At 33.7% G+C, this 72,089-nt stretch overlaps 3 protein-coding genes across 4 annotated transcripts in view; 2 read left to right on the top strand and 1 right to left on the bottom strand.

Moving 5' to 3' along the window:
* The window catches only part of LOC115963643 (protein DENND6A), a 9,614-nt gene extending 1,545 nt beyond the window's left edge, over positions 1-8,069 (top strand). Inside the window, exons 2-5 of the mRNA XM_031082734.1 lie at positions 1-1,049; positions 1,244-1,436; positions 7,266-7,630; positions 7,724-8,069. The exon at positions 1-1,049 is cut by the window's left edge and continues 750 nt beyond it. Coding sequence (XP_030938594.1) covers positions 1-1,049; positions 1,244-1,436; positions 7,266-7,487 — 1,464 coding nt within the window. The 3' untranslated portion in view covers positions 7,488-7,630; positions 7,724-8,069. The remainder of the gene's footprint in view (positions 1,050-1,243; positions 1,437-7,265; positions 7,631-7,723) is intronic.
* Positions 8,070-43,879: 35,810 nt separating this feature from the next.
* Positions 43,880-45,680, top strand: LOC115962481 (transcription factor MYBS1). The gene is made up of 2 exons (XM_031081325.1): positions 43,880-44,413; positions 44,917-45,680. Exons 1-2 carry the CDS (start codon positions 44,001-44,003, stop codon positions 45,386-45,388), a joined length of 885 nt encoding a protein of 294 aa, XP_030937185.1. The 5' UTR covers positions 43,880-44,000; the 3' UTR covers positions 45,389-45,680.
* Positions 45,681-47,188: 1,508 nt separating this feature from the next.
* LOC115963363 (histone deacetylase 15) lies at positions 47,189-65,130 on the bottom strand. 2 transcript variants are annotated; one of them, XM_031082333.1, is made up of 18 exons: positions 64,976-65,130; positions 60,955-61,241; positions 60,090-60,266; positions 59,704-59,818; positions 57,266-57,342; positions 56,164-56,239; positions 55,937-56,001; positions 54,910-54,965; positions 54,124-54,247; positions 53,888-54,013; positions 53,609-53,659; positions 52,448-52,516; positions 51,366-51,474; positions 49,352-49,431; positions 48,925-49,007; positions 48,793-48,838; positions 47,793-47,961; positions 47,189-47,520 (listed from the first exon to the last, which is right to left on the bottom strand). In XM_031082333.1, exons 2-18 carry the CDS (start codon positions 61,237-61,239, stop codon positions 47,399-47,401), a joined length of 1,830 nt encoding a protein of 609 aa, XP_030938193.1. In that variant the 5' UTR covers positions 61,240-61,241; positions 64,976-65,130; the 3' UTR covers positions 47,189-47,398. The 2 variants fall into 2 exon arrangements, with proteins under 2 accessions (XP_030938193.1, XP_030938192.1); XM_031082332.1 differs by having other exon boundaries at positions 60,955-61,270; positions 64,976-65,129.
* Between the last annotated feature and the right edge of the window lie 6,959 nt (positions 65,131-72,089).

Below are 72,089 nucleotides of genomic sequence, written 5' to 3'. Positions count from 1 at the left end.
GAGCATATTGCTGCTTTTGTTTCAATGTGGCCTGCTCCTAAACCTGGTAAACTAATGGATCTCCCTATAGGGAATGCAATGCTTAAAGTGAACTTGCCACCTGCTCATAGCTTGCCGTCAGAAAGTGGAATGTTGTTTGAAGAGTCTGCTTACTCTATGGCTCCTTTTCTTCCCAATAATCAGTCAGTACCGCAGGGTCTTTTCCATGATTCAGATCTTTTTGGTACATTCCGGGGGCTTCTATTGCAGCTCTGGGTGTTGTGGGAATTATTACTGATAGGTGAGCCTATTCTTGTAATTGCACCAACACCTCCCCAGTGTTGTGAGGCTGTTGCCAGTCTTGTGAGTTTGGTTGCACCACTACTTTATAGTGTTGATTTTAGGCCTTACTTTACAATTCATGACCCTGAGTTTGCCCACTTGAACTCACTTCAAGAAGGAGACACATTTCCTCCAATTGTTTTGGGTGTAACAAACCTTTTTTTCCTTAAAGCTCTCCGTAAGATCCCCCACATTGTTTCAGTTGGAAGCCCAGCTCCCAACTCAAACCGGCTTGCCTTCACAACGAGATCTTCTAGTGGAAAATTTTCTGCTAGATCAGAAGCATTTGGTCTTCAACAGCTTTCCTTGAAGAAGTTTTCTCCTTCAAACTTGTTAAGTGCTGTGAAGTTGAAAAGAGATGGTCCTCTTTGTCTCATGACAGAACATAAGGAAGCCATCTGGACCACTTATGGTGCAATAATGAAGCCGGACACTTCTATCTTAAATAGGCTTATAGATGCTGGGATGTCACCTAGGGTTGAGGAGTCAATGTCAGTTGTTAACAACGAGATATTGCGGCGGCATTTCTTGGAGCTCACTACCAATTTTTTGGCTCCTTTTGGTCCATATTTTAGGACTAAGACACCTTCAGAAAGTTCTTCTCCATTTGTTGACCCTCCCCCTCTCCCTTCATTTAATGCTGATGAATTTCTTGCAAGTTTGTCAGCAAGAGGTCCAGGGAAGTTCTTATCAAAGAGAATGAAGTCTAACTGGCTGGACTTGTACAGGTGATGATTACTGACTACCACATACATCATTTACTACCACTACTACATGACCCCTCATCTTTCTCTTACATTGTTCTCATCAAATATGGCGTCCTTAAGTTTAATTTTTCCTGCATATTTAGTTAGTTTTCTTTTGTCAACTTATTCTGTCAAATAAATGTTTTTGATATAGAGATGCTTCCTTTTCTACCTAGGCGTTTTCTTAGAGGACCCAACTTTATGCCATGGTTTCAAAGAAGGCGTGCTGTTGCTGAACAAGAACAGCATAAACTGTGGAGGCAGGCAAGGATGAACACTGACATACAGCAGTTTATTTCTAAAAGGTCTGAGTTGGAAATTGTAGATTCCTTCAATGCCATTGAGAGGCATTTTCTTGAAGAAATACAGGTGTTTTTCCCCCTTATATCCTATTTTCTTCTTGGCTGTGCTTTTATCTTCAGCTATTTTTTAAGAAAACATGATTTAACATAAAACACATATAAGAGCCTTCTTGATTTTGAAGCATTTGCAGCTTTCAAGAGAGCACCTTATATTCAAAACATTACTTACTGTGAGCTCTGAATCCTAGTAAGACAGCACTGATCTCTTCATGAGAGGGATCATAAGGTGACATGGATCAAGTGCTTTGTGTGACTACATCAAAGATTTAAAAATGTACAAAGGGTGATTAACTGATGATTGGTATAGTGATTACCTCTTAAACTTGTCTTTTTTTTTTTTGATAGGTAATCAGAAAACTAATATTAATGATAAAAAAATAAGAGGAAAGTACACGATGTTCATGATGATGAACAACAAGAAAAAAAGAGCAAACAGCACAATAAGAAAGGGTAATCAGGAAACTAGGCTAAGGGAAGACATAAACTCATAGAGAGAAGAACAATCAGTAAAACCCTAACAACGAGACCACTCCAATAGACTACGATGGCTTAAAACCTTTAACTCATCCAACGTCTTCTCCTTGTCCTCAAAGGAACGACGATTTCGTTCCAACCACACAATCCACATTACGCACCCTAAAACCAAATTCCAAATGTCCAAATTATGCTTCCCAAGCCATTGATGCTAACAAGATAACAAACCCACCACCAATCCTTGCATAACCCAATGAATACCAAAAGCTTGAAGCATAAAAGTCCATAGGGAATGAGTAACAGGACAATGAAGAAGAAGGTGGTCTGCTGACTCCCCATCACGGCAACACATACAACACCAATTAGTCAAAGGGCGACCCTTAAGCATTAGATTATCCAAAGTGAGGATCCAACCATGAGCAGTTGTCCACAAAAAGACCGCCACGCGCTTAGGAATCTTTAGTTTCCAGACCCCCTTCCAAGGAAACAAAGAATTCGAAACACCCCGAATTGCATGATAGTAAGACCGGGTATTAAACTTACCATCACCTTTTAGCCACCAGCAAAGGGTATCTCCCCTATCACCCTGAGGAATACGAGTTTGGATAAGCTGAAATAGATAATAAGATGCAGCTAGCTTCCAATCTTCAAAAGCTCTATAAAATCTTAAATTCCACACTCTAACTGTACCCCCTTCTGGAATCCACAAAACCCCAGAGATGCAAGCATCCTTGACCCTAAACTATGAGATCATTTGTAGTGTTCATCCTGAGCTATAAATTTTGCAATCAACACCCTAATTTAAGATTAATTCGCAATGTCCATTCCACAATCGGAAATCAATGTAAAAATTAGCAAAAAATGAATCGGCTGGTTGGGGGTGGAAATTGCAATATGAGAACCAATATGTTAATTTTGACATATTATGCACCTCACTATCCAACCAACTCTCTCATTTATTAATTGTATACTAATTTTGATTGGTGGGGGTAGACTTTGCTGATTTATCTCAAAGTAGGGCGTTAATTGCAAAATTTGTAATCTTGGGTGGACATTACAATGACCTAAATGGATAGTTTAGGGTGGATAGCTGCAATTACGCCCTAATAGTATGACTCAAGTGGGATTAGATAATAATGGCTGGGTCGAGGAGGAATTATACCAAGGTTTAAATCCCCCCACTCCCATTGTTGTATTATCCAAAAAAAAAACCTTTTCTCTGAATTTAAAAGCAATAATCAATGCTAACTCAAAAATTGACATAGTAATCAATCTCTCTCATCCATGCTTCCACTTTCTATTACCTGCAAAACTTGTGTTTCCTAATATGTCATTTGGAGATAGAAGTTGATTGTGACCTATATTTGATAAATTAGGAACTTGTTAATTATTGAGATCAATAGGTGTTAAAAATTGGGGTAAATAAACTAACCCAATCGTGTTGTCAGTTTTCTAGAATTTGACTTTATTTCATTTTCCTATCATGGAGGATTTTTCAGTTGTCTTTCAATTCTCACAAGCTTTGATTTTGCGCATGTAGCTTCTTGTCTCTCTTCTTTCTAAATCCGACATTTTGGGTTGGGGTTATCCATCCATTGTAGAAGGACTACACTCTAATACATATTTTTCCTTTCCATTCTTACAAAGCTTAAACCTTGTTTTGTTTTTGACATTCTTTTCTGTCAATTGTGAAGTATAATCCACATGAAATATGAGTCATTACCATATTGGAAACTGTAATTTTCTTATTGCTAGTTATGTTTCTCAATTTGAAATATCTGTTTTGGTTCTTGGGGTTCTGGTATTGCTAATGCAAAACTGCCGGACAAGATTGGAATTTGGAAATAGGAAAGCTCGAAGAAGCATATAATTTTACAATTAGAAAACAATTTCTGTATTTGAAACTACACTATTGGCAAGACTGTAAAAACCCAGTTCTCATTTGGCTATATAATCGTCTCCTAAGTCACTGGCGGCTCCACGTGCAAGCCAGGGTGGTCACAGGACCACCTTGACTTGCAAAAAAATTTATATATATATTCTTGTTAAAAAAATATTATATGCTAAACTAATTTACTGTGACCACCCTAATAAAAATGTTAAACATCCTGACTTGAAAATTACAAAAATTTGGGTTCAACAAAAATAAGAATAATGTTACTAATTCTAATTTGACCCAAATACCGATATTATTTTTTTACCCATCAATTACAATTTTTTTTCCATAAGATTTATTGTAAAAATGTTGTGGACGTAACAATATAGTATTACTCCAAAATTAATTCTGCGCCCCAAACATAATCCTTAATCCCTTTTATAAATTTAAAAAAAAAAATAAATCTTAAATAACAACAAGTATAAACCAAACAAAAACAAGACAAGACCAAACAACAACAAGTGAACAAATTGTTCAACAAAAAGCCTATTATAAAATAAAAAGAAAAAAATCGCTAATCATTTAAATTTGTAGATCATTCAACCTATTCAATAAAATAATCTCTAATTTCATTTTTCCTTATAAAAATGGTACTAAGAAAAATATTGTGGTTGGGAGTTATTTTTATGGTGACGACAGTTATACTCTTTTTGACTTTGCAATTGCAACAATTTTGCTCTCCTTGGTGACTTGACTCGCAATTGTAGCAAATATTCAAGTTATCGCTTTATTAGTTTTTGTATAATTTAAATTTCTTAGTGACCACCCTAAAAAAAATTCCTAGAACCGCCACTGTCCTAAGTTGCTAGAAATCAACACCCAGCAATTTTAAAATTCCAATTTAAAATTTCATTCCTCAATAGTCTGTCTTGTATGTTTTTTTAGAGCTTTTTAAATACGCTTTCAAAGAGTACATCAATAAGAGAAATAATTCAAAAACAAAAACAAAAGGCATAATCCCACATAATCCTCAATCAGGATAAAATTATATCAGTGGAATTTCAAAATTTGAAATTCAATTAGCACTAATCTTGGTGTCTGCACCTGTTAGGATACAGAGTGTTCACCTAGTCAATATGGAGGTTTGGGCAGTGTGCAGAATTGATGCCAGTGAGTGGCAAATATGTAATGGTTAAGTGAGTTACAATCTGCAATATGCTGGCGGGGATGGGTGGTCACTGGCAGATCTGTGTGGTGGTTGGTGACTAGGATCTGCGAGTATTTCATCAGTTCTACTTATCATGTGAGCCTGTGGAAGCATATTAGGTGTGGTTGGGAGATGTTCTTGAAGTAAATTAAAACTTTTTTTTGTTAGTGATGGGAGTTACATTCGCATTTGGCATGATTTATGGCGTGGAGATGTACCATTTTATCTTCTCTTCTTGAACTGTTTTCCATTGCAATGAATAAAGATGCCACTATAACAAGGTATATGTAGAGTGTTAATGATGTACTTCATTGGTACTTAATGCAGTGAGAGTTAATCAGTGGAATGGACAGAATGGGTTCAGCAATGTCTAGACTCCTAAGTTTGATGTAGGTCATATTATTGGGATTTGTTAGGAGTTTTTAGTGGCGGATCTTCCATGTGAGCCATTTGGAAGGCAAAAGGCTTCAACAAAGGTAGCTCCTTTTTTTTGGGACACTGGCACAAGGTAAAATCTAACTGTGGATAAGCTGAAAAAGTGCAAGGACATCATTGTTCATTAGTGTTGTATGTTCAAAAAAAATGGGGAGGCGATTGCCTTTTTCTGCATTGTACTATTGATAAGGAGCTTTGGTCTGTTTTCACTTTATTGGGAATTCTTTGGTAATGCTTAAATCTGGGAGGGAGCTTTTGATGTGATGGAGAGACTACTTCAAAAGATATCAATGTTTGGATGTGTGGAATGTTATTCTTTTATGCTTGATGTGATTCATTTAGAGGGAGGTAAATGCTTGGACTACTTAGAAAGATATCAGCATCTGATAGTTGCTTGGATCATAATTAATGTAGTATTAAATTACCAAGGTATACTATTTAGGCTTAGAAGCTGAAGTACATCTGGTGATAGCATCAGATTCATCAAACTTCACATGATAAGTGTAAAAATATAGCAAGAATTTGTAGCCTTTTAATGGTAATGATGACTAGATGAAGACGAGGAATTACAATATTAGAAAGTAAAAGAAATAGAATTAAACTGGATGACTGCTCATGAGTACCAAAGAGAGAAGTTTGTGGTATCCACTAATAGGGATTTGGCCAATACGAATTGCTTTGAGGGTTTGAAATGGATTTTTGTTCCCAACACTTCCTAGCTGCATTCTGAAGTCCAGACCAGCTATGTAAATCATGCGTGGATGTCCTTAGTCTATATGAATATCAATTTTATCTCTGTTATTCAATATTAATGGTGGGAACTATTGGCCTTGTACTACTGCACTTGTGGATGCTAAACATTACAAAACACCCTATCTGAATATTCTTCAATCAGATGAGCTTTATAAACCAATGTGTGGATAAATTGACCAAAATGCAAAAACACCCTCTGGGGTTTGGGTCAGTTGCAAACACACCCTTAAAAGTTTCAGTTCTTCCTTTTATCACCCTGAGGTTTCCATATCTGCCCAAATTAACCCTTGAGACTAACTTCTGTTAACTTTATTGGACGGAAAAATCATGTAATCATTATGTGACCTTAGTAAGAAGATTTATCAACTGATTTGGACCACTGATCGTGTGATTTTTCCACCCATAAAGGTTATCAAAAGTTAGTCTAAGGGGTCAATTTGACAGATATGAAAACCTCAAGACGTTATAATAAAGAATTGAAACTCAAAGGGGGATTTTTGCAACTGACCCAAATCCCAGGGGATGTTTTTGCATTTAGGCCTTATTTATAAAAAAAATTTCATTTAAGGCAAAAGTAAATGTAAATTGTATAATCATCATCTCTGCCATTACTTTATTTATTATTTATGTTTACATTTGATAGTATTATTTCTATCTTAATATATGAATAGGAAGCTGTATGTTCTATATTTAGATACTGTCAAAATGGGATCTCTGAGCTTCTGACTTCAGATGTTTCTTCATTGTACAACATATTATACAGCTAGATATGTATCTTAATGGAATCAAGTTAGACTAGTTATATAAACCAATGAGGGTATATACACACACACGCGCACACACGTGATGGTTTGGGATGTTAGTCGAAACGTGATTGGATGCTTCATTTGGCTATTCATTAGAAATCATCAAAATGAGTAGTAGTCTCTGAAATGACAAATTTGTACTACTACATTTTTTTATAGAATTTTAACTATGTAGTGCTTATGCACAATACTGTTTTATGTGAAATATAACTTGCATAAATTCATATTTATATAATGAAGATACTATGGCAATATATTTACATTTCCATCAAATGCAATCTTCAGCTGCAGGAATCAGGAAGTGCTAGTGCAGAGTCTGTTTTAACTCGTCAGAAACTGAAGGGAGACCTGCAGGCAGTTTTCAATGTGCTTCCTAAGGACATGCAGCAGCTTCTTCTATTAAACCCAAAAAGAGCATCTCTTCTTCAAGGAAGTCCCGAAATGACAAAACTTCTTGGGCACCCATCAGTACAAGTTGGGGTTGTGTCTTCCACATTGCCCAGATAATAAATAGCCTGGCTAGGAAACATATTGTGTATGGTACAGAAGGTGTTCTCATTTTGCTGAAGGACAGCAAATGTTGATTATTTTTCAGCTTCCTCTGTCATCAGACTGGGAGTTCTCTGACTTAGGGCACAACTGATTATGAGGTAAGATTGATACCTATACAAAATCTCAATTCCTTAAAATCATGCTATCAATATAATACTGTTATTTTGACTTTGTATCCTTTGAACAAACAGGTGAACAAGAATTTCAAAACTGCTACTGAATCACCTGTGCCCCAAGCACACTTGAAATAATTGGAACCCTACAAACAAATTCGATATTTCAAAATTTGTGGGGATTGGTGTTTGCCTTTTTAATGGAAGTTGAAGATTTATGTTGCTTTCATTTGTGGGATCAACTGTAGGCTAGAAACGTGTAGAGTAACTCACGGAAGAGCACTCACTTGTAGTTTTTATAATCTCAAAAATGTTTTCAATCTATACGGTGGGGCGTATCTTTCATGAATATCAAGGATCGAGCTATGTAATGCAATTGTTAACACTAAACAGTTTCTGCAAAATGAAGTGTTTTTTGCAAATAGTGTTTAGGTAAACAGAGTACATAGAGACAGAAAGCAAGTTGTGCATTAGTACAAATATAGGATTATTTTCCTCAAAAGATTTTGGCAAGAAGATCCACTTATTCCTACCTTGGAAAAAAAAAAAAAACCTTTTCTTGCCAAGATGTAATAGGGAAAATTTAAAAAGGAACCCCAAAGTATATGTACTTCCGTCTGTTAGGCAAACGCATAATTTATTCTGGAGGCTATTCAGGTAGTGTTTGGGTATTGCGTCTTTTTTTTTTTTTTTTTTTGGACACGTGCCTGACACTGATCATTGCCAAACACATGAACAGTAATTTTTTAATTATTATTATTTTTAATTGTTTTTAGTTTTCAGTTTTCAGCAAAATAAGCGGTATCCAAACGGACTCTCAAATTTATTCTTGCTTGAAGCATCTTCAAGTTTACCACCAGAGAAGGGAATTGAGCTGACTTTAGAAACTTGGTTCATTTGAGTGCTATTTGTCAAGAACCCAATCAATTAGTAGAAATCCTCTTTAAAGTTTCAGAACCCCACCACTGATTCCTTCCCTATTCTGCTGTTTCTTTTTGGAACTTTGATCAACTGTTATGCTATTTACATGGGCCTGTACCCCTTATGGTTAGGCTCTATCTCCCTAAATTGGGTGAAGGAAGTATCACTAGGTTATGAGGAATGCTTTAAAACTGGACCCAATTGCTCAATTTAACTTTCATTTTCAGCTCTTGAATTGTTCGATTCAATTCACCTACCAGTTTTGGTTTTTTTAAACATTGGGTCAACGAATCATGAACATGTTTTATATGTAAACAAGGTTTGCGTGTACTTTAAGTTGTGATGATTTTCTTTGAATTGATCTTTGCATGATTACACGTCAATAACAATCACGAATGATTTAGCCATTTAGGTCGTTGATTCAAAGACAGTTGATACATATAACATGTCATTGAAATTCAACCAGATTAACAAATTTAGAAGAATTAAAAAAAAAAAAAAAAAAATCAGACTAGTGGTGGGGTTTCTCATTGCAAGAATCAAAAAGTTAAATCAGTACAAGATTTTATATAAATCATACTAATTATGTTGGGGGCATGACAAAGACTGTTTACTTCATTTTACTAGGATTCCATCCCTATAAAGGAATGGATTCAAGTTCCAAAACAGGACCACATAGCCATCTCATCTCATCTCATCTCTACCGTAAAAATTTCAAATTCCGCCAAAGAGAAAAATTGATGGCTGAAGCTGACATTCTTTGCTTTTTTCTAATCTTAATCTTTAAATATCTTATAAGTTTGTTTTATTCTAAAATCATGCGTCATGTCCTCAAGTCTTTCTTTCTCCACTAACAAATGAATTGATATTGTAAACTAGCGAAAACAATAGGTACACATTACACAATGTTGTTATGAGGAAATTGATGCAATGGTTTGAACTATTACTCTATTGATATTGCAATTACTGGGTTAGATTGATGAACGTCAATGCCAGATTCTTAAAACCACAAACATCATAAAAACTATTGAAATGTCAACTGTAACAAGATTTTTTTTTTTCTCATTGAATCAATGAGAAAAGTTAATCACAATCGAAACTGTTGGATGGTCTGATTGTGCTCACATGTAATTAAGAACTCGAAAGTTTAGTTTAGTTTAGTTTTTTTTTTTTTTTTTTAAAAGCAAAAATGGGTTGACTTGTGACCCAACCCGTTTTTTGTGGGTCAACCCGACTCGACCTATGACCCGAACTATTTTTTAAAACTTTTTTTTTGATAAAAAAAAAAAAATTTGGACAATATTAGTTTAATTGGTTGCTATGAGCTTTAAGGAAACAATTGAGATCTTTATATAACTGCATGTAAATGAATTGAAAGATGAAAGGTTGAGGGATTTTGCAATGAGTAAAGATTTTTAAATATCAAATAGAAAAGTATATGCCAAAATAATCTGGTTATAGTATAGTTAAAAACATATATTTAAAATTATAGACATGTATGAGAAACATTTATAGGTGTGAAAAGAGTGAAGCCAAAGTATCAATGAAATTAGCACAAGTTATGAATGCTTAGGCCTATTTTTAACAATTCATGTCCAAAATAAACGGTTTTTCAAAATAAATTATGATATTTCATGGATTGTGTGTTGTTTAACAATGACATGATATTCATAAAAGAGACAATGTATAAAATAAATAAGTAAACAATCAAAATTTAATGTATATTCTCAAATTGAAATAGAGTGACAACCACAATTAATAATAGATTATAAAATTAGTTTTCAAGATTGTAAATTTCTTATACGTTTTTATTTTTTATCAAATTAGTTATCCAATAAGGTATTTGTAATTTTGTTTTATGTTTTGGGATGTTGATATTGTGTACAAAATTTAATGTATATTCTCAAATTGAAATAGAGTGACAACCACAATTAATAATAGATTATAAAATTAGTTTTCAAGATTGTAAATTTCTTATACGTTTTTATTTTTTATCAAATTAGTTATCCAATAAGGTATTTGTAATTTTGTTTTATGTTTTGGGATGTTGATATTGTGTAGAAATGAAACTTGTGTATTTGTTTTACTTATCTTTTGTGCTATTTTGTTTTGGTTAGCAATGCTGGGATTTGTATAATTTTAAAATTATTGAACAAGTATTAATTTGTTTAACTGAGCTTGTTCTTGATATGAGTAGTGAATTCAAAGTAATGCATTTTACATCAAGTAATTTTCTGTATGACTTTCTAAATGACAAATATATGTTGTTTCATTAAAAAAAAAATATGAGCTAACCTAACCCAACCCACAACCTGATTGACTTGTCCTGTTTCCTAACTTGCTTAAAATAACCCGTTTTGACCCGCAACTTGATTGACTAACCCGAACCGACCCGCTTGTTTGCCACATCTAGGTTTTAATCCTCAACTTTGTGAAATATTGGGAAATTTTCAATTAGGCATAGTTTGGAGATGGTAAGGTAAAATTTTGAAGTATTTTATTTTAAAAATTATTTTTAGGAAATTTTACTTTTTTTGAAAAAAAAAAGTAATAAAATGTAAAGTTATTATTATTATTATTTTTTTTTTTTTGAGAAACACACACGTATAAGGGAGAAGGAAAGAGGTTTTAACACAAAGGCATACCACAATTCCACTAAAAAATCATAGTAACTTTTAATTGCCTTTATTATCAAATTATGAAAGATTGAAAGAAAATAAAGGCAATTTTAAAATAAGAAAGCAACTATCAATAACGAGAGTTTTGTAGAAGAGCCCATCATTATGAATGAATCACATAAACATTAGGCTTGTATTTGGTATAAATCTACCGCATTTCCTAATTTTTCAAAAAGATATGTTTAACAGTAGAAAAATGAATGGAATAAATATAAGGTTTTGAGTAATAATTATATACAGTGTATACATATACATAGGCTAAAATCGCGTTCAAAACATTATTTTACAGGTTGTGTGTAACTAGCAATGTGCAGTGTATCAATAATTAACCTAAAATTTTATATGAAGCTTTTGTAGGATTAAAATCCTAATTAAAATGCAAAACTTAACAATCCCTTTTTCTTTGTAAGGACAGATTAAACTTGGTAATCTGCCCTACACTTAGGCCATATGGCGTTTCACCCTGAAGTGGTAGACTTTTTTTGTTTTGATCATAACGTGCATCAATCTTCCTTTCTTAATGACAAAGGATATCAACTAATAGTGCACTCCTTTCTTCATTTTCACCTATTTGCAAATGAAAGAGGAGCAGACTTTACATTATTGGAATATCACAATTAAATCACTATTCTTTCTTTCAAAAAGATCAATTCTCCTTCTCCTCATCAACAATATATATATATATATATATTTATATAAGTTTAATTTTCAATTGCAAACAGAATGAATAACATAACATAAGAAAACAAAGCATTGTAATTGTTAGGTCCAAAATTATTAGGTGTTGACACTTAACAACCAATATCCAGAATCTTGTTTAATTTTATTTTTGAGTTGTAAGTTTTTGGTGTCTAGGAGTGTGTTTGAAGATGATATTGGAAGACATAAGATTTTGCTAAAAATTTGCACAAGAGTTTCTAAATTTCCTACCTCGACACAAGTCTTGATTGCAGGTTAATCAATTGAGCTTCATTAAATCTAGATATTGCCTTGATATCATTCGATCGATCGAGACTCATGGATTCTGTTTTTGGCTGAAATTTTTATACTTTAAGACACTTGTAAGTATGCGATTTTGTAACTCGAATAGAGAGACTAATTAAAGGCCTACTAAGTCCTACTTTAAATAAGGTTGTAGAGGTAGAAACCCTAACTTTAACTTGTTTTAGGGAGAAGACAAAACCTCCACCTATTGAGCATGTGAGTTTAGAAAGAATAGAAGGAGATTTTGTGATGACTTGTGTGCGCCAATGGTCATCTTTGGCCCCATATTGACAATTTAAGAGGTTTCCAAGTGAATCTACATCAAAGTTAAATGACAAGAATCAAGTTGTTGCTATGGTGAAGTTATTCAGGTTGATTGGTAGATCTATTCACACCGATATCAATACTTTGATTTAGTTTTCCCCTTTTTATTTTATTTGTATTACATATGTTTAAAACCAAAAGGTGATATTTTAGAAAACTAAAAATCACATGTTTCAATTGTTTGCACTAGAATTTTAAGCTTTCTACAAAAAATTATAAGGTGACTATAAAAATATGTTATAAGGTTCAATTATTATTATTTTTTTGGGCGCATAAAAATTATAGGAAAACTACATTGTCTTTCTATATTTTTAATTTACTATTTATTAAATAATATACATTTTTTTTGAGAATCTATTAAATAAAATTATTAAATTGGCATAAAGCCTACAAAATCAGAATCCATTTATTAATTTTTTTAAATATATTTTTTTTCCCAAAACATTGAAAGAAAAATGAAAAATAAACTCCTTATTTGCGAAGATGGCCACCTCTAATCACCTAAGACTTGCAAAGAGAACGATAACAAGGATAAATGATTTTACCTCAATGTTTTTTAAATTTTATTGAATTGTGTCTTAGTTTAGGGTGACTGATCTTACTTGAGCACTTATCCCTACAAATAACTGGTGCAATTCTATTGCGGTTTTAATAAGTTTATCTTGTTTTGTTTTAGAATTAATAGGGTGGTGTTTAAATAAATTGAATTGAAATAATAGTATATGAATAATAGAATTAAATTAAAGAAAAACAAAATATTGACCTTACTAAAACTTTGAATATAGTGATAAAAGAGTAATTGCCTTAATGTGAAAACGATTCCAATTATACTACTCAATGTCCCCCAGATTTTAGTTTGCAATCATTTTAATATATATAGTTGACTTGAAACGAATAATAATCTAAAGCCAATTTCAAAGATAGCTCTGTCTATGATTATCATCCATAAATATGGTGCAAATAAAACTAGTAATGAGCCACAAATTTGGTCGTGATATCAATATCTTTATTTAGTTTTCCCCCTTTTTGTTTTATTTGTATTACATATGTTTAAAACCAAAAGTTAAAAATCAAAATATTTTTTTATGTTTTCTTTTAATGAAATTATTTTTGTTACGTTTATGTTTATGTTTATACTCATGTTTATATTTGTGGCCTTCTTAATTATGAAATCGACATACATATATTTTTTTTCTCAAAAACAAAACATACATATATTTTATGACTATGTTAATAATTATATATACATATATATATATATATATATTTTTTTTTCTCTTCTATGGGTTTTAATTTTTTGTATTGGAACTTTGAGCCTTTCGTAAAAATTTATAAGGTGACTATAAATTTTTTTTTATAAGGTTCAATTTTTTTTACGCTTTGTCTTTCTATATTTTTATTTACTATTTATCAAATAACGTTTTGTGAGAATATATTAAATAACATTATTAAAATTGCATAAAGCCTTAAACCAAAATCGATTTACTATTTTTTTAAATACTTTTTCAAAAATTTGGGAGAAAAAAGAAAAAGAAACTGTTTATGATTATCATCCTTAAATATGGTGTTACTAAAACTAGTAATGAAGCACAAATTTGGATTGAAGAATATCTTATTTATGATGGAGATGGTCAATATAAGTATAGTCATATCAATATCTTGATTTAGTTTTTCCCTTTTTATTTTATTTTTATGATATATGTTTAAAACCAAAGATTGATATTTTTGAAAGCTAAAACACGCATTATTATTATTATTATTATTATTATTATTATTATTATTATATTCATGTTTTTTATTTTATGGCAATATTAAGTATAAAATTAGCATACATATATTTATTTCTTATTTCTTTAGTTTAGGCTAGTTGGGGAAAGTTGTAGGAGCCTTGCGAGACATTTTATTAACCTGTTGTTGTTGCTAAATAAATTTAATAACACATGTACTCTTTTTAGAAACCGTTAGGATTGCATTTTAAACAACTAAGTGTTTTTTTTTTTTTTTTTTTTGGAGAAACAAACAAACTAAAGTTAACAGAGCTTTTTGAGTGAATATAATCGTTCAAATTACCCAAAATTTTGCTAGCTTAAACATGATATCCTATCTCGCTAAATTAAGCGAGGATGCGTAATAATAGACATGTAAGATAATTTTAATGGACATTATATTGCCATTTGTAGGAACAGTTGTGATTATGCACATAATTAATAGATAGGGAATGTCTATAATTACTAATAAAAAAAAAAAAAAAAAAATCTTATTTATCATCTTCTTTGCAAGTCTCGGCCTTTCAGGTGCTTTGCCTTATGACTCCTTGGAGGTAAGGAGTTCATTTTTCTTTTTCTTTTTAAAAATTTTTGGAAAAACATATGAAAAAAAAAGAGTGATTTTGTAGGTTTTACGTAGTTTTAATAATCTTATTTAAATAATTAAAAAGGTATTTAATAAATAATATATTAAAAGTATAGAAAGAAAAAAAAAATTCCTATAATTTTTATGCACAAATAAATAAATAAATACAAGTTGAACCTTATAACATAATTTTTTTAGTCACCTTATAAATTTTTTCAAAAATCTTAAAGTTCTAATACAAATAATCAAAATATGTAAAGGAAAAAACAAACAAATTTTGTTTGGATAATTAACATATCCAGCCTTAAATTATACATACTAGTAAGTTGCCCCTGTGATGCACAGATAATTTTGTGATATTTTATGTAAGATAGTTTTGGATAATATTGTACATATATTATAAAGAAAAAGTAAACCAAATTAGAGTAAAGAAACATATACATTTTAAGATAATAAAAATTAGTTTAGTAGCTTCACTGCATATTTGTAGCCTTCTTAAGGTAAGATTATTTATTTATTTTTTTTAAATTATGAAACCAAATATAAATGCAAAAGAGTAACAGGACCATGAAAATCAACTAATTTGTGTCGTGATCGCATATTTCATACCATGAAATAAAAGTATGCCCAACTCTCTGACCGTCTTCCACTCATCAATAATGCGACATTAAGACATGGTGCATGTGGGCAAGTGTGTATGTATGTGTCTTATAGATAATTTAAAATTAAATCATGGTAGAATATGGCTTTACATTGCGCACCAAATATTCTCTCTACTTATATACCAAAAAAAAAAAAAAAAAAACTATTCAACCAAATTATCTAAACCTAAATCATATTTAAGCCCCTAATTTAAAAGGAAAAAAGAAAAAAAAAAATTACCTGTAGGGGTTTCGGCGTCTTGATGGTGGTGGGAGGCCAATATAACGGAGGTGGTGACCTCTCAGATTTCTCTTTTACTCTCTTTCAAATGTTTTTTTAGTCTCAGGTCATTTATTTTGGTAATATATGGTGAAATAATGCGTTTTATTTAACAATCCACAACATTTTTGTGTCTCTCTATCTCTCTTCAGAGCCTTATCTGACTAGTTATTACTATTAGTCCTTACTTATTTTATTTTGTTTTTTGTTTTAGTTTAAATACTAAAACAGTAGGTATGCTAAAAGACACGGAGAATAGAGAAAGATGTGGTGTAAGTTTAGGCAATAAATGAGATATTAATGAGATAACAGTAAAATAAGTTAATGTAAACTTTTGGATAATAGTAAAAAAAACTTTAAAAAAGAGGTTAAAAAAAAGGCTAAATGCAAAATTAGAGCACCACTTGGTAGGACATAATGCACACTCGCATGAGATCTCCACTTATATATATATATATATATATATATATATTGATGTGGATTTCATAATTAACAAGGCTGCAAAATATAAACATTTTTTTTAGAGAGTTCCAATTTATAACATTCACTTCTGATGATTGTTTTTATTATCAGACCATGATACCAATCAGTTTTTGGTGTAGACAGGAATTGAATCCTAGATCTCTTATTCAACCATCAAAGATTTACCACTTGAGTTAACTAGAATCCACGCAAAATATAACTTAAGCATACACATTAACATAAATATAAATATAAACATAAACATTGAATATTATGTTTGGATTTTATCATTTTGCGTACTATAATATCCTTATAAAAATTCTTAAACTCTCTAAAATACCCCTATTTTTTAGTTAAATAATTTTAATGAAAAAAAAATGTTAAAAGAGTAATTTACATTTTTTTAAATGTTTCAAAGCTTTTGGCATTTTCCTTTCTCTTCTCCATTTTGAATTAAGAAGTGTTACGTCCACAACATATTCTCAAAACTTTCACAATTAATCATAGTTAGTTAGTTGTTATTGGTTATAATTTGAACTTATCACTGAAATTATATTTTTGCCCCACAAATAACAACCTATAGCAACCTATTACTTAATATTTGTTGTGAAAATGTTGTAGACACAACATTTCTCTTTTGTATTACCACTATTTATTTTAATTCAAAATTTTAGATTGTTTCATCCATTCACTAATTCACGTACAAATAACTAATTAAAAAAAAAAAAAATCACGTAGAGAAAGATCCTAAAAATTATGACACTATCTCTATTTTACTTTTAAACATTTACAGTAATTAATGTTTTAATGATTGGAAGATGATGCTATAATTCAGTATTAATCTTTGGGGGGAGGAAAATGCATAACAAAATTGTAACTAAAACTATTTACAAATTACGGGTGAAAAAATTTCCAAAAGCTATTATGAAGAAGTTGATGGATCAATATAAAAACTTGAAATATTTATATCATGTAAAATTGTAAAATAATTCACTACATTAGAAACATGAAATATGTCATCTTATTAAAATTATGCAGGCTATGGCGAAGCAATGTATTTTGTTCCATATTCTAATTGCTTTACAGCACATTTGCCATGAACATATGATACAAAATGTGTTATTTTGTGTTATTAATAGACACTTTAAAACGTACACAACAATGATAAGTGGAATACAAATCAAGCATATACTTGTGAAATGAAATATTTGAACTAACTTTTTGATGATATTGCATTGCTCCATGTATGTTAAATGGTCTACTTTAGTTTGGGACTTGAAGAATTGTCATTTAATTACCAAAATATTTTTTAAAAAATTATATAAAAACTACCTAATTAATTCTATTTTTACAAAGTAGATGTAGTCATGATTTGTAACTGCTTTATTATCGCATCATCCTTGACTCTCATTTTCTGTTTGTCTTTACTCTTTTGGATATTGAAAATTACATCGTCCTTGGGAATATCTCTTCGTTTTTCATTTTTCTCATGAATGTTGAAAACCACAATGTCCTTGATTTTCATTCTTTGTTTGTCTTTGTTGGCATGAGAGCTAGAGATCACATCGTCCTAGAAACTCTTTTTTCTTTTGTCTTTATTCTTATAATGTTAGAAATCTTATTGTCCTTAACATTGGTTTGCTGTTTTCTTTGTTCTTGAAACTTGAAAGTGAAGAAATAGCATAACACACTTTTTTAATTCTATTTTAAACTTGTTTGTATATTAAGATTATCAATTAGTCATTATCCTATTTTAAAAAATATCATAACATACCTTTTTAATGCTTGTGACTCTAAAACTCGTTTCACCAGTTTCCAAAGCTCTTTCTTGTCAGCTTGCACAGTAAATCCCCAACTAGGTGAATAAATTCACAATTTTCAAACCTAATCCATATGCGGCACAACCTTTTTTATATTAATTTTGATAAAACAATAGAAAGGGATGTTGATTAAAGATAAAATTAAAAAGAAATATACATTGTTATCAATAGCCTCCATGTTTGATATTGATTGATCATCCTTCCACTTCTCCCAATGAGCAGTAGGAATAGCATGTGCTCCATTATTCAGCATAGGGGACTCAATCCTCGTGTTTGATTTGTGCATCCTTCTTGTTACCAATTAATTGCATACATGAAAAATATTAAGAAATGAATATTAAAAGGATGACACCATATCCATTAAAAGTTTTAAAGTATTAAAATAAATCAATAGCTAAGATAGTGCTTGCAAATTGTTAATTAGTACCTATGATGAAGGGAACAAAACATCTTTATACACAATATTTCTTGTGTAAACACGTTCCTTCTTAGGTATTCTTCCTTTTTGCACTAATATATGTGGTGAATTGGGATACTCCCCTTGACAAAGCTACAATTAATTGGCCATGATTAAAAACATGATCAAGAAGATAAATTCCAACATTTGGAATTGTCTGACCTTGCACTTTGTTTATTTTAAGTGTAAAGCTCAAACGTACAAGAAATTGTGGTTTGATCATTACAAATGATAGGTGTACATTTTCTGTTGATTTCAAAGGGATTCTTGGCAAGAAAATCCGTGTACCTATATATTGTCCAGTCAAAATTTTAGTGTCAATTACATTGTTAAAACATCCACGGCATATCAGTCTTGTACCATTACATAATTTAGCCTTTGGATCTATATTGCACAACAACATTGAGAAATCCATTTTATTTGTTGGCTTTATTCAGTGACCTTTTTTTTTTTTTTTTTGGTAATGCATTTTATGTTTGATGTATCTTTCTTGGCCTTTTATGTAATTTGCAGTAGAGTACTTAAGCCTTTCCATCAAGTTTGGAAGATGCATCAACCAGAGATATTGAGACCAAGAGGCAGCCTAGATCACCGCAAGATCCATGTGGCAGGTGTTTTGGATGAGATTGTAGTTATGCAACTTGCAACCACCACGTGACCATAAAGCTCGACCAGGTTGCAAGTTGCATGATCTCTGTACTCTGCACTACACTTGTCCACTGCATATTTGCCAGCACAAACATAGACACAGCTGTGAGGCGTGGCAAGGGGATTTAGATAAGGATTGAACAAACCCTAGAAACCAAAAAAGAGTGATAGAAGAGAGAAGCCTATCAAGTGTATGAAAAGTGAGAGCTTTTTGCCTTGAGAAAAACCAAAAATCCTACCTCTCTTTTCCATCTCATTCATTTTATTAATTGAGATTCTATAAACACTATCCTTATCCATAAACAGAGACCTTGTGAGTGAGTGAATGTCTATGGAAACTTAAGAAGCCATATCCAAATCCAAATCCTTTGATGCTTTCTGTTGGTGGCTTAACAGTGGTGACTCTGGTAAGCTAGATGAAGAAAAGACTTAGGGAAGTTAGTTGCTATTTGGAGCTGGGAGGGCTCAAGTACACAGGGAGATATAGGCTTGGAGGGTTTGTAGTCAATCATGTACTACAACTATTCATTCTAGTGGAGTTTTCTAAGAGGTGGTTGGCGAAGAGGTTTTTTTCGCTCGGGTGATCAGGTTTTCCTCTTTGGAAACATGTCTTGGTGTTTTCGTGTGGTTTGTTTTATTTTCTGCATTTTCATATTGCTCTTTACATGCTTTAGATTGTTCTTAATCTTACCTGCAATATGAAACTTGGCTAAACGCATATATTGGACTAAGTTGTTAGTTTAGTATTAAAAGTGATTAAGCCATAAAACTTTGTCTTAAGGGTTTTAAATACTTGCTAGGGATAATATAACACTTTTTAATTGGTATTAGAGTAGGTACACATTGGTTTGTGATTCACGTCACTTTGTGTGGTCCTTGAACCCTTGTTTCCAACTGTCTTTATCTTGTTATTGTTCGTTCCCCTATTTTTGTGGTGTTCCTTTGATTTGATAGCATCATGGAATGTGGTCAATCGCTTGCTACTGCCCCACTTTTTTATGGGAGAAATTGTGCTTATTGATAGGCCACAAACTAAATGACCCCTTGTGATAAAAATTAATTAATTAATTAGCCAAGTTATTAATTAATCAATTTATCATACAAACGCGTGGTAGCACAAACAAATCACCAATAAACTAATAATGCAGCGGAAAATAAATAACGCAGTGATTTGTTTATGAATGGGAAAAACCTAACGGCAAAAACCCCATCGGGTGATTTTCAGGTCACTACTCTCGAAACTCCACTATTATCACAACAAGCGGTTACAAGTAAAGGAATCCCAAGTATCTTACCAACCTACAGTTGAACCCTTACCCCAATACCCAATTGAACTTGTTCTGTAGTGACAGTTCCCCTTTTTGATGCACGGCTCCCAAATACATGACTAACCAATCTGATACGTGGACCCTAGTACGCAACTTACTCCTTTGCACGAATCCCTGTACATGACTAACTCCACAGCAACCCTTTGATTGTTGTAGTTGATTTGCAGCAACTTCACATGGAAACACCAATAAGATCTTCAATGTTGGTGCAAGAGACTTTGCTTGGTTACAGAACCCAAAGGCATACAAGAAACGCAGTAAGAACTCTTTCTTCTGTAGGAGGAGGCTTAGGGTTTCAAAAAGAAAACCTTATGAAGCTCTTTTAGGGTTAGGTTTTTCTTTTTCCCACCTCCTTTAAATAGGAGCTTAATGGGCTCTTCTATTCCAAATAGGTTTATACAAACCTTGGGTTTTCCTAGTCCAATAAGGATTATACAAACCCATAAACAAATAGCTTTTTAGAATAAAAACATTGCTGGTTATAATCTGAAAACTCGTAAGCTCGATCGATCGAGACATCTGTCGAGATTTAATGAATCTCGACAGATCGAGCTTCTGTCGAGGAGGTATCGAGACCTGCAGATTTGCACTTTTCTTGAGCAGTTCTTGAGTAGTCTTCATGTCTTCAATTTAATTACTTGTAATGATCATCTTGAACCTACTAAGATTTATCCAAATACAAGTAAAGTGCGTTTTGTCAAAGGATATGCCAATTACATAAAAATATGTCCCCAACACTTATTGGAAGAGGTGTATGTGTGATTTCCTTTATTCCATTGATGATAGCATTTGGACTTTCATTGAGTTTGGTTGGATAGTATCCGATAAGCCTAAGGCTAAATGGGATAAAGCTACAAAAGATAAGTTTAATGCTAACAACAAAACTGTGAATGCTTTGTGGTGCGTCTCATGAAGAATTTCACAAGATATCTCATGTGGACATGTTTAAAGAAGTGTGTGACATCCTACAGACAATGTAAAAAGGTACCAAAAGAGTCAAAGACACAAAGCTTCAAATGCTTACGACTCACTTTGAAGTGCTGAAGATGGGTGAAGATGAATCATTCAACTCATTCTATTTCGAGCTTAATGAAATAGTGACATCTAAGCTCAACCTTGGAGAAAGGATTCCAAACGAGAAGATTGTGAAAAAGGTCTTAAGGTCCTTAGTTGAAGTTTTTTGACTTAAAGTTGCTGCAATTGAAGAGAGCAAGGATATTGATTAAATCAAACCCATGAGTTGGTTGCACTAGAGAAGCTAAGGAGGGGCTAAGGGGGGCCATGGCCCCCCTGAGTTTTTAAAATTTTCATTAAGGGTGCTAATAAAATGCTATATTATTAGTAAATATTCTATAAATATTCTACTAGCCCTCCCTAAGAGATAGGACTGCCTTGCGCAAGTTCAAAATATCCATTGCTCTTAAGTTGGTTGAAGAATTGAAGAGTTTAAATCCAAATGAGAGTCATATTGAAAAGTAGATAGCATACCTTGCAAAGAGTATTAGGAAATTTCTAACGTTCAAGAAGAATTTTGGAAGACAAGATTGAAAACCTTTCAGAAAGTCATCCGATTCAAGAAGAGAATTTCAAAAGGATGATGGGAAAAAAGAAGGATTACAAGTGGAAGAAGTCTACTGAAGGATCATCAAATCCCACAACCACTTGTTATGAATGCAATGGAGTTGGCCATTTAACATTGAGTGTCCCAATAACGTAAGGGGAAAGGGAAAAGCCATGATTAAGATGATGAAGTAGATGTAGATGAAAACTACATTGCTTTCATGGACATCTCTAATGCTGATGTTACAGCTCACCTTGAAGAGATAAACAAAGAGGATGGTGATAATCTTGAGGCTAATCCTACTGAGGATGAGGTGGTCCTTAAAACAAACTTCTCTCATTACCAATTCTTGAGTAATGTTGTTGCTATGCCAGATGTAGCTGTGGCAATTGCAATGTAACCTGCTTTTCTCAAGGTTGCCAATATTGTGCAACACAAAAATGTTTTTCCAATTCGCCCTAGCCCATTGACAAAGGAACATCATGCTTTCCTTACGATCAATAACTCCCATAATTATCTCATATGCAACTCTTTGGTTGTTATTCAACTTCTCAACTAAAGGTAGTTCTTCATCTACATTAGAAACAATTAGCTCATCCTGTATGAGTCTTGGTACAGTTGAATCATTGTCACATTCTCTAGTTGAAATTGGAAATCATACTCTGTGATGTGCTTTCCATGTTGCAAGAGTAACGCTTCTAAATCATTTAGGAGCTTATTTGTATGACATGTCTCTATTGCATCAAACATTGATGGATAATCTTCTACCATATATGGGTAAAATTCATTCCACAATTCTCTTACTCCAGTTGGTAGACAAAATACCAATATCGTTGCAAACAATCTTCTTAAAGCTGATGGCATTCGAATGTCTCTTGCCTTAAGCATACATTGTCATATGCTATTTTCGTTCTCTAGTAAACTCCTTTCTTTCACTGCTTGCTTAAAAGTTGGGTGGGTTATCCCATTGACAGTCAATAAATTGTCAAATCCTATTGGCCCCTTGACATGATTAAGAAGGACACGTAAATAGAACTTGTCTCCATCAAATGGTGAAACAGTATATATCCTACCCATTACCTTTTTATGAGATCTTCTATGTGTCAATGTTTTGTTCATATAATCCCAACAATAATTCTCAGTAAATTCTCGATATAGATAGTTTCATGCATCATGATCAATCATATTCATATAAAAAAAATTCTGTGAGCATCATCCTTTTGTTTCGCTCTAAAACATTAGCAATATGTTCATGTTGTCTAAAGTGTACTTGCTATCTACCTGGAAGATGAATTTGCAAATGATGAAAATATCTTCCAACATGCCTCTAGAGCACATACCCATTTTGCATCAATGTACTGTTGGACCTCATCATAATTTGGGCCTTGTAGAACTTCCATAGAGACATGATCTAAGCCTTTATACACATATTTATAAAAGTATTTTATACTCATGATATTGCAACATATTTCAATATTAATATGACAATTATATTTCAGCAATAACCAAGGATTTTATGAAATAACCCAAGTGATGTCTATCATAATCCTGCAATGATCATTCAGTGGCACATGATTATTAGTATCACATAGTTTGTAAATAGGGTAGGAGTCACTGCCTTGGTAGGTTTTTGGCGAGAAGGGCTTTGGGTATCCTTTTTTACATCGCCAATTTTTTAAGCATAGTAATTTTGGATTTTGTACTCTAGGAAGGCCATGTATCATATGCTTTAGTACAACTTTATATAACTCAGAGTGTTCCTTCTTACGTGGTTCTTCTGCTTTAACAACCTAATCGAAATCCTCCAAATTCTACAATTTATCATTTTCATCGAGTATTATAAACATGTGTGCATGTGGAAAACCCCTTTTTTGGAACTCAAAGACCTATACATATGCAATAACTCTTCCGATAATCCCCTTGACCATGATATCATCCTTCAGTTCTTCAAATTTCGATTCGAAAACTCTTGCAAGCAAGTTGGACGATCTTGTGCGGTTTGTATTGGTAAAATCTCATTTTGGATTTCTTCTTATCCTAGATTGCATGTTATTATGATGAATAAATTTGGCTTCCCAAACTTTTGAACCAATGAGATTGCATCTTGAAATCATTGGATCATATCACATGGGCATCCCATGAATGATGAAGGTTGAATGGTTCTATGTCCAACATTTCCTAAATATAAGATGAAGAATTTGGGTCATTAATAAAGAGTGATACTGATTCACCATTAATAAAGTAACGTTAATTTCAAGTGTAAAGTTTACATTAGCAGTATCACTCTCTCCTTCATGGAAATCATCTTGTAGGCCTTGGTATTGTTCCACCCTAATAGCATCTTGATTGTGCTCATACCACCTAAGCTTCTGTGTTTCAATTTTCACATGATTATCGACAATATACTGTTGTGAAAGGTGTCTTCTAGACCAAATCATTGTGACGAATCTTCAATATTAGTAAGAAAAAATTTAGGTTCAATTATTTCATAGTGTAAGCGGCATTTTGAAGTAATAGATTGGAAGTAATAAAGATGTATACCTGAATGATGTATGCATAATACTCGCAACATGACACTTTATTTTTTGTTAGCATCGTTTGTGTTGATATCCCATACATATGTTCCAAATGGAAATAGCATTGGGTATTGTAATGGATCATAAACTCCTACTGTATCTTGAACATTGATCAAATTACCACCAAACATTTGAACTAAAATTTCTTTACCACTTAAATGTCCAACTTTTTCTCCTCCTACAATAATAGCTGCCACTTGGGAAGTGTTGGTAAGACAATATTGAAGTTGGTTTGGAGGTTGTTATTTAATGAGGAGTTTAAATTAATATAAATATGGACTTTGAGATAGTTGACGAAATCTCTCCAACAATGGGTTATGCATGTCTAATATCATTTGAATAAGATACAATATCTTTGTAAGCCTCTACAGATTGAGACATTTTGCGTTATATTTCAAGATTAGTGTTGTAGATATACAATTGTAGATGACGGAAACTATGAGGAGTATGTGGTAAAAGACTACCAATTCAATGATAGATGGCACCTTGAGCATGGAATGTATATATTCCTCAACTATTTGAGGCTACGCTATCATCCACGTGCACACCCATTGAGGTAAATGCAAACATGTTGTAAAATCGTATATATTGCCTAAAATGTTTGCCCCGTAGTGTTTGCTCACAAATGAGCTTCATTAATTCAGGACAAATTGGTATGTTTGGTAAGGATATTTTTCCACTCTTGCAACGCATCAAGGATGTCTCTCGATGGAACAAACGGGCATTAGTAAAGCGACATGTCCTTGAGATAAATTCTGTTAGCTTTAATGGACAAAAAAATCATGTAACCATTATGTGACATTAGTAAGAAGATTCATCAACTGATTTGCCCCACTGGTTATGTGATGGTCGTGTGATTTTTTTGTCCATAAGGGTTAACAAAAGTTAGTCTCAGGGGTCAATTTGATAGACATGAAAACCTCAAAGCGTTATAAGAAAGAATTAAAACCTCAGGGGGTATTTTTGCAACTGACCCAAACCCCGGGGATGTTTTTGCATTTAGGCCTTTTTTATAAAAAGAAAAAAAAATTAATTAATGTAAACGTAAATTTTAATTGTATATTCATCATGTCTGTCAATACTTTATTTATTTATTTATTTTACTTTTGATAGTATTATTTCTATGTTAATATATGATTAGGAAGCTGTGTGTTCTTTTTTTAGATATTGTCGAAATGGGAACTCTGAGGTTTGGATGTTTCATCATTGTACAAAATATTATGCAGCTAAATATATATACACACACACACACACTTTAAATAAGAGGATTGCCCTATTTTGTCTTCAATTTTTGGCGTACCAAAATATCCCCATACAAATTCTAAAACAACATACCCTTTAGTTTAATTTTTTTCCTACAAAAAGAAAAAAAAGGTTAAAACAGTAATACTATGGGTCTGTTTGGATTGAACTTATTGTTGCTGAAGCTGAAAACTGAAAACTGAAAATACTGTAGCAAAATAATTTTTAAATGTGTGAATAGTATCGTGGGACCCATTTTTAATATTTTTAATGCGTGAACAGTACATGAACAGTACGTGAACAGTGAACCCATGTGAGGTTACTGTTCACGTGAAGGAAAAAAAAAAAAAAAAAAAAGGCAAAACGTGGAACTGAAAACGCAAGAATAAGCACTCCCCAAACGCTCACTATATCATGTACAAAAGGAAAAAAAATTCATTATTCTCACCACCCATTTGTATTTAAATGTCTGATTCTTATCTGTATTTGTTATCTATTTGAATTCAAATACTTCAATTATCTTTATAAAAAAAATACAAAATTACTTCTTCCAAAAAAAAAAAAAACCCACTACCTCACGTAAAAACTACTTATTCTTATTCCAAAATTTCTATGGTATTTTTTTTTTAATTCTTTAAAACATTCCAAATTTTTTGTTATTCAAATTCTATATAGTTATTACATATCCCCATTTATCCATACTAACGTATATCATCTTTCTTTTATCACAATCAATAAATTCAAATGTCCCATTGAGTTTCAACTTTTTAAGGTTTTTTATCTCATTTTTAAACATTATTCCACATTACCTTACCTCATCCTTTAAAAAAAATAAATACAAGGTTATTTATATATCACTTTTAAGCACTATAATATTAGACAAAAAAAAAAAAAACAAATAAAAAAGAGCATTATTGCACGCGCTTTGCGCGTGTGATGACTATAGTACTATTAATAACAGGATGCCCTATTTGGTTTTCAAAGTTTTGTATACTAAAATATCCTCACACAAATTCTTAAACTCTCTAAAATACCCTTATATTTTAGTTAAATAATTTTAAATTAAAAAACACAAATTGGCTAAAAGAGTAATTTACTATTTGTTTAAAAGAGTAATTTACTGTTCCTAAGTTTTTGGCTTTTTCCTTTATCTTCTTCATTTAGCCTAAAACTTAGGACATTATTTCAATCTCATTTTTAAACATTATTTCACATTACCTTACCTCTTTCTTAAATTAAAAAAAAAAAAAAATACAAATAGTTATTTATATATCACTTTTAAACATTATAACACTAAACCAAAAATAATAAATGCATAAAAAAGAACATTATTGCACGCGCAAAGCACGTGTGATGATAAACATGATTGGATGCTTCATTTGGCTATTCATTGGAAATTGTCAAAACGAGTAGTAGTGTCCGAAATGATAAACTTTATACTACTACATTTTTTACAGAATTTTAACCATGTAGTGCTTATGCACAATATTTGCTCTATGTTTTATGTGTAACCTTGGGGTTTCATTTATCCTTGCTTTATGTGAAATATAACCTTACATGAATTCATATTTATACAGTGAAGATAGTATGGCAATATATTTACATTTCCATCAAATGCAATCTTCAGCTGCAGGAATCTGAAGGGAGACCTGCAGGCAGTTTTCAATGTGCTTCCTAAGGACATGCGGCACGGTAGCTTCTGCTATTAAACCCAAAAAGAGCAGCTCTTCTTCAAGTCACCCATCAGTTCAAGTTGGGTTTGTGTTTTCCACTTCGCCCAGATAATAAATCGCCTGGCTAGGAAACATATTGTCTATGTTACAGAAGGTATTCTCATTCTGCTGAAGGACAGCAAATGTTGATTATTGTTCAGCTGCCTCTGTTATCAGACTGGGAGTTCTCTGACTTAAGGCAAAACTGATTATGAGGTAAGATTGATATCCATACAAAATCTCAATTCCTTAAAATCATGCTATCAATATAATACTGTTACTTTGACTTTGTATCCTTTGAATAAACAGGCGAACAAGAGTTTCAAAACTGCTACTGAATCACCTGTGCCCCAAGCACACTTGAAATAATTGGAACCCTACAAATCAATTCGATATATCAAAATCTGTGGGGATTGGTGTTTGCCTTTTTAATGGAAGTTTAAGATTTATGTTGCTCTCATTTGTGGTGGTTGTGTAAGTGGGTGGAGATACTCAAATTGTAGAAGATTTTTTATGAATCAGACTAGTGGTGGGGTTTCAGCACAAGAATCAAAATGTTAAATCAATCCAAGATTTTATATAAATCATACTAATTATGTTGGGGGAATGACAAAGACTGTTTACTTCGTTTTACTAGGATCCATCCCTTTGTGAAATTGAGGATTCAAGCTTCAAAACAGGACAACATAGCCATCTCATCTCTACCATTAAAATTTCAAATTCCACCAAAGTGGAAAATTGATGGCTGAAGCTGACATTTTTTGCTTTTTTATAATCTAAATCTTTTAAATATCTTTTAAGTCTGTTTTATTCTAAATTATTCGTCCTGTCCTCAGTCTTTCTCCTCTAATAAATGAATTGATATTGCAAACTAGCCAAAACAATAGCTACACATTACACAATGTAAATCTGAGGAAATTGATGAATTGGTTTGAACTATTACTCTATTGAGCTAATATTCACTATTATTGGGTTATATTGATGTACTTCAATGCTAGATTCTTAAAATCACAAACATCATAAAAACTATTGAAATGTCAAATGTAACAAGATTTTTTTTTTTTTCCTCATTGAATTTATGAGAAAAGTAAATCACAGTAAAAACCTAAGGAACAATACCCCTCTTAAATTTTGGACATCTATCTAAAAATAAATTCAGTGAATGTCATTAAAAAACCTGTTGTGTCCCAAGGCCAAATGACAAATAATTCTGAAGTAGTTGAAGAAGTTTGAATTTGAATAGAATTCTAATAAAATTATGCAATAGATTAGGATGAGAATTAGGATTTAATTTTTATTTGTATTTAATTTAAGTAGGAGTTGGATCCTATGGTTTAGGACTTGGTTGTGATGAAGCTTATCTTTGTTGTGAACTGGAAAATTAAAAAGATAACTTAGTCAATTCGAGGTGACTAGCCTCCTGAACTTGAGAGGGATGATAGAGTTTTTGGTTTAATTTCTACTTGCTTCATTCATAATTCCTACGTACATAAATACTAGTGAGGAGATTGTTGTGTCCCAAGGCCAACTGGCAAAAAATTCTGAAGTAGTTGAAGAAGTTTGAATTTGAATAGAATTCTAATAAAATTATGCAGTAGATTAGGATGAGAATTAGGATTTAATTTCAATTTGTATTTAAATTTAAGTAGGAGTTGGATCCTATGTTTTAGGACTTGGTTGTGAAGAAGCTTATCTCCTCACTATTATTTATGTATGTAGGAATTATAAATGAAGCAAGTAGAAATTGAACCAAAAACTCTATTATCCCTCTCAAGTTTAGGAGGCTAGTCACCTCGAATCGACTAAGTTATGTTTTTAATTTTCTAGTTCATAACATTTGGTATCAGAGCCAACAAATCCATCTAGTTTCTTGAAGAAGAAAAAAAGCCACATCTATCTATCAAGTGTGTCAATCCCAGCAAACAAAGAATGGAGTGCATGTCGGAGATTGTCAAATGAATGTTAGATATTACCAAGGACATGTCCAAAAGCATAGCAAGGGTGTAAGATTCGTGGGATCAAATGATAGAGGTCTTAGATAAACAATCCAATGTACTTTTGGAAATCAAAGAACAATCAAAAGATCAAGGATCCCATGAAATTTTGGAGAATCAAAGTGATGTACTCCAAGCATCACCAACAATTCATGAAAGTAATATGTTGGAGGGTGCACTTTCTACAAAAATTGAGTTTGAAGATCAAAGGTTCAATGAAGTAGAAAAGATTGATGAAAGGGATCCTTTCATGAATTCAAATGAGCCGATCTCAATCCCACACATTGAATTTGTCATTCCCGATGAGTTCAAGGGTATGAGAAGCAAGATATTTTTGTTTCTAGTGCTCATAGAAATGGTAAAGAATTGGTGCAAGTCTCCATGGTCATAATTTTCCTTCAACACTTTAAAATCCGAGGTTGAGTATTCTCCAATCAATGTGAGCAAGGGTTAATTTCTATGTTGCAGAATCTTGAGGACAAGATTCAACTAAAGGGGAAGGGAATGTTGTGTCCCAAGGCCAAATGGCAAATAATCTGAAGTAGTTGAAGAAGTTTGAATTTGAATAGAATTCTAATAAAATTATGTAGGAGATTAGGATAAAGATTAGGATTTAATTTCAATTTGTATTTAAATTTAAGTAGGAATTGGATCCTATGTTTTAGGACTTGGTTGTGATGAAGCTTATCTCCTCACTAGTATTTATGTACGTAGGAATTATGAATGAAGCAAGCAGAAATTAAACCAAAAACTCTATTATCCCTCTTAAGTTCAGGAGGCTAGTCACCTCAAATCGACTAAGTTATCTTTTTAATTTTCCAGTTCATAACAAAACCAAACTCATTATGTTAGTAATTATCATTTACAACCACCACACACCCTTGGCGTGATGATCACTCCACAAGTACAAAGTTCTTGTGGGGTGAGGGGAGTAAGAGTCAGAGATCAAGTATCGAAGAAGGAGCTTCACATACATATACACTTAGATTAGATTAAAGTAAAATTTCTATCTTGTATAAAAAGTAATTATCGTTTACAAAGTAAGAATCGGTTAGTAATTATCTAAAGTTGATAAGAACAATTTAAAAAAATATAAAAAGTAGATAAGAACAAATAGTTAATATATATTATTGATTAACTTAGAGCAGTAAATGTGACAATTAGTTAGGGTACCAGTTAGTGCGATCACAATTTTTAAGACTTAAATCTTATACATAGTACTAGTTGAAGGCTCGCGCATTGCACAGTTTCAGTCATTAATTAATAAAACATATAATTTTATTGAGAAGCAATAAGTAAATGTTACATTAGATTGATATATAGAATATCTACCTGGCACAACTATGCTTTTAGGGCCCATCTTTTATTAAAGATTATAGATAGATACATGGATATATTAAGTGATCATCCATCGTATGAAAGATTAAAAGAAAATAAAGGAAATTTTAAAAATAAGAAAGCAACTATCATTAAAAAGAATTTTGTAGAAGAACCCATCTTTATGAATGAGTCACATAAACATTAGGGTTGTGTTTAGTATAAATCTACCGGCATTTCTAATTTTTTAAAAAGATGTGTTTAATAGTAGAAAATTGTATGGTATAAATATAAGGTGCGAGTAATGATTAAACACAATGTGTAGATACACAGGCTAAAATCATGTTCAAAAGACGATTTTACAGGGCTGTGCGTGGCTAGCTATGTGCAAGTGCAACAATAATTAACCTAATATTTTACAAGAAGAATTTTTAGGATTAAATTCCTAATTAAAGTGCGAAACTCAACAGTCCCTTTTTCTTCATAAGGACGGATTAAACTTGGCAATCTGCCCTACACTTTAGGCCGTATGGCGTTTCGCCCGGAAGTGGTAGACTTTTGTATTTTGATCATAACATGCATTGATCTACCTTTCTTAGTGACAAGTGATATCCATTGCAATTAACAGTGCACTCCTTTCTTCATTTATACCCACAATTTTCTAGGCCACTCAAGCTGCACATGTCGCCAAGGAATGGGTCAATCAAGCTCCTTATGAGAAGAAAGAAGAGGAATCCAAGCGCTACGCCGCTCAAAAGGCTCAAGCCCAAACAGATAAAAAACTAAAGGATACACTCCTCAAGCTGGCTGAGTGCGACAAAGCTCAGAAGAGCGTTGAGGCCTCCATTGAGAGTATGGAAAGGCAGGCCCGAGAACAATTGCATCATTTAAGAGAGGCAGAAAGTCAGCTTACCATTTCCCGGACCAAGATTGCTGACTTGACCAAATAACTAGTGCAAAAAGCCGAGGAGATGACCAAGGCGGAACAGGCAACCTATGACTTGGGGCAAAAAGAAACAGCAGCACACCTAGAGTTCCAGATCACCACTGTATGCCGAGGCTTCTGTCTTCAAAGTTGGACAGAGGCTCTGGACGCTGCTGGTGTTGATCCCACTTCAAAACTGAGGGACCTAGAGAGGGTATTTTATCCCTTGGCTATTAGGACAAAGGCAGCTACTTCTCCTCAGTGCCGGCTCAATGGGTGAGCTAAATAGGCTGCCGCCTAAGGCCCCCAATGAAAAAAGACCCCTAAATTTTTACCAATAGAGATATTCTTATACTAATAGAAGTATTAATTAAGCCCTAAATATTCACCAAAAAAATAAAAAAGTAGTTGTTTTTTATCAAAGAAAAACTATTTAAAGAAAATATTTTCATTAAATGAGTCAATCATTAATCTCTCACACATAAATGTTAAAAGAACTCATTAATCTTACACTAATAAATAAATTTATACTCAAATTCTATTTAGAAATATCAAATATATAACTTTATTAAAATTTTCAATCATAATTTTTTAGTATTTGGTTACTTCATTCAATGAATAGTATTTATTTTAGTTGTATAGTAATTGAATAATGCGATGGGTTCATTTTAATTTGTAATTTTTTTTCTAAAAAAAAAGATTTCAAATGAAAAAAAAAAAAGTTAAATAAATATTCTATTAATATTCAAAATATAAGAATAAACCACACTTGAAGTTGTTGTCTTAAGCCCCACAATACCTTAAGCCGGCCCTGCTTCTCCTCTCCCGAGTGCTACTGTCTCGACCACTCCCACTCAGGTTGAAGACCAACCTCCTGAACTCGGTGTGAAAACCACCATAACTTCCACAACCACGAAGGAGACTCCTTCCCCAAGCTAGGCTTCCTTAACAGTCGAAGCCAATGTGTTAGTGCCACAGCCGTCGGTTGAAGTGCAAACTAGCAAGGAAGTAGTGAAAAAGGTGGCACCCGAAGATCAACAAGCAAAAGAGACTTAAGAGTCGGGCTTTATTTAGTCCACTTTTTCTTTTTGTTATATGGCCTTTTGTATTTTGGCCTTACTATTTCTTTTAATATTGTCAGTCCTAAAATTAATGAAGAAGACTTTCTACTTGTTTTTTGCTACATACATTTTCTCTATTTTCTACTCCATCATGATCGTTCTTCTACCCTTTATTGTGCAACCTCACTTACCTTAAACTCATTTAGTTTCTCTAAAGAATTATCCTTCCTTAGGCATAATATCAAACTCTCTCATGCTTAATGTTTTAATCGTAAAAATAAAAATAAAAATAAAAACTTACTAACAAAGGGGATCCAAAGAGTTTTATCCTAGCCGAGGTTCTACATAATAAGTTAACTGATAAAGTTGAGACAGATCCAAAAATTTCAAATAGTAGAATGGTAAATTCATTAGAGATAGTGGGAACAAGCAATCAGTCAAAGAGAACATATCTATCAAGAAATTTGATTGCACTTTTAAGCTATGGAGATATCCCAAAAGAATATTTCATGGATGTACTTTCAAATGCTTTAAGTGATGCTCATGAAGTTTTCTTCAATATGGGTGTTGCACTAAGAGTTTATGTTATCTATTAATGATAAGTCAAGTGCTAATTTACCCAAGGTAGGTGATCAAAGGAATCGAACCTGACTGAGGTTCTGTTTAACCCTTAATGATAAGCTAGGTGTTAATTTACCCAAGGTAGGTGATCCGAGAAATCGAACCTGACCGAGGTTTTGTTTAATCCTTGATGATAAGTTAAATGCATTCTCAATCAAAACAATAAAAACAGAGTTGAATAACACATCTGATTATATATAACAAGTAATTTTTCACAAAACTTCCCCATAGAAATAGTACTTTCATAAATTATTTAAATTCCATGGTCGTGGGACTGCATTCCCGTCTAAATCTTCCAACCGATAAGCCCCCACTCCAGCTACAGAGGTCACCCGATAAGGCCCCTCCCAGTTAGGACCCAACTTTCCCTAAACAAGATTTTTCATACTTCCAACTACCCTTCACAAAACCAGATCTCCTGGAATGAACACCCTGACTTTTATCCCTTTCTCAAATCCTTGTCTAAGTTGTTGCTGATACTGCACTAACCTAACTGCAGTTATCTCCCTTCGTTCCTCGGCTAAGTTGAGGTCAAGGGAAAGGAGTCGTTCATTGCTACCACCAAGGAGTTGGTCAAACCTTAAAGTTGGAAAACCTGTTTCTGTAGAATAACCGCTTTAGATCCGTATGTCATGGAAAAAGGGGTCTTGCCAATAGATCTCCTAGGAGTCCTCCCAGAGTGATTCTCAAATCCTTGTCTAAGTTGTTGCTGATACCGCGCTAACCTAACTTCAGCTATCTCCCTTCATTCCTAGGCTAAGTCAAGGTCAAGGGAAAGAAGTTGTTCACTGCTACCACTGGGGAGTTGGTCAGACCTCAAAGTTGGAAAACATGTTTCTGTAGGAATAATTGCTTCAGATCCGTATGTCATGGAAAAAGGGGTCTCGCCAGTAGATGTCCTAGGAGTCATGCGATATGTCCACAGAACATGGGGCAATTCATCTACCCATTTTCCCTTCGCGTCCTCCAGTCTCTTCTTCAGTCCATCCACAATAACCTTGTTTGTGGACTCCACTTGTCCATTACTTTGGGGATACTGATAGGCCAAGAATTTATTGACCCCTTGTGATGAATTAACCAATTAATTAGTCAAGTTAATTAATTAATCCAATTAACATGCAATACACATGGTAGCACAAACAAATCACCAACTAATTTAATATGCAGTGGAAAATAAAGTTGACACGGTGATTTCTTTATGAATGAGGAAAACCTCCAAGGCAAAAACCTCACCGGGTGATTTTAAGATCAACATTCCCAAGAATCCACTATTATCACAACAAGCGGTTACAAGTAAAGGAATTCCAATACCTTATACCAACCTACAGTTGAACCTTACCCCAATTCCCAATTGGACTTATTCTGTAGTGACAATCTCTCCTTTTCAATGCACAGCTCCCAGTATGTGACTAACCAATTGATGCACAGATCCAAGTACGCGACTAACCATTAACTTGAAAAGGATGTTGGCTGCAAAGTTCTTCAGTTCATCAATACGATGAAGATCATGAAACTCCTTGGTTTCAAACCCTACGGCATACAAACGTAGCAGGTTCTTGAAGAGAAAGATGAACTAGGGCAAATTGTCTCTGGTCACAATATGCTTGTGAAAAACCTTTGCATCAAGTTGCACTCACTTGCATCAGTTGTGACGGCCCTTAAAATAATCCTTATATATGTTTAGGGTTGTAAGAAAAGAAAGCCTAAACATGTATACATGGATTGGAGTGAAATTAGATCTAAAAAACTGATTTCTGTAAATCTCGATAGATAGGTTATCTATCGAACAGCTGTCGAGCATCAAGCAAAAACTGCCTTTTAAACCTCGATAGATTCTATCTGTCGAGCTTTAAAATCCAGCACTTCTTCATTTGAATCTTGGATAGATTTGCATGGTTTTAACACTTGGACTTGAAACATTGTTCCTTAAAGTATTAAACACATCCTAGATCTACCCAATTACAAATAAAGTGCGTTTTGTCAAAGGATTAGCCAATTCTACATTAACATATGTTCCTAACATGATTCACATATGTCCTAACAGATACGATAGGGTGGAGTATCTGTTCTTTATCCCTAAGTTGCAACAATACCTTTAAAAAGCTTTGCTATCAAATTAAAGTCCATTATCCAAGATAAGAGTGTTCGGAAGTCCAAACCTAGTCATAATATTTCTCAAAACGAATCTAATGACTCGTTTCTACCTACTTGGTGAAATAATCAGTAGCAATCAGGAGGTATCTTTGGTTCCCTGTTTCCTTAGGGAACGAACCAACGATATCCAATCCCCATTGTGCAAAAGGCCATGGGTTGCTCAACGGATTCAATACCCCCCCTAAGTTGATGGATGTTGGGAGCATATCTCTGACACTAATCATATTTCTTGACATACTCTTGGGAGGATTTCTGCATGCTCGGCCACCAATAGCCTTGAGTTAGGGCTCTATGGGCAAGTGACCTACCCCCAGTATGACTACCACAAATCCCTTCATGCAACTCTTCCAACAGTATCTCCACTCCCTCAGGATGAATGCACAGCAAGTTGGGCCCGAACATGAACGCTTATATAGTTTCTGATCCTCAGATAACCAGAACCTCGGTGCCTTTCTACGAACTTTCTCTACCTCGGTCTTGTCCTTAGGTAGTGCTCCGTTTTTAAGGAACGCTACTAATGGATCCATCCAACTAGGACCTACTCGTGTAAAGTTAACTCCAATTGGATTCAGTACATCATAAGTAGGTAATGCATAATCCTCCATAAGTATAATTCTTGGGAGATTCCCCTGACTCATGGCTGCAAGAGTTGCAAGCAAATCAGCATGAGAATTCTTACCACGAGGAATGTGTTCAAGCAAAAAGGAATGGAAGCCCTCCGTCAATCGTTTAACTTGGTTCAAGTACCAAAGCATCCTCGAGTCTTTGGCTTCAAAATCACCCCGAACTTGACCAACTACGAGTCTTAAGTCACAGAATACCCTAATAATCTTTCCTCCAAGTTTTCACATAGTGATCAATCTTGCTATTAAAGCCTCGTATTCTGCTTCGTTATTTGTTGCTGAAAAACCAAGCCTTAGAGATTTTTCCAAAGTAATGCCGTTTGGAGAGATCATTTCAATCCCTATTCCTGACCCCTTTTGGTTGGCCACACCATCCACAAACAACTGCCATGCCTGCTAAACTATCACTGAACCCACTCTCATTTCTTCCTTGGGTTCTGCTACCCTTTCTATATCACCTAGTTCTTCAGTAAATTCTGCTACTAAATCTACTAGAACTTAACCTTTCACAACGGTTTGGGGCAGGTACTTGATGTCAAATGCGCTGAGCATAGCTCCCTAATTTGCCACTCTTCCCGTATAATCCGATCTTTGGAGCAATGCCTGTAAGGGCAACTAAGTCAAGACAATCACGGTATGGGCTTGGAAGTAGTTGGGTAGCTTCTTAGTGGCATGGATGATAACAAGAATTGCTTTCTCTAGGTGGAGGTACTTAGCCTTGGCCTCTTGGAGGGATTTGTTAACATAGTACACCGGTTTCTGAATTCCTTCATCCACCCATATCAAGACCAAACTCATTGCGTGCCGAGCAACAACTATATATGCATATAAAACCTCTTCTTTCTCTGGCCTAGACAAGATTGGCGGATGTGCCAAGTAAGCTTTTAACTCCTCAAAAGCCTTATCACATCCTTCGGACCACAAAAAATCCTTCCACTTATGCAATAACTGAAAGAATGGTCTACACCGTTTAGTAGACCTTGATATGAACCAATTCAAAGTTGTTGTCATCCTAGTAAGGCCCTAAACCTCCTTTGGGTTCCAAGGAGGGTGCAAATAATGGATAGCCTTAATCTAATCAAGATTAACCTTAATCCTTTGGTGGGTGATCATGTAGCCCAAGAACTTTCCAGAACCTACGCCAAAAGAGCACTTAGAGGCGTTTAGACGTAACTTGTGCTTTCTCAAAATTTTAAAAACTTCACTAAGGTCCAAGAGATGTTCAGACTCTTTACCACCATGGTATTAGCTAACCACCCAAGGTAGAAGACTTCCTTGATTGCTTCAGCCTGCTTGAGCTTACAGACCTTGTCTTTTACAGCCTCGACGTGTTTGTTAGACAAACGCCGAGGTAGTTGTTTCCTTGAAGTAGATTTTGGATTAACATTTAATCGGTGGCAAATAAACTCGGGATCAACCCCTAGTGCTTCATATGCACTCCATGCAAAGACATCCAAATTATCCTTAAGAAAGTCCACCAGTTGCTTCTTATCCTTCATTGGGAGTTGAATCCCAATTTGAAAGTACCTGTCCACATCCTCTCCAATGATGATCCTTTCTGACTCTTCACATGATACTGGACCATTCAAGGAGGTGAGCGACTCAAACTGTGATTGCTACAACATCGGAGCCATTCCTAAGAACCAATTTTGGCAATACGATGATCAACCGCTGCGACCATACATTGTTTGGCCATCGATTGGTATCCTACCAGCTTGGCCACCCCTTCCCTAGTAGGATATTTCACCTTGACATGTAACGTGGATGAGACCACCCCCATGGCATGCAACCACGATCTGTCCAAGATGGCAGTATATGGTGAAAAGGCATCAACCACTATGAAATTCACTTTTACCACTTTATCCCCCGTCTGTACTGGCAACTGGATCATCCCCTTTAGAATAGTAGTGTTCCCATCAAATCCGATTAACAGAGCATCGTACTAGTCCAGGTCTTTAAGTCTAAGTCCTAAACCTTTAAATAAGTCAGGGAACATAATCTCTACCTCGCTGCCTTGGTCAATCATCACCCTATTAACATCAAACCCCGCTATCCGCAAGGTTACCACCAGGGCGTCATCATGTGGTTGAATCATTCCCAACAAATCTTCCTCAGAAAATCCTATGATTGGCTGCTCCAAAACCCTAGACTTCTTACATGGTGCCTCTTCTGCAGATTCTTCCATTTGTGGCAACACCAACATCACCCTGCTAACTAGATGAAGTGCTCCTTTTGGGGTTGCAAAAATAACATTTATCGTTCCCAAAGATGATTGAGGTGCTCCACCTCTTTGTGGTCCTGCCGTAAGCTGGTCCCCTCGACTATCTGGCTGCTGCAAAAATTGCTTTAACTTACTAGCTTTAATCAATTGGTACAAAAAAGCTTGTAACGTTCTACAGTCCTTGGTCGTGTGACCTCTGTCCTGGTGGTACTGACAATACAGATTCTAATCTCTCTTAGTAGGATCTTTTCCCATCTTAGTTGGCCATTTAAAGTAGGGCTCGTGCTTTATCTTCTCTAATACTTGATATATTGGCTCTTTGAACTCCGAGTTTACCGCTTAAGGGCTCGCGATACTGTAGGGTGCTTGGTTGTAGAATTCTCTCCTCGGCCTAGAAGATGCGAACCAGCCTGTCGAGCTATCCCTTCGGTCAGGGGTGAAAGCCTTGGCTTTCCCCTTGTTAAAGCACTGGTTGTCTTCAACCCTTTTATGCTCCTCAATCTAATCCATCAATTGATGCATATCCTGAGGTGGTTTCATGGTAAGCGATTTCCATAGGTCTGAATGTGTAGGAAGGCCCACTTTGAAGGTTTGTACAACAACGTCCTCAAAATCACCGTCAATTTCATTATAAATCTCCCAGTATCTATCAAAATAACTTTTTAGTGTTTCCCCTTCTCTCATAGACATCGAAAGTAAAGAGTCTAGGGGTCTGGGGACTCGGCTACAAGTTACAAATCTTGCCCTGAAGGCCCTTGTTAGCTCCTCATAAGAATGTATTGATCCTTCTTCAAGGCTATCAAACCATCTCATAGCTACCGGACCAAGGCTCGAGGGGAAGACCTCACACATTAAGGCTTTATTCTTTGAGTGAATAGCCATCCTCTGGTTAAACTGACTCATGTGCTTAACCAAATCGGTTTTATCATTATAGATGATGAAAGTAGGTTGGTTAAAGCAACAAGGGAATTCAGCTCGTTCAATACACTAAGAAAAAGGGGAGCGAGAAATTTAAAGGAGAGTTTTTCCCATAGCATCATGCCCCTGGCCTTTTCTTGGTGGTGTTCTGGATTTCTTACGATAGTGATTTCGTCCCAAAGTGTGACAAGATAATGACGTGAACGACTCGTTAGGTGGAGTCCTGCTCCTAGGTCGGTAGCTTCTATCACTTCCAGTACTCAGATATTGGTCTGGAGAGGGAGTCCTATCTTCCCTTCTCCAAGTTCGTCGACAAAGACGTCGATGTAAACACTCCACCTTCTTCTCTAAATTATGGAGCTCTTCATCACGTGAATAATTACTAGGACCAGCCAATAGACTCCAGTGATCCACTACGCCTGGGACCAGCCATAACCACGAGTTTTACACGGAAACTTCAAGAGACTTTCCCACAAATGGAGCCAATTGTGGGGGGTGAAAAGTAGAACAATTAACTAAGGCTCATTTTTAATTAAGCTACAGTTCACTCACACAATTAATTTATAGAGATGGGATGCAAGGCCAACCCTGTGATACCCGTTGTGTAAGATGAAATGAAGCTCAAAGTTAAATTGTGTATACAATGTGGAAATATTCAACTAGAATTTGTATAGGAAAAAGCTAAGTGTTCTTCCTCGGGTTCAGTTCGAGGATGAAGATACAATTGAATGGTTTCTCTCTCTATGTTTTTCTCTCTCTTTCCCCCTCCCCCCCCCCCCTTTGATCCAAGTGCTCCTTGGCTTTATATATATAGCAAGGATGTATTTGGATTTTACATTTGGAGGGTTAAGATCAGATTCTCTTGATACTTGTCCCATCACGGCCTTGCTAGAAGGTTTCTACAACAAAATATAAGTTGTGATGGACACTGTTCACGGTCATTCCTCCATTAATGCGGCCAACTAAGTGATTACAATGTATTAAATGTGGAGGGGATGGCTTCTTTGTCCTTCCTTATTTTTCTCTTCCTTGTTCAGAACCTATTTACCTTTGTCTCCCCAAGGATTGCATCATGCACCCTCTGACTTTGCCTCTCGACCATTCTAGGTTAGGCAGATGTCTTCGGCATCCTCATCAATTATTGTTTGGGCAGTCCAAGGGGAGCTACTTACACACAAGCTAATTTAATACAACACCTATTTAAGAAAAAAAAAAAAAAAAAAAAAAGGCTATTCACAAAATATTTGGGCCTTTGCTTATTAGGAAGCCTTAGGCGAAGACCTAAGTGACCTAGGAGCCAAGGTGCCCTTGCCGACTCAACAAAAAAGTCCTAAACTGATTTTTTTTTTTTTTTTAAGAAAATTTCTAAATTGATATATATTATTAACCTTTATGTAGTTCACTTCACTAATCATAGACTAATCTAAAATTACAAAATATAGTTAACAGTATGTGTATGGTTATGATAGAAATCACCTGTACAATTTGGATTAAAATAATATATTGGATTTGACCCCTAATAAGATAATACATTGTGCCTTGACAATATCTCTAATACCAATTATTCATAGATTGTTTGATTTTTGTTTATAACCCTACTAGCAAGTTATATGTGGCTTACTTTAGCCAAAACTAGAAATGGAGAACTGGCCACGTCTTTTAGTTTTAGAGATAGAAAGAAACAGATCCAAACAAAAACATTGCCTGCAAAAATAATACAACACCAAAACCTCTTTACATGTTCCCACGTACAGCGCGTTGCAGCCACTCCTAAGAGACAATCTAAGGAGAGACTACCCATTCAGGAACAAGAAAAAAGAGGGCAATCGCAGAAGTCAGATTAGGCATATCTTTAGAAAAACTAACCTATGTGTTGATGCATTGGCTAAATTTGGAACTTCTCTTTTGGCTTCTATTGTATTTTTTTCATTACCCACCAACTATGATGGATGACCTGTCGTCCCTTGATAGGACAGCTAATATGTGTAATGGACTTGCTTCTATTTCAGCTTAATCTATTTAGCTTCAAATAAAAACATTACTTGTGGTTAATCAAAGTAACTAATGGAATATATATATATATATATATATATTAATAACTATTGTGTCATAGTTAATCAAAGTGTACTAGGACTCAATATATGTAAGTCTCTTTAAAAATATAAATCTCTTTGATATATATTAAAAGTCTTGTTTCTTTCACAAAAATTTTTATGCATTTGGAGAATTAGAGATAGAGATCCTGTGTTTTCAAATTTTAGCTTTAGAAAAAATTACAGTTATAAATTTAATTTGTGGTTGGGAGTTAAAGATTTGTACTAATAAATTTTTAAAATAATGTTTTCCTTTGTTTTTTATTATCACTATATTTTTCTTATTGCAATATGTTTGGACTTGTGAAGTTATGTTTATTCTTCTTCTTCTTTTTTTCTTTCCCTTTTTCTAAGAAACAAACACATATAGAGAATAAGGAACTTGGTTCTAACACAAAGATATACCACAAATTCTACTCTAAAAGCCATGATGCCTTTTAAGATATGAGAGGTAAGTTATGCTACATAGTACATACACAACATACTTTTTTAGGCGATGAAAAATAATTCTCCCTTTTTATTTTAAACACAAAAAAAAAAAAAAAGACATGCATACGAGAAAGAGTTAATGGGTAAAGTTAAGTTTATTCTTTACAAAAAATAAATTAACATTTCATATGTTTCATAATTGTTAAAACTATATTATACTCTAGTTGTGTAATCTTTAATTTATTTAACAAAAAGCTTGATCTAACACGTTGGAAGAATATTTATTATTTAACTTTATATATGAAAGATAGTTCACAGTTGATGAAAAAAAAAGGTCATTTTGAGTTGCATAAAGAATAACTTGATGCAATTTTTTATGTTATAAATGAGAAGGTAATATATATATCAAATCAAGTCAAGGATTATTTTATGGATTTAAAATTCCCTGATACATATAACTTAGCCCCTTAAAAAAGGTGTATGGCTTTACCACTGGTTGAACGTTGTAGGGACTATTGTTATTAATGCGTAATTTGCAAAATGAGAATCACCTACTTTCTAGGCTAGAAACCCACCAATGGGGAATGATTAAAACTTAAAAGCACTCTAACAATCAAGTCAATAAATAAAATCATGGAATGAGCACATGAACAATGATATGTAAGAGTGGTGGGATAATGAATTACATACTTCTTTCTTCAATTGAGAGAGGTTTATATATTGGAAATGTTAACCAATGTTTGAGGGTATTGGTTTAAAAACTATTTTTAGAAACATTTTTTTTGGAAGAATGATAAAACAATAAATATTGTTGACATTTATTTATATTTCCTATAAAAATGGTGTTAAAACTTTCTTATTATGCTTTATCAATAAAAGTCGTGCTAACGAGTGCCCTTAGGGCACTCATTAATAATCCATTTTAGGAAAGTTTTGATACCACTTTTATGGGAAATGAAAAAACTGTCAAAATATTAATTACTTTTTTTTTTTCATTTCTCATAAAAATTTTCTTTAAATGGATTATTAACTAGTGCCTTAAGGGCACTCGTTAGCATTTCCCTATTAATAATTACCCTAAAGATATCCGTTATAGGTATTTCCCTAGTGATGGTTGATTGGGATCTTTCCCAAATAGTCAAGAAATGAACCTAACATCATGCTATCTCCTGGTGATTCTTTGCAGGACTTTTGCTTGAGGACATCTTTCCCATGGTTGTGTGAGAATGTTGTATTGTAGGGCAATTAATGTAAATTGTAGTGTAAATTGTAAGGATGTGAATTTTAGATGTCTTTATTAGAAATACTAAAAAATGTCAACTAGTTGAACTATAAAACTCTTCGCTACTATTATTTAATTATAGTATTTAAACAACAATTGAATCGTTTTAAACTAGTGACATATTTCAAATCGAGGGTTAAAATTTTTCATTTATGTTATAACTATCTAATTATATCAAATTATAAAAGATATATACAATTATGATCCGGAAGACTTCAAAAATGTCTTTGTTACAATGATTAGGAATTCATGATGGAATTTCACAAGCGCGTAAGTCGAAATCGGATTGTAAAGGAGCGTGGTTGTGACCACATGTGATGATGGTAATTTGAAAGATTCTTTGGGCCTCCTCTCTCCAATTTACATACTCCATGATTGCAAATGTCTCACTAGCAAGTGAAAAAAGATATTAGTCACAAGAATTTTCTTTTTCTTTTTTCTTTTTTTTTAAGAAGGAAATGAATGAACATGACAAAGAACCCATCCATTTTGATTCCAAAGGTGGTCCTTCAAAAATTGATTGTTTTGACAACCACCTCACTCCTTATCCTACACAAATATTCTGTCCCAGTCCCCCTTATCCTACGCACCCCCCCTTTCTATTCCATTTTCTTTTCTCTTTTCTTTTTTTTCTTTTTTTTTTCTCCCTGTATAACTAATAAATGAATTGAACCCATTAATAATTTCAACATTTTTCATACTCATAACTTGTCCACTTGCATACCTACACCATGTCAAGTGAAATAATTTGGAGCAAAGAAGAAGAGAAAACTTTTGAAAATGCCATTGCTATGCATTGGGTGGATGAGGACTGTAAAGAGCAATGGGAGAAGATTGCTTCAATGGTCCCTAGCAAAACTATGGATGAGTTAAAGCAACACTACCAGTTGCTAGTGGAGGATGTAAGTGCAATAGAGGCTGGACATATACCACTTCCTAACTATGTGGGAGAGGAAGCATCATCTTCAAACAAAGACTGTCATGGCTTTTCTGGTGCCATGGCTTCGGATAAGAGATCAAATTGTGGTTTTGGAAGTGGGTTTTCAGGGTTGGGACATGACTCAACCGGGCATGGTGGGAAAGGAGGGTCCAGGTCAGAGCAAGAACGAAGAAAAGGGATTCCATGGACAGAAGAAGAACATAGGTATTGTTCCATGTCTTTGAATTTATGTTTATTTTAAGTCAACTCTACTACCTTGTGTGATTTTAGTGACAAACTTCATCTCTACTCTTTAGTTGTGAAGTTAAAGATATCGAGTGACGTAACACTTTGTACATTTTTAAATTTAGAAAATAAATCTAAGCTATGAAATAGATTTTCTCTGTTTCAAATGAAATGGATAGCATTATATTATGTAAAGTGAGACTTAGTGCATTTACTCATATTAATTAGAATTGAAAGTATATAAAAGTTTAAATATCATTGCTTTCATAGGGTATTTTATTAATTTATATATAATACCATCAACAAACTTACTAATTCACTGTGAGGGCTAGTGAATACTTTAATCTGATTATTATCATTGAGTTCTTAATAATTGGAAATGATATTAATGTTCTTTGGGGAATTATATGTGAATTATAAAGAAGCTATGATTATATTAGTATATAGTAGACTTTGACACTAGCCTGCTATTGGTTTTTTAGGTTGTTTCTACTTGGTCTTGACAAGTTTGGGAAGGGGGATTGGAGAAGCATTTCAAGAAACTTTGTCATTTCCAGGACTCCCACACAAGTGGCTAGCCATGCCCAAAAGTACTTCATTCGCTTGAACTCAATGAATAGAGATAGGAGGAGATCAAGTATCCATGACATTACTAGCGTGAATAATGGAGATGTTGCTTCTCATCAGGCACCGATTACTGGCCAACAGACCAACATGAACCCATCAAGTGTAGCCACTATAGGACCACCAGTGAAACATAGGGCTCAGCCACATATGCCTGGTTTAGGCATGTATGGAACGTCGGTTGGACACCCGGTCGCTGCTCCTCCGGTGCATATGGCATCAGCTGTTGGGACTCCTGTCATGCTTCCTCCAGGACATCATCCCCATTCACATCCTCCCTATGTTATGCCAGTTGCTTACCCAATGGCTCCTCCGCCAATGCACCAATAACATTCCCTCTAAGCAAAATTTTAGGTTACCCTTCGAAGGAAGTGGGTTGTGAAAGGGAAAAACACGTTTGCATAGGATTTTTTTTAATAATAAGTTGGGGAGGAGATATTTGAACTTGGGTTCTTCTTTATGGGAGAACTAAGTAATACTATTAAACTACAAGACTTTTGACGCATAGGAGACTAGTTCACTAAGAACACAAAACTACTTTGTTGTACTAAATTCTAATCAAGTTTGATAGATTATTCCTACTTTGTTGCATTCATATTGTATATATACCATAGAGATTTTTGCTAGTTACGGCCTTCAACAACTCTTTGGACTTAGATGTAAACCATGAAGGAACATCTTTATTTGCATTCAAATTACTTGTGTTGATTATTCTTTTAATAAAATTAAAAATAAAACCAAGAACAAACAAAACACCTTTTGAGGAACCTACATAAATGAAAAATCTCTACATGCAAGCATGCCAAATCTCAACATGCAAGTATGTGCAAATTAGAAAGTACCGAAGTTTTAATTCAAGATACCTAAACAAGATCTTTCACAACTCATGCATTATAATGTAGAGCACCGCATGTGATTCTATGACACAAAGGTAGTAGTCAGGTACTATAAGTCTATAACCCTTTTTTTTGGTGCATACTGATAGTGCAATACATGCCATTAGCCATCTTCAATAAGAAATTATACAAAAAAATGTAACCAAGAATAACATTTTCTTCCCCAAAATACTCCTGACACAGCAATGCAATTTCACAATCAGTAGCTAAATGGATTGCTAGATACTTTCTTTTTTCTTATTTTATACTATTCAATAGAAATTTTTTCAAAAAATCCAGTTCGTGCAGATTCTTTCCCCAACTAAAGAAGAGATCTTGCTGAAATTGCCATATATAAAATTTGGTACAATTTGCAAGTAACTGACTTGTTTCTCAAAAAAAGATAAGAATCATGTTCAATATCATTTGATTGAATAGTTGACACAGCTACTTCTTGTTTGAAGAAACCATCCACTTCAATTGGTATTTTCTCACGAAAAGCAAAAATGAGATAACCAATCCAGTCTTTCACTAAGTTTTCAGCAACTAAAAAAAATATATTTATTAGATAATTTCATTATAACATTTATATATTATTATTTATAAATATTATAACTTTTATATATTATTTTGATAAAAAAAAAAAAATCGAAAAGACATTATCTGTTATTATGTCCAAGACAAAGTGAACCGAGTCTAAGAGCAATTGCATTTCTTTCCCACGCTTTATCCAATCTTCATTTGTAGTTTTGTATCAGGCCCAAGGTTTATTTCTTTTTCTTTTTCTTTTTTTGTGTCTGTTTGGGGGGGGGGGGGGGGGGGGGGGACCAACTTCCCTCTATAAGCATGGAGCACGGTTGTCTCATTCAATGCAGTATACAATAGACAATACTTGAATTATTTTTCTCCTTTATTCAGAACAATTTAGGCCCATTTGGATTGAGGAGGAAGGAGAGGGAGTAAGAGAGTAGAGTAAAATTGACTGAAAATAAGCTAATTTTGGGTCAAATTTACTCTACTTTACTCTACTCTTCCTCCTTCCCCCTCAATCCAAATAGACCATTAGCACTATTGATAAGTCTAGCAAAATAACAGGTCACTAAAACTCAGAGAAAGAGAAGAGAGGTATTCCCATACGCTGGATATCCCTCTCACGGTATGTAGATTCCACAAAGCTGTGAGTCCACACACAGTTTGAGAGAAGATGCATATTCTCAATGCATGAAATAATTATTAGAAGAGAGAAAGAGAGAGATTGAATCTAAATTGCGCTAGAGGCTGTTAATACACTGCAATAAAATCATATGGACACAGTAAGGGTGAAATCTGTTCTGAAATTTAACGCCGCAAAAGCACCATACATACCTTGACAAAGGTCATGAGCATGCAAAAAATGATACTATCCTGAAACTAGATGGTTTACAAAGGTGCACAAAATTACAAGGTATGCATATAATCTACAAAATCAATCTCCGCCCCTTTGATTTACATGGAGATGCCCATTTAGGAGATGATACAACAAACTTTTCCGTCCCCATTTCCACCATAATGGTGCCACAGCCAGCCGTCTCTTTTTAATATGTTTCTCTGCAGATAAAAATAAGAACATATTAATGAGAAACTTTAAATGATCCATTCCAAATCTTACACAGGTTCTGCAGGATGAGGAAAGAGAAACCGGGACAGGAGGGGAGGGGTGTCAAATATAAGAATAAGGTACAAGGGGGAAGAGTTGTCTAGCAATAAACTCACTTTTTATGTTTATATATTTATATATAAAAATATATATATAATAAAAAATAAACCCTAAAATTGGAATATGATACTTGAATGCATTAAGAGGGCAGAGAGATCCTCACTTTTGTTTTTCAAACAGTATGTTCCCCATTGTGACTGCAAATCCGAAAATCTGGGACCCAGAGTAGGCCAGAAGTTCATCTGAATTTGAAGGACTTCCAGAACAGTTTGCACACCAGCTTTAGAAGGTAAAATATCCAAACCGCATTCAGGAATTTCACCCAGCAATACCTTTCCCATGGAAAACCACATCAGAAATGTATCACATGTATAACAACAATCTTGACATTTCAGTAGTGAAGTGACACAGAACAAACTGCCTCAAATGTTTGCAATAATACGACATCCCAAACACCTCACACTAACATCAAAAGAAATTATTGCTAATTATAAATTCTAATCAGAAAACCCAAGCAGATTGATTACCATCAGTGAAGTCAAAATTGTACTTCCCAAGTGAAGAATTTTCCCATCCTACTAATAAAAAGTTGCATCAACTCTTTATACCCAAACTTTATAGAAAGATTCTATTTCCTTCCTTTTTCTTCTTTTTTGGGGGGAGGCGTGGTTAATTAAGTTTCTATCCAATCCCTCATCATCTGAAGTTTACAATATCACCCCAAGCTTTTCAGATTGTCAACTTGCAACATTAACCATCCAGAAGTCTCTGTTAGTATAAGTAGGTGTAAATGGGCATGAGACATCACGCCTCCACAAAAATAGATGTGTGACTCTCATGTACTTCCCACCCAAAGCGTCCAAGTCCTGCACATGACAAGCAGATCCATTGTGTTTGTAGACAGGAATGGAAGTTGGGTTGGTAGGACATTTGTGAGGCTCACGTGTATGTTACAGTGGCACAAATGATGTCGTGTGCATTTTCTGTCTACTCAAATTAAAGGATGATGAACATTGTAACAATCTACAAAGTTAGCAGTTAGCATTACACTATAATAAGAACATCAAGGGCCAAATAGAAACTTGCCCCAGAGCTAGACAGTGTAAAATGTAATAAGGTCTAACAATATATAATGCATTCCAGATACTTTGAAAAATAGTCACCTTAATGACTGCAGTAGCAGAAGATGATATAGAACGTAGATTATAGCTGCACACAATAAATTATCCAAGTTAGCATAGACGATGCAAAAGGGGCATTAATAGTGAAACCAAGTTCAAGTAGTAGCCACAAACCCCCCCTCAAGAATAACAAGCAACTTTCCACCAGAAAGGGCAGTCAACATTTGAGTCATCTGTGCATAGCCTGCAGGAGTAACCTATATAAACAAAATTACTTTATGATGTTACCATGGAATATTAACATCCAATTAAAACAATAAAATGACACCACACATTGCTGAAGTTTTATGTGTCTGTAACTTTAAGCAGTGAACTTTAAGTCCTACAATAATGAAAAGGTCACAGATTGATAGCAAAAGACTAGTGCCATATTTGCTTAGGTTCTTTACACAGCCTTTTAATACAGCTAATTGCACACTTTCACTAGAAACACCAGAGAGAAAACCAAATGAATCTATCCATAGTGCTTATCTAATTGAATAATCTTTAAATGAAATGACTACAGATCTAAAGAATCAGTCTACCAATAAGAGAGACTTACATCACAGCATCCTAAGGGATCACCCCTTGCAGCATCAAACCCTGCTGATATGATGGTGAGATCAGGAGCAAACTCAGAGGCTGCAATAATTTCCCGTTGGAAACTGTTAATGAATTTCAGCTAATAATCAAGTGCAGACAATTGTATCATTATACATTACAAAATGACTGTAATATACTGAACAACAAAATGAAATTATGGGAAGTCCAGTAGAACTGTATCAAGTGAAAGTTCCACCCACCATAGGAAAAATAAAAACTTCCAGAAAACACACAAACATATATAATAAGTCCTGGATAATTTCACTTTTAATACAAAAGGAAATTATTTCAACGTAATTTCATTATTACACCAGACATTCTGCATCTTAGCTTAAACAAATTAATTACAAACATAAATACTAGTGATTGAGATCAAATATTAATCTATTACATTCAGCTTTGGAAACACAAACTGGATTAAATGGTAAATCTAAGAATCCAGTGCATTTTCAGACTTTGGCACTGAATTCTTTAGATCTACCATTAATCTATTAAACCTCTAATTTTGAATTGTTTCAAGATAAGAACTTTGGCACTTGATACTTTCATCAACTCTAGAAGCATTTTTGGCTGCACTGAAAACAAAATAGATTTTTGTTCCACCATATTAAATTTGTTTGAAATGAGAAAATCAATGTGTGGAATAAATGATACAGCCTAATCTTGATCTATAGAAATCACCATTGTCTCAAGCCTTTCCACTTCATGAACCAAGTGGCAGCATTATTCCAAGAATTTCATTGACAGCCATCCAAGCCTTCACTGAATACCTCAGGATCGAATCATATGCTTCATGAATCACAATGGAATCTCATGATCAAAATGTAGAGCAAATCAGCTACCACATTATCTAACCTACACCATAACAAATAATTAAAGCGACAAAAGGTCTCCCTGTCTCAACCCTCTCTCTCTCTTGGAAAGAAACCGTCCAATGACCAGAACATCCCAATAGAGCGAAGAGGTGTCCTCAGCACAAAATTCTAACATAAATACACGAACTTTTTGGATATTTCAGAGGACCGGATGGAAGCCAAGCCATTATTTTGACCATTCAGGCAGTATTCCATAGCAATTTCTTGGGATAGGTCATTGGTAGTCAAGCGTGGTGCTCAAGTGGATTTGCAATTTGGGTCAACTGAGTCCAAGTAACATCAGTGGTTTGATTTTGTGGTTGCTGGGTTGCTTGATTTGCAACAAGGGGATTCGGTTGACTTGCAATGGCAACTGGGGACTTCCGGTGATTAAAGGGTCACAGCAGCAAAGTTGGTTCAACGGCTGAAGTAGTGATTGGCCGATATCTGTTGGCAATATTTTTTTTTTATGGCAATATTTATTATTTTCTTTTGGGTCAACTATGTTGATTGTGGCTATCGGCTGGGTAACTTACCTATGACAATGGGTTTTGTGTTTTTATTTGGTGGTTTGGTGAGTGGGTTCAAAATCTTGCTCAAGGAATGGTTACGGGCTTCGTGGGGGTGGTAATGGGTTTAACAGTTTGTTTGGAGGTAACAGTAGCTACAGAAGGGGACCGGAGTATGTTTGATAGACTGATACTAAGTTGATGCAAAACAATTCACCAAAATAGAAAATAAGAGGGAAAACAAGGAAATAACAAGACAAATTCTAGGCTTCACCGCCAAAGAGTTCTTGGAGTCATCATGATGCGTAGAGAAACATTCTCTAATCAGAAAAAATTTAATTCTTATTCAAATTGCACTGTGCTTCAAACTATTCTGCGGTCATCCATTTAATAAGCTTCAGGGATTGCATTAAGACACAATTATATCCTATAAAATCCTTTTTTTCTTATAGGTAATGACATCCCATAAAATCCTAAGCATTAAAGCCCAAATTCAAAGTTCAAAAGAAATCTAGAAAAATAATAAATTATGAAATAATATTGATTGTGCTCCCTCCGTCAAACAGTAGATGAATGGGAAAAAGGATAAGAAGAAAAAAATAAGATTAACCTATGGGAAGCACAACATGCTGAAAGGCAAAAACATAATCATTGTCACCAACTCCCCCACGACTCCACGGAATATTCACACAGTATCCTTCTGCCCCCATGGTACCAACCTAAAGAAATAAAAATATCATTTATGAGCACTAGTTATAGTTCAAATACCTATCAAATGGCATAATGAATATAATCCATGAAAAGATTGTAGATTGTGGATTGTAGATTGTAAACATAAACAGATAAGTATAGAAATGCAAAGCTAGACAGAACAAAGGGACCCAAAAATTTGAGAACAAACAGAAGGCTTAAAATACAAAATCCTGATGCCTGACAAATTGGAGAGAAGAATACAGCACATTTATGCTTCAAATCATATCTGCAACTATCTTACAAAGAAAACCAAAAATAATGTGTCCAAACACAGGCATACTGCTTAGTACTAATTGTTTAATATGAATATGTATTAAGGGTTACTCCAGTTTACATACATCATCTTCATTCGGGGCATCCAAATAGAGTCAAGATTTATTAGCTCAAAAAATGTCATTCAAGGATAAGTGCTACAAGTCACATGATTGCATAAATATATTCAAGAATACATGAAAGACCAGAGAATTTGGAGGAAGAAAAAAGGCCCCATAAATTCATTGCCAAAGTGGTCATAATCTATCTAATTTGAGTGCCAATACAGCCACATAATGTATCTAAATTTTATAAGAACCCATCAGCTTTTAGGCTTCTGTACGTTGGCAGTTTCTTGTTGCCACACCAAAAATAACCAAGGCATTCATTGAAATCAGAATAAAACTAGATACCAAGTAAAAGATTAATTTATAGCAGTTTTACAGAGTTTGTGAAAGAGATGGGAAAAAAATGACCATGTAATGAAAAAGATAGGATGGATGTATATTGTAAGGTTTTTTTTTTTTTTTTTAAACTTCACCAAATAACATCACATTCCCAAACAAAAATCGTGATAAAAGTCACAAGGCTGAGTTGGCCAGCACAAGAAGTCTATTTAGTTCTGAAAGAAAATGTAAGCAATCAAGTACTTCATTTAAAAAATAAAAAAAAAAAGCAATCAAGTACCTCATGTGCAGCTCCCGTACCAGGATAAAACTTTCCCCCCTCGTGTCTATGCAATGATATATACAAGACCTACAAAGTTAGTCCAACTCATAAGCATTAACAAGTAAATCAATAAGTAACCAAAACAAACACATTTGAGGGCTTCTTTTATTGGTAAGTTATGGTGTGGACTGTGCACACTAGATTTTGATACTGATGGATAATGATTGATACCATTGGACTAGATTGATGCAGATTAATTGAGCTACCAGAGGAATTTGATTGCTAATTGATTTTTATTTCCATATTTGTTGAAATTTAATTATGAGTTTATTTTCCTTCCATTTGATGCAATTTGGAAACCCTAATTGAAGGCCCCAGGAAACACTGTTGGAGACACTTGACCACAGATTTATAAAATTTTATTGAAAATTTCTTCCAAACAAATGGTTGGTACAGACTCCAATGAACCCGTGGTCCTCAAGCCAAGGCTTAAATTTCTGTTTCTCAACTTGGTACTGACTCCAGGGTTATATCCCTTATTTGTTACTGCCTGGAGTGGAATCTAGGCAAACCTAGGTGATGACACCAGGTTTCTATCTCTCTTTTTTTCACAGCTTGTGGCTGACTTTAAATAGCCCTAGGTGTGGACTCCTCCTACTCTTTTTTTTTTGTTCTTCTTGTTTCCCCAAACAAAAGTCCCCATTTAAGAGTACATAGTCCTGCATCAAGCTGCAAAAGCACTACATAGATTTTAAACCTGCAACCTCAACCACCCTCCACTTTGCTCATTCAAGGGCTCATGGATCACATTTGAGGTATTCCAAAAAATAAAAAACAATAAAAGCATTTAAATGGAAACAGAAGGGGGACAATTAGTTTAGTGCATCCTTCCACTGTTTACGATACAATTTTTTATCACATTGACCCATTGTTGGGACAAACTTTCTAGTTAAAACATTCATGAACTTTGTAATATCAATAGCTCCTATTACCAATGTAAAAGCTTCCTAAGAGCTATAATGCAGAAGAATGAATTGGCTTACTCTTCTTTCAAACTACATAAGTGACATCACCGACACCTTACCACCTCCTCCAGAAAATTATTTCATTGAAAATGGAATAGTGCATTTAAAAGTTGATGTGCATAGTTAGATCCAATTCAATTATTATGAAGCTCACCGATTTGTTCTGGTCAAATATCTCCTGTGTACCATTCCCATGGTGAACATCCTGTGGGAAGAGGAAAAGAGACAAAAGAAAGAAATTAGCTTGCAGTTTAATAATTCAATGCTAATAAAAATATTAAAAAAAAAACAAAATAATTATAGAGATGATCACAGTTAAAGTAATTATTATTATTTATTTATAAAAAATAAATAAAGTATTAATTTTTTGTTAAGTATATTATGTAAAAAACAAACTTCAAAAGCATCAAGATAAGTTAAGAGTATACATTACCCAATCAACAATTAGCACTTTCTTAGCTCCTGCAACCTGAGCTGCTAATGCTGCAACTGCTGCATTATTGTGGAGGCAAAACCCCATTGCCTGTCTTACACCAGCATGATGACCAGGAGGCCGAACCTTACCCATAAAACAATAATCGACTTCAGAATGAATAGTGTTTGCAAGAGTTCCCTGTCACTTCAATAACACTTAAAACAACCTATATTTAAGTTGCAGATTTGCCATACCAGAGCAAAACCATTTTTGGCACGCCCAGAAAAGATTGCTGTAGCAAGATCAGCACATAAGCCTGCTGCAAGCCGGGCAGCACATGCTGAATGCTCATTGGCATATGTGTCAGGAGTGAAATAACTGCAATCACATATAATTAATCAACCACAAACCCAATTTCAAGTCAAGATCCATCAGCATCCAAATCTAAGGTTGGATGTATTTTATTCTGGATAGTTTCTATAAAAAAGGGTGGGGGAAGGAAGATTGCTATTTGTAAGGGGTTTTGAATTTTGAGTGTTGGTATTGACAAAAAAAGGGGTTCAACTCTAGGTTTTCTTTGCTTTCATGCTTCCTCAGATTCATTATTCCTTTTCCATGGAACATATGTTTAGTTAATAATATTTAATTACTCCATCAGCTTTCTTTTCTCTTATCTACATCCTTTTTTCTAAATATTAATAGCCCTTCTTATCAAATGCAGGAAGGTCCTCCACAATGCCTCAAAAGAGATCTTATATTTATGCTTAAAAAGTAAGGAATATACCATATTTCTTTTCATTCCTAAACTTAGCATGCTTACACCATCTTGGGGCATGTGAACTAGGCCAGTCAAGATCAACTTAAATCCAGACAATCTTACAGTGCAAGCATGTCAATGTGTGTACACACAAACAAAAGCAAAAACAAAAAAACAAAACAAAAACAAACAAAAAAAAAAAAAAAAAAAAAAAAAAAAAAAAAAAAAAAAAAGGGAAGAAAAAAGGTTGATAGAGAAATGAAAGCCTGCATAATTAACATACCTAGACAGAAGATGACTTGTAAGTTCAACAGCTTCAATATGCTCCAAGGAATGGACCTTTAATTCCAAAATGTAAAACCATTAATTAAAAGGAACTAAAATTTATATAAAAAAAAAAAAAAAAAACTAAGATATAATTTTTATGTTTTGTTTCAAAACAACAGAAATCAAATTAGCTAGTAAAATCTGCTTATTATATTTATTATTATCATGGCAGCACAAAAGAAAAGTCTTCCATAGAAGTCAATGAGCTCTGGCTCAAATGGGACTTCCTCCACCATGCAAAGAGTAAGGTTCTTGGGTACAAAACCGAATTTTTTGTGTGTTTGTGAGACTTACCAATAATAAAATGTAGCCAATGAACTCCAGCTCAAATGGCACCTCCCCCACCGAGCAAAGGGTAAGGTTCTTGGGTTCAAAACCGAATTTTTTGTGTGTGTTTGTGTGACTTACCAATAATATGAGTAGCCAATGAGCTCCAGCTCAAATGGCACCTTCTCCCTTTGTTGGTTACTGGTTCAAAACCCACTAGGTGTGTATAATAATAACTAACCAATCAATAAGTAATACATCTTCCATAGAGTCATTTCAAAGCATAAGACCTTAGACATTCCATGATTTCAAATATCAACTAAGATACCTTTTTGTTGGTCCCACACATTTCCAACCAATTTCAGATAAAAACCCCTGTTGTCATCCACAGAAATAATATTGGCAGGCAGATAATAACTCCATCTTCAAATGGCTCCAAAATAATGGTTGGCCACTTCTTTTTTTGATATGTAAGAAATAATTTATTAAACAAGGCTGCTTCATGCAAGGATGTGTACTAATTAATAAACTTCAATGATAGAAAAAACAGATACAAAAAGACTGAAGCACACAGGACGCATACTAGGGAAAGCAAGAGAACAAGCAAAACTATGAAGTATAAAGACTACACCTATAAAGCAAATCAGACAAAGAAGAAAAAAAGAAAACACCCGACACATTTGAAGTCTTCTTGTGTGTAATGGGTGGTCACTTACCTTTTTAAGTTCTTCTTGTGTAATTTCTCTTGCAGAAATGGGATAGCATCTTCCTGGGAATATACCTGCACAGGTTAACATTTGCCAATTGGTTATCAATCTAATGATGGAGAGGTAGAAAACTTACTGCATTGGAGTCAAGGTATAATGAAAACTTGATAATTTTCAAATATCAACTCAAATAAAATCCCTGATTCAAAGACAAAATTTAGAGCAAAGATGAATACCAGCTGTAGCAAGGCTAGCAGAAATAGCTCGCAGACGATCTGGTCTTTCTGGATGTGGATGTGACTTCATTTCAACCTACTCTAGCATAGCAAACACCCAAAAGAAATAATTACATAGAGTTTCACATAGACAGCAACAAGCAGTGTTGCAAATTGTAATGCCAATATCACAAATTGAAGTATCACATGAAGAACATGGTACATCAAAGTTATTCTGATTGATTGTGCAGACAAGGAGTTAGAAAATTCCTTTCTGTAACTGCAACACTTTATTTGTACTTGTCTTTATGGAACATAGAATTTCTTCCTAATTTTTTTTTTTTTTTTTGAAATTAAGTCTTCCCAGCCAGAGATTATAACTAACGTAGATCTAAAATAACCCTTTGCTACAAAATAATTTCAACCTGATATTTCAATACAGAACTCTTTCTGGATTCTGAGGTCCATGCCCAAATCTGTAGCACTGCTTTACCTCTGACAAATTTTGACAATTACACCATACCATGTGCTATTATTGAACTCACACATGCATCCAACCCAACACACCCTTACAACAACCGAAGAACATCATTGCCAGAAACAATCAATTATGCACAACATAACACCAAATGTAAAGTTATGCACAAAAGACCCAAATCAACTATTCTTAGTCCTACCTTCATCCATTAAATTCCTTCATTACAAGTACATATTGCATCCCTTATACTTCCTCAAATTTCTTGGAAAAACTTCCTAATAATTTCCATCATATAAGTGTTAGAAAAAGTACCTAATTTAGACCTTGAGATTTCTCTTAATGTAGACAGTAGATTAGATGTAAACCATATCATAAAATAATGATCAAAAAATGTATTAAAATTGAAGTGAGAATATGATATCAATCACTTTAGAAAGTAATATAATGCAGGAGTCCTGCGTCACAATATGAGAGATAGAAATTCAAATTTAATTTTCATATTCAAGACACTTAAATATATAAGGACAAATTAAAAGCAAAGCACAGCAAAGCAATAAACACAAATGAAAATAAAAGCTTTATACATGAGAAAACCTAAGTAACATAAAGGGGTTCAGGGAGAGATGTAGAAAAGCAGCGCCATACTTCTGAGTGTAGCAACATTCTCTCATCAAAACCTACTGCCGTGGAACTATTCAAGGTTGAAATTGGGCAGCCCAAGTCTACATAGACACAAATAAAAGACACTGAATTACTAAGAAGAGTTTCCAAAACAGCACAAATATATTTGTACATATGACAATATCTAACATAAAACCCATCAATAGTTTCATCTTAATTGTAGAAAGAATATATATAAACGTCACTCCAAGTGATTCAACAAAAAAATGTGAGATATCAAAACATTATAAAACTAAGAATCAAGACATAGAGAGAACTCATCCAACTGCAGTTTTAATTGAGACTCAAAGTCTTTAAGGAATTCTACCCAGCTTTTATTAATCGATTTGCTTGATAAGGTTGCATTACAGAATACAAGAGGCCTGAACAAGTACCAAATCTGCAAGTTCATATTAACAGAATCTTCTCAATTGGGTTGACATCACTTGTACTATTAACTTAATGACATGAAGATCAAGTAGGTTCAAAAGGATTGCAAATGGATGGGAAAAATTTATAATTATACACACACACACACACAAGAAAAACACTAGACTTATCTCAGTTTCTAAATGTGGAGAGACAAAGAGTCAATAGTAGACCTTGATATAGATTGGTGAAAAATGAATGCCTATGTTGAGTAGCAGATCAGATAGCACAGAAGTTTGGATTTCAGGTATAAGGTATATAAGTAATAAGCCATAGAATATTCATGAGCATTGTGAAATCTAAACATCATTGCCACATCATCTCACATTTATTTAATATTATTTTCTATTGAGATTACAAAAATTAGGCACGCTCAATATTGAAACACATACAGTGTTGGTAAATGCATCAAGCTCACTTAAGAGGTTAGGCCTTTTGGAGCCTAGGTGCAGCATATGCATGCGCCCAATTGAAGTAAATTACAGCGCACACTTTTGAAATTCATGTATAATAACCTTCAATAAAAAGATTCATAACATATAATGAAAAAAGGTAATAAACTCAAAATGGTAATATATTCAGCCTATTAGCTCAAATGGATAGTACAATAGAACAAAGTTTGTGAGTTTAAACTTTGCACAAGTTATTTCTAACTTCTTAAAAATTTTCGTATGGTAAATTTGAAAACAATTGTCAAGGGACAATATGATAATCTAGTCCCACAAAGTTTAAACACAACATATTATGTTATTCTCTAGTGCTTTATAAAAATACACAACTATAATAGTTATGTTGAAAATGAAATATATGGTGCAATAAAATATATCCAAAAGGCAAAGACCAAAAAGCACCAGGATGATAGCTTATTCTTATTTCTGTCTTTTGATATATTTAAACTTTGCACAAGTTATTTCTAACTTCTTAAAAATATTCATATAGTAAATTTGAAAACAACTGTCAAGGGACAAGATGATAATCTAGTCACACAAAGTTTAAACATAACATATTATGTTATTCTCTAGTGCTTTATAAAAATACACAACTATAATAGTTTTGTTCAAAATGAAATATATGGTGCAATAAAATATAAACAAAAGGCAAAGACCAAAAAGCACCAGAATGACAACTTATCCTTATTTCTGTCTTTTGATATATATTTTTTAAATGTTTGTGTAGTACACCACCTTAAGAATAGTATTTTTATAGCAAATCAATGGTCCACTCAAGCATTTAATTTTATTAATTCTTAATGATTCATATATTGTTTAGCAAAAAAATAAATAAGCATGCATGGGCATGTTTTATGCTTCCTCAAAAAGCACTTGAGAAGCATTCCTAAGGCGTGCTTAATTAAACAAGCTTCACTTCAGCCAAGTGAAGTGCTTAGACCTCAGAGCTTTGGGCTTTAAGCTAGCCTAAGCATGCTTTTACCAACGATACATGTACAAAAACTTAAGATATTTTTTAACAATAAAATAAAAAATAAAAAAGGTTATAGTTTCCCATTACCAAATTAGGCACCTTCCATCTTGTTTACATTGAGAATGTTGATTATGGAAGGAAATTAATTCCTACAGTGTAATGACATTTGTGTGGTCCTCATTATTTATATTAAACTATAGTGTCCATCTTGGAATGCCACTTTGTAAGCAAAATTTTAAACTGTTCCTATGTGATTTTACAGCTTCTATTTTGCAACCCCATCACCAGGCTTTCACACATTTACCTTGAACCGTAGTATACCATATCAAGGGGCCTAAAACATCTACACCCACCCAAAAAGGTACAGAACAACAAACCTACATCTGCATGATTCGAATTATAGGTAAACAAATTTGAATGCCTAATCACACTACTTCTAAGAAACCAATTACCTTTGTGATAAGATAGCTGCAAGAAGATAAGAAGCATCATACACAACATTTACAGAGAAATTTTCTCAAATCAATGATAACCATGTCAGACAAACCAGATTGCCAATCATATGAACCTACCTCTGTGTCTTTCTTTAATTTCTGACTCAACTTCAGCAGAACCTACATCTTGTGAAAAGGGGGAAGCAAAAAACCCATGTCTAAGGATTCCAGATTCTTTATGTTCCCCACAAATCTGCATGGAAAAGATAGCACTAAAATTCATTCATAGTCATAGACAACCACACCTCCTTAGAATTTTAAAATTTTCCATTATCAATTGAAAACCATCTCGGGTTTTTTTTTTTTTTTTAGGTAAATATGACTGAAACTCACCCAAAAACATATCTCTGTATTGGACAAGAACCAAACAAAAGAAGGATACATCACAATGGATGGTGTATCTAATAATAATAATAATAATAACAACAACTATATCTAGAAAGAAGCATAAAGCATAAGCATACATCACAATGGATGGTGTCATCAAGGTTAACCATTGTACAATTGGTGCAGAACCACTTCTTAATTTCTACACGCTCTTGTGCAGGCTCCCAGTCACTATCATCATCCTCATCATCAAAGAGATCTTGGTTGTTATACATATCTTGGAAAGTCATTTCTTTCTGCTGCCTTGCTTTTTTCTACAAGGAAATCCCAATGTCATTTGCAAATTCAGAAGTTTTAAAGATAGAAATTACTATCAAAAGCAACTAAACTGATGGAGGAATTTGGTGAAAGGGAGGGTTGTTACTAAGCTGCTTAGAGAAAAGAAAGAAAAACTAGCTCTTCAAGAAACACACTCTTGGAATAATACATCACAAGTAGAGATTTCTAGGATTCAAATTCAACTAGTTACGACGAGGGCAGCCTTGCTTATTTATAGTTACATAAGCAAGTTGCTGATTGGCTAGGAAGTTAGTTACAAGAACCTACCATGTGGCTGCCATGTGATTGGCCAAGGCCTAACAAACTTCTCTAACTAACTGATAGACTATTGTGCTTATCACTAATTACCTATCAGCTAACTAACTTTTTGTTACAAGTGATAAAGGCTATTACAAGTAATAGGAACCACTTATCATACAACATAAGCACTAGGGCTGATTTCTGTTACAAGTGATAAAGGCTATTACAAGTAATGGGAACTACTTATCATACACATCATAAAAACTAATGCTGATGTAAGAAACTAATGATTGAACTTGCTGGACAGTAACAAGTGGTACACAGCTTCCTCTAAATGAACCACATCATAAACCCTGGGGAAGGGGGAATGAAGAGGCATCTAAATTTCTTACATTGAGTAAATTATCCTCATTTTCCACTTACATGAATAACATCAGGCTGCATGTTTGCATTAAGATTGTCTGAAGCATCTCTAGTGGATATTCCTGATCTATTAACTTCCCCATCATTTTCATCATAACAAGGTTGAGAACTGGTTCCATTGGACCCCAAGTTTCTACATCTTCCGTTACGGCCTTGACGTGGATTTTGGTCACTTTGTTTGTGAAGACTGTTCTCAGCCTCCCTATTTGTCAAACGACTCATTTGAACTGTTTCTCTTACCATGTTGGATGGAGCGTTCACATGGTGATTTTCTGCCAGAATCATTCCTTCATCAAGATCCCAATCATCAGCAATACTGTTGAATGACATGGGGAACATACTTAAACAGCAGGGACATAACATAAAGAATAATGTACATAGAGAAGGAACTGATTAAGAAACATAAAATAATGTAAGCATGAAAGAAAAAAAATTTTAAAAGAAAAAATATTACTACTAACCTAAATCAATCCAGGTGTATCATATATAGCACTGAAAAATATTATAAGAGTTCTTTCTAAGGATTGAACTAACATAGATGGCCTGGCCACCCTAATTTAGATTTGACATGTACGATGCCCCCCTTTTTCTCAAAAATTTTTTATTTTTTATTTTTTATAAAGGGACCCAATGAGCTATACCTCAAATAACGCCTCTTCCTCTTGTAAGAGCAATGTCAAGGGTGAGATCCACTAGGTGCATGTACAATTACCAATATTAAATTTTTTTTTTAAAATAAATAAATAAGCAACCTTTATAAAGGGAAAATAAATTTTAAACAAAGTTGATTGTAAAGTAGCATTTTTCCAGCTCATGGGCAGGGAAACTGAACTAGAAGTATTGAAACTTAGCAGAAATGTAATACCAAAATAATTAAACAAGAAGCTTTTTTTTATAAGGAGAAAAAGTTTTTTTTTTTTTTTTAAGACCTTAAAATCAGCTATGGAGTTGCAACTAGTAAAACCCCATCACAGGACCAATCAAACAAGGATCTACCAAATGAAGCTAGCAGTTGTTCACCAAATGCTCCAAATCCTCAAAAGTAAGACAATTTCGCTCTCTATACAGTGTCCACATCAAACACGAGGATGAGATCCCATATATCCAAAGATTGCTTACAACCCAATTTCTCCTACCAAATAGAAGATCAATGACCTTCTTCAGTACTGCCCACTCAATATCAAAAGAGCTAAAGACAAAACTCCACAATTCCCACGCAAGTACAATTTATAAATAAATGATCCACCTTCTCCCCACTACATCACCACAAACAACACCAACCTATCAACGTGTAACCTTCTTAATGAGATTTTCACAAATAAGGATCTTCCCCCATGTTGTCCAAACAAAGAATGAGACCCTCTTAGGGACCTTAAGAAACCAGATACTCTTCCATGGAAAAGGCACTGGACAAGTACCCCGTAGTGCATTGTAGTATGAACAAACAGTAAAAACATCACTCCCCTTCAAACTACAGCTTAGTCTATCACAACTCTCTTTCCTAGGGGTATTAGAATGAAGGAGAATGAGAAAAGCAATCACTGAGTCTAATTCCCAATAATTAAAATCTCTTTAAAAACTGACATTCCAACAGCTCATTTCCCCTGCCATCTGGCCACTCAACATATCACATACCTGTGGAACAAAGTGGGAATACCTCCTTCAAAGAATGGCCCCCACACCAGGTGTCATGCCAAAATTGTAGGTAATGACCATCTCCTACATCAAAAATCACATATTGCAGAAACCCATCCCATCTTGTCCAAATGCTTTTCCATAGGCTACATCCATGTCTCCCTCAAGCCAATTATAAAGTCCTCCCTCCCCATTTCTCCCAATTCTTCGTAGCAATTACCCATCCCCATAAATGGGTGTCTTCCAACCCAAAGCGCCAAAGCCATTTTCCCCAGTAAATCTTGATTGGAAGTGCTTATCTTCCTTACACCCAACCCACCATTAGCAATTGGAGAACCATATCCCACTCCCACCAAAATGGTATTTGTAAGGGCGCAATTTAAATCCTGAGCCCAAAAGTTGAAAGTCTCTAGGCCCAAAGAACTCAATACAATGAATTTATAAAGAGTAGGTTAGAAAACTAGGTTCTAATGAATTGGATAGCAATTATAGTTGATCTAAATAACAATAAAGTAAAAATAGACTAGTTTTATCTAAAGAAAATCGTCATCACCACAGTCCGAAGAGATCAGTTCTTGTATATATTTTTTGAAGTTGATTACAAGTACAAATCTTATTGCTACAGTATTTCTTTCTCAAATCTCCGATCCCCTTCTCTCAGGGCCTCCTCTCTATTTTATACCCTCTTCCTCCTTTCATATTTGCCCTCCATGTGTAGATTAGATTATTGGTGTTGATCCTTATCACATCAGCACCTTCCTAAGTCTTTTGGAGAGTAACTGTAAGACTGAAAACTACTGTTCAGGTATCACTTCCTCATTAATGCGGCCAGAGAGTTAGCTACAGAGCATTCAATGCGGTGGTAGCAGCTTTCCCTTAAATATTTCAAAGCCTCCCTCTGTCCTATTCCTACCTGATACTTATCCTCAATAGTGGAATTCTCCTAAACGTTTCTCTTGATGGTAGACCGCACCTTCTGACCTCGGCTTTACTCAGTCGAGAAAGCATTCCTCCTCGGACCGTCCTCTTGGACAATCATGATCAGACCTTACCTCCTCACTCACTAACACAAATTCTTATGACTGTATTTACCCGTCTTCAGACTACTTAATGTCCTCGAACTGGGCCACCGACCCAATATATACATAGATATATACCATTGGGTTTATCACCCCTACAGTATTTAAACTACTCACCAAAACCCCCCACAAGAAATTTCTTAACTATCTCTCCAACATGTTCACCACAGACCAATACACTAATTGGATTAGGCAGGACTTGAACATAGGTCCTTTACTCGACCACAAGGAACTTTACTAGGTAAGTTAATTGGGACCCACGTAACTAAACAACAATTTTTTTTTTTTTTTAAATTAAGTTTCTGAGCCTTCTTCTGAGAATAAAAAACACAGTGATCTAGTTTAATGATATGCATATCCTCAATCTCCCTCAATGGCGAGAGCCATTAGCCAGTCCAACTTTCCCAAATTTTCTTCTTCTTTCATACACTTAATCAAAAATTAATCCTATAGTGATTAATTTTTTGTCTCTTTTGTTATTTTTTGTTTTGTTTTTTTCTCTTTTTTCACTATCATGAACCCTTTTTTTTTTTTTTAGAGAGAATTTCAACATATGACGTCCACTCCTGATGATACCTCTTTTATTGTTATACCAAGACACCAATTGGTTTTTGGTGTAGACGAGATTAAATCTCAGATCTCTTATTTAACTATCAAAAACTTTACCCATTGAGCTAACTAAAACCAACATCATATTTTCCCTGCTATTCCTTTTTCAATAATATTTTCTTTCTTACCAATCAAAAAAAAAAAAAAAAAGTATTCACTCCAGCAAATAATAAGCACTATAATATCAATTTTCATTAGATTTCTTTGTATAAATTTTTGGCTTTGTTTTCTGAGTTGAATTTTATACTCCATCCATTATCACATATTTTCCACCATTTTAAACAAAACTATTGATTGTACTGTTCCAATTGTATACATCCTGTGTTCTTGACATCGGTTCTCCTTTTTAATCAATAAACATTGCTATTTATCAACCAAAAAAAAAAAAAAAAGTACTAAAAAAACTCATTTTTAACACTACCCAGTAAAAAAAAAAAAAAAACATGTTTTGACTTTGCATGTGCGTGTGCTAAAAGCCTAAAACTCCACTCAAAAAACAAAACCCAGAAAATAAAAATAATAAAAAAAAGAGCAAAGCAGAAGCAGAAGCAAAAGCAAGCCCTAACTACATGATGTATATACGGGCATTGTTAGAGATGAAAGAAAATAAATATAATAAATTAAGGAGCAATGGGAAATGAGAGAAGGGAAGAGAAATTTCAATGGAAGAAGGTAAAGATGGGTATTGACAAAGTTACCTTGGGAGTAGGGGAAAATGGGGAAGGGTTTTTGCTTCAGTCCGATGTACACAGAAAGAGGAGAAGACGGAGGTTGCGACTTGCGATTTGCGACCTACTAAACCCAACTACTATACTAATAAAGAATCCTTAAAAAGAGTTGTGTGACGTGTCGCGTGTTTTGTGTGAGTGAGACTTGAGAGTAATAGCAGTGCAAAATTTTCTGTGTCCGAGCATTATGCCCGTGCGGCTTAACCAAAATTTATAGTATTAAATAGTTTTTTTTTTTTTTTTTTGTTAGTTTACTTAAAATTAGATAATATAAAAATAAATAAATTTTTTACTTTTAAGTTATATAATAAATTCATATGGTATGAAACTAAGGTATTATTAAATGTGTATATATATATATATAAGTAATAATTTATTATTAAAAGAGTGTAATAAATATGCTTGTTTTCAAAATGTATAAGATGATTTATTCTTTTTTTTTTTGTATATTATTTTTCTCAATATCATAAAACAAAATTTGTATGATTTTCTTCAAACTTTCTTGGATTTGAATTTGTTATATATATATTTTTTTTTTGGACGTTATCTAAATTAGATTTTTTTAAAATTAAGTTTACATTAATGTTAATACATATTAGCTATCATTTGATACTTTATCCACACACACAAAAATATAAATAAATAAATAAACAAAACAAACTAAAAAAACAACAAGAACAATTAATGTTTAAATTAGGCTAAAAGTAAATTTGTTACTTTATAAAAAAAAATGATACAATAGTTATTGTTACTTTATCCAAATAAGTCGATAAGTACAAATAGAATTAGAGTCTTATTTAAACTTAAACTTATTTGTTAAATGGATTAGATGAAGAATTTAAATTGTAATCAAATTAAAATTAAATAAGAATTAGATGGATTAGATGAAGAATTTGGATTGTAATCGAATTAAAATTTTTATCAACTTAGAAATTATAGGAGAAGAAAAATTATATATATATTTTTAAAATCTAAAAAAAATTCTGCAATTAAAGATGCACTAGAACGTGTAATGTAGTAATTAAAAAAAAGTTGTTGCTTTTTTTTATAATACACTACACATAAAAAATAAGGATTAGATGAAGAATTTGAATTGTAATCAAATTAAGATTAAATAAGGATTAGATGGATTATATGAAGAATTTGGATTGTAATCAAATTAAGATTTTTATTAACTTAGAGAATATAGGAGAAAAAAAATTATATATATATATATATTTTTTTTAATTTTAAAATTTTAAAAAAAATTCTGCAATTTGGTGAAGCCACTTAACGCAACCAGGATGTCTAAGCCCAACTTTTATTATATAGTATATGATTTTAGGCTGTGTTTGTTTCAAGTGTAAATGGAATTTGGAAAATATTTTACACTCTCACGTGTATTTGGGTGCACATGTAAAATATGGTCAACTTGGATATTATTTCTTTTGATTGTAAAAAAGAGCCCCTTCACCAGTAAATCCATTTACAAATCCCATTTACCTTCAAAACCCATTTTCCAGACTCTTACACCAAAAGAGAGAGAGAGCTAGAAGGGAAAGTCACAAACTCCGACCACCCACCACCAAATCCGGTCAGATCATGCCACCCCATTCCCCTTCACGCATCACTCATGAGTCACGCCAAGCCCAAGTCGAAGCACAGAGAGATTGGCCACCAGTGAAGCCTAGATCATCGTCCTCAACCCACAGCCTCTTGCCGTCGTGCATGCAACCATGATTTGGGTCTAATCATCTACTCACGATCTCGTCGCCACCACCCATGACCGATCTTGTCATTTTTTCCTTCCTCGATCTCGTCATCGTCACCACTGCCGCCTCTAGATTGACCCACCCATAACCGATCGCATCTATCTCTTTCTCGAACTACCTCTCTTTTTTCCTCAATATCTCTTTTCTTCCTCAATATCTCACTCTTTCTTCCTTCCTCTCTTAGTTTGACCGAGGATGACAGTGTTTAATGAATGGTTTTTTGTTTTGAGTTTTGTTTTTTTAAGTTTATATATTGAAATTTTCTATTATAAAATTTGTTTGGTAGCTAAGAAAATGTGAAAAAACTAGTAGAAAATGAGCATTTTCATAATGAAACCAAACACTTGAAAACATTTTCCAAAGCAATTTTTAGAATGCAACCAAATAATTTAAAATATTTTTCTTTCCCAAAAGTATTTTCACCTAAAAATATTTTACACTCGGAAAATATTTTATATGTTGCCAAACACGGCCTTAGACATGAGAACTTTTTTTTTTTTTGGGTTAAGATACTCATTTTTCAAAACATTTCATATATTCAGATTAACTATTTTATATTATATTTGATTAAAATATCATTTTCTTAATTTTTTAAATTGTTTATTTTTCTTCACATATAATAATCGTCGTCTACTCTTTTTTCTTCATTTTTAGGGTACATAAATAAATAATAAAAAGTTAAATACAAAAATGAATAATATCAGTGTAAATTTATATGCAAATTTGTAAATTTACACAATTATATTCTTATTGATGTGGGTCTTTTTAAATAAAAATATGTAAATTGTACATTTTTTTTATTGTACATCTACTGATGTGAGTGCTCTAATTGAGCGTTCTTCATAATTGTACATTGGTAAAACTTAGGTTCTATACTTTAGACATAAAGCATTAACATTAGGTGTAAAAAAATTATATTTTAATACACCAAAAAGTTACTTTACATCTTATCTCTTATTTTAGCATATCAAACATTAAAATAAGGCTAAAATACAAATTACACCTTCTAAATTTGACTAAAATTCATTTCAGCCATCTAACTTTACTTTCATTCAATTGAATCTTCTAAATTTCAAATTTATTCAATTCAGCATTTTAGTCCAAAATTGTTTTTAAAAAATCTGTTAACTATGCAATTAACTAATTGAAAAATATTTTTTGAAAAAAAAAAATCCTCACATAAAAAATCTATAAAATAATTTTATTAATTTTATAGATTTTTTTTCATATGAGAAAAATACTTTTTTTTAATGGAAAATTTTTAACAAAATTGGACGAAAGACTTGGTTTGAATAAATTTGAAATTTAAAGTACTCAGTTGAACTAAAGTAAAGCTAGCTTATATTGTGCAATTTGCATTTTAGCCTTAAAATAACTTTAAAAAACTCCAACATTTTATTAGAAGGGGGAAAAAACAAACAAAACAAACAAACAAACAAACCCTCACCAGTCACCACCCTTACAAGCAATAGCCAAATTAGCCACCACAAGAATCCACTACTACAACCATAACAATGGAATGAAAATTTCAGACCAAAACTAATGAAACCCACCCAAAACCGAAGCAACTCAACCCAACCAAAAGAAACCCAGAAACCCCAAAATCACCACCGCAACCCAATCACCACCACTAACAACCAACGTAACCACCACTACCATCCACAACCATCGACACCACAACCCACATCAACAACCTTCAAACCAAACCCATTGAACCCATGATCAACAAACCCAAACAACCAAATCGACAATGGGCAAGTTAATGAGACAACGAGAAGGCAAGACAGCGAGGCAACAAGAAGACGAGAAGGCTAGATGGTGAGATGGCGAGCAAAAGCACGCGATGGGTGGAGGCAATGAGATGTTGAAGGTTGGTTGTTGAGAGAGAGAGAGAGAGAGAGAGAGAGAGAGAATAAGTAAAAAAATTTACTTTTAGCATTTGGGTTCAAATGCTAACAATTTTTGAAATTTGAGACATCTTATATGGTTTTTTTTTTTTTTTGGTGTTCAATGTGCTAAATTTAGCATACCTTATGCTAGTGCTCTTAGGAGCAAATGTGCAATACTAGGTTTTCTAATGAAATTTAAATACTTGGATAGCCGGATTTATTGGATACTAAATTCGATTAAATAAATTTGGAAGAAGTACAATCTTTTAAATGTAGGAGAATTATTGTTAATGTCAATCCTAGTTGGTGTAGAACTATTGTCAATCTTACGATAATACAGGAGACCTACTATCATTTTCATGTGGTGTCGAAGAACTACTATTTATCCTATGTGATACGAGATATCTACTATCAATCCCATGTATTGTAGAAGAACTATTGTAGGAACACTAATGTCGATCCTATGAATTGAAGAGATTTAAAGTCAATCCTTTGAAGGTGGAAGAACTAAGGTCGATTTTATGGATTTAGAAGAATTATTACTTATTCTAAAAGGTATAGAAGAATTATGGTAAAACTAAAATAGATCCCATGAAATTAGAAGAACTAGGGTCAATCATATGAGTTTCAAAGAATTAATGTCGATCCTATGAAGAGAATCATGTATGTTTTCATGTGCCTGTCTAAGAGAACATAATCAAGAGGGCTTTCTCTTAAGTTAGATGTCATGGATTTTTACGTGGATATGTCAATTTGATTTCTTAAAAAAAGAAAACTCAATTTTCTAGTCAATTTGGTAAGTGGTATTGTCTAATCCTTGTTCATGTTGTAAATATTTCAACAAATGTGAGCAATATATAGATAATATTGTAGATACTCTCGCAATCAAGACAAATGAGTCAATTCCCCTAGGGTAGATACAATTGCAAAAAGGGACACTCTTGCGCACGAAAACATATGAGGCAATGCTTTGCATGCAAAAGAAAATGGGCCAATGCCCCTAGTTTTGGAGAAAAAATATTTACGAACAAATGCGCTAATACCCCTAGTGCCCCTAGTTTTGGACATGCTTGTAAATAAAAAATATATATATGAATGATTTGCACATGAAAACAAATGTCCTAATGCCGTTGGTTTGAAGAAATTTAATGAACAAATGGGCTAGTGACCGTTGTTTAAGCATGCCTGCAAACATTCTATATGATTATAAAATCTTTTGAGTGAAGATTATGCCTAAGCTAAGACTCTGTGGGTGATTGGGATCAAGCCTCTGGTAAGCTACCTAAATACCCCTTTTAGAGCAGGATCAATTCTAAATGTAGTTTGAGTGGGTAAAGAAAATATATAATCAACAACAATAGAGACCCTTAGTCAAGTTTGCATGGTAACTTCAAAATGAACTTGTTCATGAGAAATTTTTAGCAATGAATATTATTTATATAAGAAACAATTGATTTGAAATACAATATTTTTGCTCAAATTTTGTTGCTTTTGCAACATTTGAAACAAAGTCCAACAGAAGGGAAAAAAAATTTAACCACACAATCAAGAATGTAAGAAAAAATAAGAATTGAAGGATATTTGCTTTTTTATTTTATCAAAACAATATTTGTATAATTGAGCAAGCATGAAACATGCATATCTGTATTGTTCACCATATCATGCAATTTTCAAATTTATAAATCATATATAATATGATCAAATTACTACACCCCTCTTATTGTCTTTTTATTTTGTTTAAAAAGTAGAACACTCAAAATTACAATTTTTTATAAGGTAATTTGTTGAAATATTGGAGAAAACTAATAACAAGTTTATGATATTTGTGTAAGAATTTTTTTTCCACATGCTATCATCACAAACACAGATCCCGAAATTCCACCAAATTAAAGAAAGGACCAAAAGAAAATGTAAGTAGAAAAGCCATCACCTTTGTCCAAGAATCATACCCATGCAACAAATATGAGATGAAGGATGATAAAAGTAGAGAAGCTATCAATTTAGTGTTAGGATTAGTGCCCTTAAATCCTATTGTATGATGCTATGTATGATATTAAGTATGACATTATGTATGACTTAATATTGTGATTAATAAATTTGTTTTATTATTATCTGAAATAATAGTAACATGAATATTCGAATATTATTATATAGTCCAAGAGATGCATAGTATGTGATTTATGTGAAAAGTTACAGAATATATAAATCACAAGTTCTTTGTAAACTCAAAATTATAGTTCGAAGTCGATGATGAAATTGAGTATTTCATCTGCGAACACTATAACATATCAACTAAGATGATTTGTCTTGATCATAGAAGTGGAGACTTCTAGTTGATATATTGACATGTTTTAAGAGTTAAGACATATTGAACTGTACTGCTATGAGATTTATTATTCTCCTAATAACTGTCAATTGAATAATAAATCTTACAACTTTTATTTACATAAACTTTTAATCCTGAGAGAATAATGGACCTGATCATGAAATGTAGGTTGCTTTGATATATCAGGAGTGAGATCTAAAGTAACGGTCAAAACCTCAGTATGTTGGGCAATCACATTTAGTGTTGATAGAATATATATTTTCAAGATGGAATTCATAGTCTCTTAACGGAGATATAAAATATTCTCTTGAGATAAGTTTAATGGTACGGTTATTTAGAGTGTTAGGCCTAACCACTTTAGTGAGAAATTACTAAAGTATATATTTATGGAATTGGATTTCATGAATATATGATGAATAACTTAAAATGATTAAACCAGGTACTCAAGGATTAAGATGTAGTGATCTACAAAGTGGCAGTCTTTATTTATGACTTTGTATTACTACGAATATTTTATGAAGGGGTTGCATGTACAATAAAGTCTTGGGATATAATTTATGAGAGAACCTTCGGTCAGGAGCTGGCGTAAAGAGCCTTTTTTACGCCACCAATAAATGAATGACACGTCATATTTCTATTGAAAAACCAATACACTAAAGCATACACAATTATAACTCAATTAAACCAAAATCCTTAAAAACGTAAAGCACCTGAAGATCTAAAAAGCTCTAAAGCCTAAACCCTTTCCAACTCCTCCTCTCCTTATACCACCGGAACTCCACCCCGCTGCTAGAGCTGCCACACACGTCGGTCAAGAGTTGTTGCCACCGCACCACAGCTCTACCCCGTCAGTCAAGGTTTGTTCTTTTATGATTGTGTTTATTGTTTGATTAATTATTTTCCCCAAACTTTGGGTTTCGAAATTTTGATGGTTTTGGGTTTTTTTTGGATATCAATCTGTTCATATTGGTATGGGTTTTGTTGATTTGGTATGGATTTTGCTGTTTTTTAGTATTTTCATGGGTGTTGATTGGATTAGGTTCAAACCTAAAAAAAATCTGATTGTGGTTTTTTTTTTTTTGTTCCCAGCTAGCCTAGATTCTTATGAAGAGGCGGCG

This window comes from Quercus lobata, chromosome 10 (assembly GCF_001633185.2).
Source record: "Quercus lobata isolate SW786 chromosome 10, ValleyOak3.0 Primary Assembly, whole genome shotgun sequence".
Classification (NCBI taxonomy): domain Eukaryota; kingdom Viridiplantae; phylum Streptophyta; class Magnoliopsida; order Fagales; family Fagaceae; genus Quercus; species Quercus lobata.
Note: the sequence above shows the minus strand (reverse complement) of the source record. Positions and strands in the feature narration are given on the sequence as shown.

Excerpts from the sequence above, each read along its gene's own strand:
- LOC115962481 (XM_031081325.1), top strand. The coding sequence starts at position 44,001 with ATGTCAAGTGAAATAATTTGGAGCAAAGAAGAAGAGAAAACTTTTGAA. Across the intron at positions 44,414-44,916 it reads TGGACAGAAGAAGAACATAG|GTTGTTTCTACTTGGTCTTG; the intron begins GTATTGTTCCAT and ends TTGGTTTTTTAG.
- LOC115963363 (XM_031082333.1), bottom strand. The coding sequence starts at position 61,239 with ATGATTCTGGCAGAAAATCACCATGTGAACGCTCCATCCAACATGGTA. Across the intron at positions 52,517-53,608 it reads TATTTGACCAGAACAAATCG|GTCTTGTATATATCATTGCA; the intron begins GTGAGCTTCATA and ends CTAACTTTGTAG. Across the intron at positions 48,839-48,924 it reads CTTGTTATTCTTGAGGGGGG|CTATAATCTACGTTCTATAT; the intron begins GTTTGTGGCTAC and ends TATTGTGTGCAG.